Source organism: Glycine max, chromosome 18, assembly GCF_000004515.6.
Source record: "Glycine max cultivar Williams 82 chromosome 18, Glycine_max_v4.0, whole genome shotgun sequence".
Classification (NCBI taxonomy): Eukaryota; Viridiplantae; Streptophyta; class Magnoliopsida; order Fabales; family Fabaceae; genus Glycine; species Glycine max.
In genome coordinates, this window is record NC_038254.2 from 45,027,117 (window position 1) to 45,099,205 (window position 72,089).

Genomic DNA, 72,089 nt, shown 5'->3' on the forward strand with positions numbered 1-72,089 from the left:
ACAACATAACAACTAATTTGACTAATACATATTTCAACATAACATATCATATCTAGTCAACTTACAACATTATGTTAACTATTTTCATGCAATTCTCTAATTCTCTTGCATATCATTTCATGATCTTGGCGTTGTCTCTCTATCATCGCAAATGTATCTTTGGAGCCTTCAACTCTTTGCACTCTAACTCGAGCTGTTTCGAGAGCATCTCTAACTCCCTCAACTCCAACTTTTTGTGCTTTAACTCAAGCTTTTCCTCCGTAACACATGCTATCTCTTTAATGGTAGAGATTTTTTCCTTTGTTCCTCTTGCATGGCAGTAAAATTAGCGTTATTAGAAGAAGTTTCAGAGGAATCAATGAACAATCTTATGTCCTTGTTCATAACTTCCGTCTATTACCATTTTTGTACATTTACACTTAGCAGAGTCATTGGATTGTTGTTGCCCTTGCCTTTCATGTATTAATCTCATGAATTCTTCCTTAGTGTTGTCCATAATGTTCTCTTCAATGATTTGCCACTCAAGTTGGTCGTAGTACTCTGAAAAGTTTGGATCCATTTGATGGATGATTCAAGTGTACATGTAAACAATATAGCATAATTTGATCGGAAGAGAGAAAGTTGTGTAATTGAATGACTTGGAAATTTTCTCTTAATGTTAAGAGTGTATATAATTTACACCATAACGGCTAGTTTCACTTTTAACCAACACCTAATTTCACTGTTTAGTTAAACTACTTATTTGAAGTACTATTTTTATTACATGCAGTATGATAGTGTTATCTTCGTTATGTAAAATTGGTCTAAGTTATGTAATTTATGTATAATTTTGATGAATTTATCTTGAGAGGAGTAAAAGAGTCCATTCAAAAGTGTTTGAAATTTGGTTTAAAATTTGAGAAGATGAGTGCACCATTGAAGGGAATTATTTCGATTGAAATTGACAGTTCTAATAACTTCCTTAAAGCACATGAGATTGAAAAGCACTCAGAAATAGGATCTTTTCGAGTATGTGATTATAAAGAAGTTACACGGGAGACGTCAATTAGCGTTAGATCTATGTATATATGTATATAGAAATATCATTATATGCGTGTCAAAATCATAGAATTCGACCATTAGTATTTGAAGTTTATAAATAAAATCACTAACGGCCAATTTTGAGGCGGTTGGAACACTATCACTTAATTCCTCAAACACCGATAACGCCTACCATCGAAATTTACTACAAGTTCAACATATCATCGCGTATGTATTCAGTTCCCATCTTTTATGAATTCATGTTTCTTTACTACAATTTTTCCAAACCCTTTACTTTTTTCAAATCTTTATTTCTTCTCGAAATCTTTACTTTTTCAATCTCTACTTCCAATTACTTATAAAATTATTATTGAAATTGAAATAATTATAAAAATAACCTTTAAATTGAAAACACTATTATAAAATTTACTTATAGATCATCTTATTATAGACCATTATATGGTATTATTATAATTAAAAATGAATGTCTTTATCAAAATTACTATTATTATATGTATTAAGTATTATTAGACAATGTTTTGCTTAGAATGATAGTTTTTCTAAGATAGTTTTTTAGGAACCGTCATGGACTCCATGACGTTGGCTTCAAAGACGATTCAAAACCGTTTTTCAATGTGTCAAAAAACAATCATCGAAAGTTATTTTTCCAGTAGTGATAATTTTAGATAATTTGAATAATTTTACTTTTCCATAAATATAATAAATCTTATACAATTAGCATTATATCATGGGAGGAAATTTTACTTTTCCATAAATATAATTTGAATAAAATATTTTTTTAAAAAAATTGATAGAATAATTAATAAATTGTCAAAGTGATTATCTTTTACAACTCTTTAAATTTATACATTCATATTGATATTTGCAATGTCTATATGTCTCTGGAGCTCAAAAAATAATTTTGTTAATTCTTTTTATGTTTTATTTTTAATTACTCGTGTCTGTCTCGTTACCATTCATAGTCTTAGACGAGGGGATACCTCTATAGCTAAGAGCTCATGCTCATTATTTTTGTAATACTTCCACACGTTCAAAAAATAGAAATTCTCTTAATGATTTGATTGACATGTATCTCTATCACCTTTCTTAGGTGAACAATGCAAGGATAGATATAGAGAAAAAATAAATAATAGATCACACTACTGAATATGTATCAACAATAATAGGTACCAATTTTGTGTAAGCTTATCATTTGACTCAACTTGCATACCCACTTCTAAAACAATCTAGATACGGGAGCATAATATTAAATCCATCCAATGCAGCTATAAACGTTTTTCCCATTTTATCTGCTTATTCAGCCTCTAAAGGTATGCATTTCTAGCTAGTTTTTTTTTTCATATCCCAGTATCCCAACATTGTAAGTAAATATAACCTTTGAATTTGAATGACACTACTAAAAAAACCCTTTTTTTACGTTTCTAGGGAACTGTCTTAGAATGTGACTCAGTGGCATTTGTGTAATTAATGCAAATATAACTACGATGATCTCTCACACCCGTCTTTGTAGGTAGGATGCAATGAAACTTTTTAAATTGAAGACTTCATTAAAGATGGGATATAGAAGCAAATCGTCATTGTTAATTAAGAAAAATAATTAAAAAATAAGTTGTCCATATTTAATTTAATTTGTAAATGTTTTTTGTTTGATGAATAATATTAATTCTGTGTTTGTTTGCGCGTAGTGTTAGAGTACTGCCTCTGAACATTAGCCTACGTGTTCTTGAATTTGAAGATGAAGCTTACAACCTTAAGGTTATTTCTCTGATATCGTCGTGTGCCGTCAGTGAGATCGTGGCCGTGCCACCCCGCCGAAGTCAGCCGCACAATCTCAAAGGTGGTTCTTGTGTCGCGCACACGCCGGCATGCCCTGCCCCGCCGGTGAAGGTGTGTGTGCCCCTTTTAATTTTTGCCTTTAACCTTGTACCTTCATGGAATGTGCACACATTTTTTACTATTAGTATGGCTTGTTTGCTGTAAGTAGTGAACTTGGTTAATGTTTGCAAGTAGCTAGTACTGGCCCAAGGTCCTTTATGGTCCACCTTGTTTGTTTCTGCAATGAAATTGGGAAGTCAGTTCAAGACCAATTTATTTATTACATGATTTTGTATTTTCATACTTGGCACCTATATAGGTAGATTGTTTGTAGGTTTTTATGATTTTGAGAGTTGTCAACCTTGATGTAGTTGGAGATAGGCATTATTTCCCCTGTTAGGATAGGTAGGAATGCTTCCAACCAACAAAACTCCCAGGTTGTTGAAGTAGTCAACAAGTTTCAATGGGGTATCTAGTGCACTGTATGAGACACTGTTGATGGCATACCTTTGCTTGCCATTGATATAAGGACCAGAGTTTGCGAGCATGATGGTTCAACTCAGTTTGATCAATCCATAGTGGTATGATCCCTAAGGGTTTGGTGTTGGTCCACTAGCTGTCAGGTTCCACCTGGTTTTGAAGCATCAAAACATAATACCAAGTTATTGCCTAATAAAATATAAATGGACAAATGACTATACTAGAATTTTTTTCCACATTGATCTTTAAAATAGGAGTGACCATATTGCTCCAGATGGATTATATAGGGAGTCCTATTGGATAATAGTTCAACACTTGGAAAAGGTAAATATCATATGACTGGAGGTATTTATAACATACATATGTTTTGTTTTTTTTGGATTGTTTGAAATTTCATCCAGAATTATAGACAGTAGGCGCAATTGTAAATGGTGCACATGAAGTTTTCAAGAGGTAGAAGGAAAAGGACTTGGTTTCTTGGACCTCAATGATCACTAAATATGCATAACATGGCTGGGCCAAGAAAGCATTAGTGGTATTCGAGGGGATGCAGAAACAAAATTTGGATGTGAATGCTATAACATTTACCGGTGTTGTTTCTGCAAGCACTCATGTTGGCCCAATTGACAAAGTTCAATACTACTTCAATGTAATGATCAATGATCATCAAATTAAGCCAACGAAGAAGCACTACTGCAATATAGAGCTTGGAAAACTTGGTGCTGAAAAAATTATTTCACTTGAGCCACAAAACTGAGCTTTATCCAATATGTATACTGTAGCAGGAAATTGGCAAGAGGTGTTCAATGTGAGAAAATTGATGCATGAGAGAAAGGTGAGAAAAGCACATGTGTACAGTTGGATTGAGGTGAAAATAAAGACATACACATTCTTTGCTGGCAATTTGTCACATCCTAAGTCAGACCATATTTAATCAAAACTTTAGGAGTTAAACATTCGATTGAGGGAGGCTGGTTATCAGCCTAATACAAAAAGAAACTATTCTTTATCATCATAGTGAAAGGCTTGCTAATGCTTTTAGGTTAATAGCTACACTTCCTTAAATTCCCATCCAGATATTGAAGAATCTTATTAAGTTAGTGTCTGCGGAGATGGCCACAAATTTATCAAGCTAGTGTCACTAATTGAACAGAGACATATTGTTGTAAGAGATAAAAATGGTTTCACCACTTTAAAGGTGGTTTGTGCTCATGTGGGGACTACTTGTTGTGTTTTGGGCTAATATGCTGAATTTTTTTTTGTTGATATATGAAGATTATAGAAATATTACACGAGATTGGAATCAGACAGTCGGAGATATGACATAGATTTGGGTGACTATTGTTGAAATTAATAGGTTTATAAGGGACTAAATAACAAATATGATAAAATCCTTTGGTCACTGAACACAAAAACTCATTCATTCTAATAAACAATCCTTTTTTGGTTGTAAATTGGAGGTATCTACCGCTTTTATTTGTCACCTAACTAATTCCTCCCATTGGGTTAGCCTATTACTAGGTAGAGTGATAACTCTAGTTGCATGCTACTACATTCTCAAGTCAAAGATCGAATCTCAATCCTTATTTAAGGGACTCAAGTGTTGAATCATAGTCCTATATGTAACTTAGATTTATTCAACTTATTTTGTTCAATTGAAAATCAATTTTGGCACTAAAATTCCTACATCAATTATCAATTTACCCTTGAAATTAATATTTTTGTGTGTGTGTTTATTCAATTGAAATTATTAAGGGCATTATTGTGAATTTTTTATTTATTACCAAGGTAGACAAATTGAACTTACAAACCTCACCTTTTTGGTTATTTTGTATAGGTCAGTTGGGTGATTTCTTGATTCCTTTTTCTGCTTCCTAAGTGGGTGAAAGAAGAACAAATAAGAGGTCAACCAAATTGTAGTTTCTAAACTTGATTATACTTAATCTTTGTTGCTGCATTTTGCTTAACCAATTTTCTTATTTTCGTTTTGCATTGGAACTTCTTCATGGTACAAATTTTATGATGATGAGGTTTATAATTTTTGCTTCTTCACATTTTGTGGCTCTATACTTAAGGTGAAGAAACCTACTCCAAATTAAACAAACTGATCAAGGTGTATATAGCTCTGTGTCAACATGATCAACATAATTATAATATTGTGTCAAATCCACTTTGTAGAGCAGTATGGCTTTTGAAATTAATCTCTTAAAAGGATAACAAAATATTAGAACCCCAAAATGTTTCAAAAATTAAATAACTTCATTTCTATTTGTTAGATCATGAAACCACCCAAAATGGAAGGAATATTTGTCAAACAATTAAAGGATTGTCTTGAAAAGAATACTAAAAGAATGAAGTTTTTATTTTACCTTTCAAAAACAAATGTTGACATATGAAGAATCTTTGCTTAGTCCAACGTTATTAAGATTTTTATTTTAGCCAATAAAAAGCTAGAAAGAAGTGAGGGTTGTCAAATATTCCTTTCACAATTGTGTCAATTGATGATGACAAGAGTGATCTATCACCAATATACCTGGATTAAGTTTTGACCTTAGTATGGCATCAAGTAGTCTACTGCTTTCACACAAGAGGAAGAAAATAAATTTTAACCAAACATTAAATTAATGATAACAAAAAGAACCGAACAATTGTGCCAAGGTAGTTATTGTGGCAATGTAGAAAATAAATGGACAATTGATTAAGTGACTATACAAGACTTTGTTAAATATTGGAAGTACAACAGTTAGTCATACCTTGGTAGTAAAAGAAATCAAGATACCTTTAAAGGAAGTTACAGAATTTACCAAAGTGAAAACAATTAAATAAATAAAAGTGTTCTTTTAATACCAATTACACACCCAATATATACTAGAAGAAGAAGCAAAATATTGCCACAAATTTTTGGATTAATTGTAATCTGATAGTTTATGAGGGAGAAAAAGGATACAGAGAATTGATCATTGAGTTGCAATGTCAAACAGGTTGTCCATTGAGGGGATAAAGAAGATTGATCATTGAGTTGATCAGTTCCTATAAGAAGAAACCAAATTACAGAATCATGTAGGTCTACTATGTCTCCTTAGTTTGCATTCATACATGTTCAAATACTTGGAGTTTTGTCCAGTAGGTGTAAATATTTACATCAAAATTAGCAAACCCTTCTTCTTTATTTATGTAGAGGTAAAGAGATTATAGATTGTTATGTGAGATGGTCAGCATTAGTTAGTTGAGATGTCGTTCCTCAATGCCATAATTGACTTTCCTGTAGTCTATATTCATTTTTGTTAATAACATGCATGGACAAATTTTATGTGACTGCTTTACTATCTCACCTACTCACAGTGTTTGGGATTGGTTGTAGGAACTACTATTTCACTGCCATAGGAAGTTAAGGCGCTTTTATGTCATTCTTGGTTGACTAAACATAAACTCATACAATTTTCCTTGTCATCACCATAGTCATAGTTATTGTTACAAGTATCTTTCCAGGTATGTATGTCATTATCACACTTATGGGGATATTACATTTTGTCATATATGTAAATTCTTTAATATTAAAATTATGTGCATCCTGAGTGACCCTTAGTTTCCTGTTTAAGATTCAATACAATGATGAATACGAATAGTTTGGATTAATCATTGTATTGGATCTTGAATTGTCCGTTTGGATAGTTTGGGAACACTCATTTTTTTACTTCATTCATAGTTATTCGTTAAGTATGTTGTGTTATATTTGATTACATTTTGGTTTACTACATATCGCTTTGTTCTCCGGGTGCATACTTGAACGTGGTCAATTCATGTGACCACTTTCATTTTGTGCACTTGGAGACCAATTCGAAATGCTGTCAAAATTTAATCAAATTTACCACAACGTACTTAACTTGTACATATGAATGACGTAAAAAAAGGGAGTTCCTGAATGGGATAGGACCACACCTTTTTACGAAAAAAGTGAGATTATCATGCATATAGGATAACGTACTTGGTATCATAGAACAGGGAACATGGATCGAAGTTGGATTAAAGCACCTCACATAAGCGAAGACTATCAAAATGGGGTTGAAGATTTCTTGCAATTTGCACAACAAAATGCACTAGTATTAGCTACAAAATATTTCTGCCCATGTGTTAAATGTGTGAATGGGAGACGTCAGTCGTTGAATAACATCAGATCTCATCTTATATGTGAGGGGTTTAGTTCGACTTACACAAATTGGATATGGCATGGTGAATTGCCACACATTTCAACAACCCCTCAACCTGAGGCAGTTGATGTACAAACCGAAGATCGTATGGAAGACATGGTATGTGATCTTGGCTAAGAGAGTTTTCGGCATGCTCATGCGCATTATTATGAAAAATTACAAACAAATTTGAAGAAGCCATTGTATGTGGGATGCACAACCTTCACTTGGTTATCAGCCGTGCTAGCTTTGGTGAACTTGAAGGCTAGGTTTGGGTGAAGTGATAGAAGCTTCACTGAGTTGCTTGTGTTATTGAAGAATATGCTTCCTAATGATAATATGTTACCGAAGAGTCACTACGAGGCAAAGAAGATATTATGCCCCGTGGGTATGGAGTACCAAAAAATTCATGCAAGCCCTAATGATTGTATTATGTATAGAAATGAGTTTGCAGAAATGCGCAACTGCCCGACATGTGGGGTATCACACTACAAAGTGAACGATGGTGGATGCAATGATGGTGCAGCCATAACCAACAATCATCCAGCAAAGGTTTGTTGGTATTATCCAATAATGCTAAGGTTTAAGAGATTGTTTGCTTGTACATACAATGCAAAAAACTTAAGGTGACATGCAGATGGAAGCCATTGTATGTAGGATGCACTAACTTCACTCGGTTATCAGCCATGCTAGCTTTGGTGAACTTGAAGGCTAGGTTCGGGTGGAGTGACAGAAGCTTCACTGAGTTGCTTGTGTTATTGAAGAATATGCTTCCTAATGATAACATGTTATCGAAGAGTCACTACGAGGCAAAAAAGATATTATGTCCCGTAGGTATGAAGTACCAAAAAATTCATGCATGCCCTAATGATTGTATTCTGTATAGAAATGAGATTGTAGAAATGCGCATCTGCCCGACATGTGGGGTATCACGCTACAAAGTGAACGATGGTGGATGCAGTGATGATGCAGCCATAACCAATAGTCATCCAACAAAGGTTTGTTGGTATTATCCAATAATGCTAAGGTTTAAGAGATTGTTTGCTTGTGCATACAATGCAAAAAACCTAAGGTTACATGCAGATGGAAGAATAATTGATGGGTTGCTCTAACATCTCGCTGATTCTCCATAATAGAAGACAATTGATCGCTTGTATCCAGAATTTGGAGAGGATCCAAGAAACCTAAGGCTTGGTCTTGCTTCAAATGGAATGAATCCTTTCGATAACTTGAGCACCAATCATAGTTCATGGCCTATTTTTCTAATGATTTACAACCTTCCTCCTTGGTTGTGCATGAAGCGAAAATACATTATGTTGTCTATGATCATAGCGGGTCCAAGATAGCCAGGAAATGATATTGATGTCTATCTAACTCCCTTGATTGAAGGCTTGAGGAAATTGTGAGTAGATGGGGTTGATGTGTATGATGTGAATGTTCAACAAACCTTCAGGTTACGAGCAATGATATTTTGCACCATTAATGACTTTCCACCTTATGGGAATTTGAGCGAATATAGTATGAAAGGAAACCACACATGTCCTATTTGTGAAAAAAAGATGAGTTACATCCAACTGAAACATGGAAAGAAGACAGTATATACAAGGCACTGAAGATTTTTGAAACCTTATCACCCATATCGGCGATTGAAGAAAGCGTTTAATGGAGATAATGAAATTGAAAGTGCACCTAAACCCTTAGTTGGACACGAAGTTTATGATTGGGTGAAAGACATCGTAACTATCTTTGGTAAGACACAAAAGAGGGACGTGATGCGAAGAACATTTGGAAGAAAAGGTCAGTATTCTTTGATCTTCCTTATTGGTGCAATCTGCATGTATGACATTGTCTAGACGTTATGCATATCGAGAAAAATGTGTGTGATAGTTTGACTGACACCCTTCTTAACATTAAGGGCAAGACAAAGGATGGTTTGAAATGTTGTCAAGATTTGGTTGACATGGGTATATGAGACCAGCTACATCCTGTTTCACGAGGTGATCGAACGTATTTGCCCCCAACATATCACACAATGTCAACGATAGAGAAAAAAAGTCTTTATCATTGTCTCAAAAATGTGAAAGTCCCACAAGGATACTCTTCAAATATCAAAAGCCTTGTGTCAGTTAAGGATTTGAAATTGGTTGGCTTGAAATCTCATGATTGTCACGTATTAATGCAATAACTCTTGCCAGTAGTTGTTCGTGGTATCTTGCCTGAAAAAGTTAGGGTTGTCATAACTCGCTTGTGTTTTTTCTTTAATGCTATATGTAGCAAGGTTATTGACCCTCAACTGTTAGATAATTTGGAGAATGAAGCTTCGATCATCCTATGTGAATTGGAGATGTATTTTCCCCCGTCATTTTTGACATCATGATTCACTTAATTGTTCATTTGGTGGGGGAGATTCGGTTCTGTGGGCTTATTTTTTTACGTTGGATGTATCCGATTGAGCGCTACATAAAGGTGTTGAAAGGATATACAAAGAAGCATTATTGACCAGAAGCAAGCATTGTTGAAAGATACGTTGCTGAAGAAGTTATTGAATTTTGCTCAGAGTATATAAATACCACTACCCCAGTCGGGGTTCCTCAAAGTCGTCACGACTCCACGACTCAAGGTAGGGGTACACGAGGATTTAATGGTGTAACCATGGATCGGTAGCAACTGTCACAAGCTCATCTATATGTACTAAACAACACAATAGAGGTCATCCCGTACATAGATTCTCACAAAAAACATGTCTCAAATACTCACCGAAAAATGAACAAGATGAGGTTGTTGCGAGAGCACAAAATAACTTTCATCAACTGGTTTAGAGAAACAATCTTCGCAGATGACAGTGCTTCGAAGACACTAAGATTGTTAGTTGTTGGTCCAAATCTCAATGTTCCAACTTGGCAGGGATATGATATCAATGACTATTCTTTCTACACAAAGTCACATGATGGAAAAAGTAGCATGCAAAACAGTGGGGTGAGTGTTGACGTTCATTCAGATCACTTTTGTAGTGCTTCTAATAATAATCCGATTCAAGCCTCCATGCCTTACTATGGAGTCATTGAAGATATTTGGGAGCTTGATTACGGTGAATTTAGAGTGCCCATGTTCAAGTGTCAGTGGGTAAATGTAAATACCGAAGTACGCAAAGACAAAATGGGATTTACTTTAGTAGATCTTCAAAAGGTTGGTTACAACGATGACCCATTCATCATGGCAGTGCAAGCTAGACAAGTATTTTAAGTCCAAGATCCGTGCGACTCGAGATGGTCAATGGTTCTACAAGGGAGAACAATTTCTATCAGTCACCATATTGATGGTTCATCACTGGATATCAGTGAGATGCCAGCTTTCTGTCAACAAATGCCTTTCATAAATGTTGAAGATCAGGAGGATGATGTACATGCAAATCGTAATGATCATGATGAAGGTTTATGGGAGAATATTCCTACGTAACTGCTTATGAACAAAGTAATGTATATAACATGTCGCATAATTGTAATACATTTATGTATTTGAATATTTACAACTTAATGCTTATATGTTGTTTATATAACTGATTATGTCCTAACTTAATTTGTTTGAATTGTGCAAACTCATGACAACACCCCAAGCTCCCCTCCACATTCAAATCTTCATTTGGATGCTACGTCTAGAAGGACTAGACAATCCACTCGACTGAGAAGGTTGATTGTTCGAAGCTTGGATCAGCCACGGCCAACAGTTAACATCAATCCTACCACTAGGAGAGGATCAAGCCCTCATAAAGAAAACTTTCATAGTTATCTGGGGGTTGTAGCGTGAGAAAAAATTCCTATTGTCCACTCCAATTAGAATGTTGTACCAGAATATTTAAAGAATCTAATATGGGATGACATTTTGGTAAGTCCATATTTAAGTTGACATTTGTATATGATTTCATATAATTATTTTCAAAATATTATTATTCACTAACTGTTACTTAACAATTTCGATTTGGAGGGAAAATTTGACATCCTCGAAGGTGATAGTGCGAAAAAGAAGGTGATGTTAACAGTCGCTACTCGATAGAGGCAATTTAAATCCTCCCTTGACGATAAAATATGTTTATGCTGACAGTGAGGGTCAACAAAAAGATGATCTTTCTATTAAGTATGGTATTGATGCAACAACTTGGGCCGAATTTGCAAAAAGCCGCCAAACCCCTAATTGGCAAGTTTATTTTACTAGTTAGTTTTGTATGTAGAATTGAATTTGTTAACATATTTGTATTTACTAATTTGAAGAAAATGTTTTTGTTTTTTTGTAAGGGAATACAGAAAAAAGGCCCAGGAAATTCAAAAATACAATGACTGTCCGCACTTACTGTTTCGTGGGGGTTATGAACTACTTGAAAAAAAATTAATGGACGAGAAAAGGAATACATGAGAACACCAAGCTGAATTTACTGAAAATTCGTCAGTGAGTGTCGACCCACCATCCCCTGTTTCTAGACATGTCAAGTGGAAGATGGCCCACACAAAGCGATATGGCTAGATGACCTCTACAGCAGCCCAACAAATATCAGACAAAATTATGAGTAATTACCTTGGCATTTGACAGTGGGACTTAATTAATTGTATAATAAGAATCTCCGTTGGATTGTAAGTTCATGTTGTGTTGTTCACATGACTCTTTAGAAGAGTAGACAACGCATGGCAGCTTTGTTCTGCATGGTTGTGAGGACAAATTGAACACTGCTATTGGCCGACCAGAGCATCTAGGTCGCGTACGTGTGGCGGTGGCAGGTGTGACAATCAGCAAGTACTTTGGACAGGTATCATGTGGCTCCAACACTTCCTCTGCATCAATCACTCAACAACAATTGGCTGAAATCATCGGTAACTTGAAGAAAGAATGGAGGAAAGAAGTAGAAGAAGAAAACAAGAACCTACAAGAAGCGTGGAGGAGGAAGGTAGAAAAGGAAAACAAACGCACTTTGGAGATAATTAAACAAGAGGTGAAACAAGCAATCAAATTGGAGTTATCCTAAATTGTATCACAACACTCACCCTTACTTTAGCCATTGGATACGCAAGTATTAGCTGCACGTGTGAGCATGAAGGGGAGTTGTGCTGAAACTGACACAAATCCATTAGGTAAAGAGACTTCTGATGTGCACGCTGATGCCATGGGCTTGTATGTAGTTGTTGACCTATCTACTTGACTAATGGCATAGGGAAAAGTGTATGATAGTATGTCCACGATACACAATGTCCCTTATGCAAATTTACCATGGTGTCAAAGTTTACCATGGTGATGCTCAGCTCCCTTTCTCGACATCATAAATTTAGTTTGTGAGGTAGGCCGTTGGCACATTCGTGGGGGTGGCCGACACATCTTGTGAAACCCATATCTGATGAGGTATTTAGTTTTGCCTCTGAATATTAATTTTAGTCGCATTGTTAAAAAAATTAGCGTAATTGATATTTTCGTTAACCATGTGGGATTCATAGAAGCGTTTGCCGAAACCAGTTAAATCTGCTACAATGGACAATGTAGTGGCTGCAGTTGATCCATTGGGAAAATTGGTAAAGAAATTTTTGATATTTACCTAAAGCCAATTGAGTTGCAGTGGGATGGGACAAAATTTGGGATACCTAATGTCAAAGATGGCTTTTTCATCACACATGCAGATGTTACTAAGATAATTTTAGGTAACAAGTGTTTGAACATATTCATACTAATGTAAGTAAATTTGGTTTAGCAGATGTTTCATTTGTGAACTGATAATGTAACTTGGTTAAAATATACCATTAACAATATTTATGTCAAATGTTTGAAACAGGTTTATGAATGATTGGAGTACAAGCTTAGGTTATGGATCACTGTATGGTTTCCTTGAACCTCAGTCTATACACAACGTAAAGAACAAACGTGAAGAATGGCAACATTACATTCAAACATGGGTCACAGAATCACAACGAGAAGTGTACTTGGGAGCTTACCTGAATCAATAAGTTGAATTGATGTTGTACAATATGGATATTATGTGCATTATTGTTGCCTAACTAATGTTTTTCGTCTTCAGGGCACATTGGCAACTTGTTGTTCTGTGTCCACGGGACAATATTGTTGTTTGGTTTTGTTCTTTGCATAAGAAGCTTGATGTTAACATCAAGACTGCAGTGAACAAGTTAGTTTTAACATTATAAGTCAATTATTGTATAGAAATTGTAGTGTATAAACACAATGATTATTTGATTATATATGTTAAGTTATTTTTAAACTAGTGCAATGAAGACATTAACCACTACTTTGGAAGGAAAGCTAAATCAAGTTGTGCCTTGGTGGATTGAACCAAAGGTATGTCATTATATCAAATCAATATAGCCATCTCCAATTACTGTCGTGTGTTACTTTGAAATAACTACCTTAAGTAAACATATTTCATATTGCATTTAGAGTCATGTTCAAACCGAAGGCTACGAATGTGGATATTATGTCATGCATTGGATGTGGTGCATAGTGAGCGGCGATTTGAAGAATGAATGGAATAGGGTATGTTTACTATACCACGTTTTAATTTTTACTTTCATATGAAACTCTAATTCCAATGTTTTATGTACATCAATCATTTGATATTTACAATTTTGCAGTGGTTTTGTGATGGAACACCGTTAGACAAAGAGACCATGACAACACTTCACAACAAATAGGCAACATATTTTCTCCAAATTAAAAACATGGAATTTAGAAAAATTTAGATGACATAGGAACATTTTTCTTTCTAACTAAACATTTTCATTGTATATTGATAACAAACAATTATGGTCAGTTCACATTTATTTTAGCAATAATATACATTTGCTTTAGTAATACTTGGTTACCCTCCATTTTTAGCAAACTCACCTTCCAAAACATTTTATTTAGAATCGTGGGATATTTTTTAGTTTCCATAACATGCTTTTTTGCTGATTTGTTAAATCAAGATTACATTTTTCATGGTTCCTTGTCTCTATAAGCAAATTTATGTAGCTGTTCAACTATGGGGTTGTACAAATGCATGACTTACTTCAAGATGTACAATATTGGGAGAAATTCTACTTGTGGGGTCGGTTACAGAAATCAGTATGTTACCCTCTATTTTCCTCTTCATGTTTAGGATCATTTGATTATTGATGTTTCGTCAGCAGTAAGCTAGATTCTTAATTTTCATATATCAATATCATCAAATAATCTCTGAATAAAAGAAATAGATATTTTATTTTTGGCATGTTTGCTAATTTATATTTTCTCGTGTTCAAGTAGGACCATTTGTATAGTAAGTACTTTTAAGCGTTGTGATTCACCTCTTATTCACAGACTGTCGTCATGAAGTAGCAATGAAGGTAGATATACAGAGGAACACTAGTAACATATAGAGGGGGACAAAAAAAAGAAAAAAAGAAAATCGAAAGGCATTGCAATTACACTAATAAAAGAAATTATGGACCATGAGTTTTAAAATAAGCAAATGAGCCTATTCAATTATTGGAAGTTTATATGTGGTAATCCGATTGTCGGTTAATTTTGCTCCTAAATAGCCATGTAAATCTATGCCTTGTACCTCATATCACAAAAAGTCTTGTACTGCATACAACATATATACCAAAGTGTACCATAGTTCATGAAACACTTTTCCTGGGCTAGTGTCACATATCTATCTTAGTTTGTCTGTCTTCAATTTTCCTGATAATTTGAATCCATAATTGAGGCCTATTTCTTTTCCCTATGTTTTTGGACGTGTTTCGTTCAGGTTCATATTGTCGTCGATACTTTAGATGTCAACAACATCAAATCTGTTAACTTGAGAGTTGTAGTGTCAACTACTCTAGTCCTGCTTCCATCACAATTCACAGAGGTATACTTCTTTCTTACTAAATTGTTTACTTTGAGAGTTGGAACAATTGAAATGATTGAACCACATCCATGCAGGAAGATCTATATGCCAAAGTATGTAGTCTCTCATACACATTTCATATATGGATGTTATTAGCTGAGGATAAAAATGAGGTATTCCTTTGTTGCTACTTAAGTGGAATGTCATATGAAATGTTAATTTCTTTTTTTTTTTCATATATGTGTCCTTTTGCCTTATGTTTTTACTGAGGTTCCTTTTTTTCACAATCTATCCAGGTGAAAAAGATTGTTATTGGGCAGTTTGATTTATTCTAGTCAATGTATAAGCCATTTCTCGAAGAATATGAGGCTAAGAAGTTATTGAGACTTTCATCAACTGCCAATATTCAAATACATGCCACTCGGGTTTTTATCATTTGGTATACATTTATGGGAGGATTACAATTTATGATATCTTTACCAACATATATTTCCAATTTAACATGATGAACTAAAAAATGATTGAATACATTAAAAATAATTGATTAGGCATTTATTTGGTTCATTCAGTGTAAATTGGAAATATATTAAGTAGTAGTTCTCCCATTGATTACTTGTTTTATCATGCATTTGAAAGAATTTAGCTTTGTTGTGCCTTGAACTCTATATTGAAGTATTACCTCTTGAAAATTGAAATATTGCAAACAAACTTGTAGTCCTTCAATTTTTGTTACCCAAAAAAGAAAAAAGAATCGTATCCTATGACATGTAATGCATGAACTTGTGATTCCTTCTATTTATGTTCGTCTTGTTATTTGGCGCCACTTGATGTTGTCATGAGAAGGATATATGTCTTTTTCCCCTTTCTTTCTTTAGTTTCTACTAAGAAGGAGAAATATAACCAATGTTTTGCTGCTATTCTGTGCTTTTCATCTCGTAGATATTCTAATTTTCTCTATGCTAGCAGAGTTGAGATCAGTAAGCTTAAAATGAGTATTGAAGGGTCGAGCTCTGGAAATAATCTGGTTGTTACAAATGTTGACAATTTTCAACCTGTGTCTTTAGATTGTAGAAGCAAGCTTCATGATGAATCAAGATTGATCCAAAGAAGTTTTGATGATAACAAAGGTGATGACAAAAAGCTCAAAGGTCAAGAACACTTCATGATAACAAAGATGATGATCTCAAGAATCAAAGAATGAGTTCAAGATGATCAAGATTGAATCACGAACATTTCAAGGTTCAAGACGAAATTTGATTTCAAGAATCAAGAATCAAGATTCAAGGTTCAAGCTTCCAAGAATCAAGATCAAGATTCAAGACTCAAGATTCAAGAATCAAGAGAAGAATTAATCAAGATAAGTATGAAAAAGTTTTTTCAAAAACTGAGTAGCACATGGATTTTTCTCAAAACATGCTTACCAAAGAGTTTTTACTCTCTGGTAATCGATTACCAGATTGTTGTAATCGATTACCAGTAGAAAAATGGTTTTCAAAAAGCTTTCAACTGAATTTACAATGTTCCAATTGATTTCAAAATGTTGTAATCGATTACAATGTTTTGGTAATCAATTACCAATGTGCTTGAATGTTGAAATTCAAATTCAAATGTGAAGAGTCACATCCTTTCACCAAAATGCTTTGTGTATTCGATTATAATGATTTGGTAATCGATTATCAGTGATAAGTTTTGAACAAAAATCAAAAGATGTAACTCTTCCAATGGTTTTCAAGTTTTTCTAAAGGTCATAACTCTTCTAATGGTTTTCTTGACCCGACATGAAGAGTCTATAAAAGCAAGACCTTGATTTGCATTTTAAATTCATTCAATTCATTCAGAACAATCATTACAATCCTTTACAACCCTTGAATCTCTTTGAACTTCTTCTTCTTCTTCCTTTGCAAAAGCTTTCTTAAGTTTTCTGGTTTTCCAAACCTTGAAAACAAAACTTGTGCTATTAATCTTTTTCATTCCCTTCTCCCTTTGCCAAAAAGAATTCGCCAAGGACTAATCGCCTGAATTCTTTTTGTGTCTCTCTTCTCCCTTTTCCAAAAGATTAAAGGACTAACCGCCTGAATTCTTTTGTGTCTCCCTTCTCCCTAGTCAAAGAATTCAAAACGACACAGTCTGAGAATTCTTTTGATTCTTCCCTTTCCAATATACAAAATATTTCAAAGGACTAACCGCCTGAGAATTCTTTTGTATCCCCATTCACAAAGTTTCAAAGGTTTAACCGCGTGAGAACTTGGTCTTAACACATTGGAGGGTACATCCTTTGTGGTACAAGTAGAGGGTAAATCTACTTGGGTTTGACTGAGAACAAGAGAGGGTACATCTCTTGTGGATCAGTTCTAGTGGAGGGTACATCCACTAGGTTGTTCAAAGAGAACAAGGGAGGGTACATCCCTTGTGGATCTTTGCTTGTAAAAGGATTTTTACAAGGTTGGAAAAGAAATCTCAAGGACCGCAGGTCGCTTGGGGACTGGATGTAGGCACGGGTTGTTGCCGAACCAGTATAAAAACTCTTGTGTTGTCTCCTTCTTCCCTACTCTTTTAATTTCCGTTGTGCATTTTTAATTTCCACTTTTACTTTTGGTTAAGTTTCTCTTCTACTCCTTATTCACTTAACAACATAGTAAAAAACTTAGAAGTGTAAATTTTTAATTGGTAAAGGTTTAGGAATAATTAATTAAACCCCTCCTTCTTAATTATTCTGATCCTACAAGTGGTATCAGAGCCAGTTTTCTTGTAGAAAGTTTAACCACTTCAAGATTCATGGCCTCTTTAAATTCTCTGTTTTTCAAAAGTATTTTCAGGAACAGGTCAAATCTGAAATCATTTCAAGATTATGATGAAGACCAAGCCAACTTGTGTCTCATGACAAAATGTCATGAAAATAACAAAGAAGATTCTGTAAGGAAGAAATGGTACATAGACAGTGGATGTTCCAAGCACATGACGGGAGATGTATCCAAATTCACAACCATTTCCCCCAAGAAAAGTGGACACGTTACATATGGCGACAACAACAAAGGCAAAATTATTGGAGTCGGTAAAATAGGTACGAGTTCTTCTACAACTATTGAAAATGTGTTGCTTGTAGAAGGTTTGAAGCATAGATTATTAAGTGTTAGTCAATTATGTGATAGAGGATATAAAGTATCTTTTGATTCTGAAAAATGTGTTATTAAGCATGAGCATGACAAAGATATTGAACATATAGGTTTTAGAGAAAATAATGTTTACATGATTGATTTAAAACAAAAATCTGAAAATGATAGATGCTTTTTAAGTAAAGATTGTGATCCATGGTTATGGCATAAGAGAATTGCTCATATAAACATGGATCATCTAAATAGATTAATTTCAAAAGATCTAGTTATTGGTTTGCCTAAATTAAAATTTGAAAAAGATAAGTTATGTGATGCATGCCAAAAAGGTAAACAAACAAAAGTATCTTTTAAATCTAAAAATATTGTTTCCACCACTCAACCATTGCAATTATTACACATGGATTTGTTTGGACCATCTAGGGTCATGAGTTTTGGTGGAAGTTACTATGCATTAGTAATTGTTGATGACTATTCTAGGTATACTTGGACTTTATTTCTTACTCATAAAAATGATGCATTTCATGCATTTAGAAGACTTGCCAAAGTCATTCAAAACAAAAAGAATCTCAAAATTATCTCCATCAGAAGTGATCATGGAGGTGAATTTGAAAGCAATGATTTTGAAATGTTTTGTGATGAATATGGCATGGAACACAACTTTTCTGCACCTAGGACACCCCAACAAAATGGAGTAGTAGAAAGGAAAAATAGAGCCCTAGAATAAATTGCTAGAACTCTTTTAAATGACACACCTCTTCCAAAATACTTTTGGGCAGAAGCGGTTAACACCGCATGTTATATTATGAACAAAGCCTTAATCAGACCCATTCTTAAGAAAACCCCATATGAACTTTTCAACAATAGAAAACCAAACATTGCACATTTACATGTTTTTGGATGTAAATGTTTTGTTCTAAACAATGGTAAAGAAAGCCTAGGAAAGTTTGATGCTAAGGCAGATGAGGGTATCTTCCTTGGGTATTCCTTAGATAGTAAAGCATTCAGAATATACAACAAAAGAACCATGACAATTAAGGAATCAATACATGTTACTTTTGATGAAACTAATATTACCTCCCCGAGAAAGGAGTTTCTTGATGATATTGCAGATACTTTGGAAGATACACAAAATGAAGAAAGAAATCTGAAAAGAAAAAGAGATGATGAAGACAAGGATGATCAAGATGACACAACACAAGAAAATGATAATCTTCCCAAAGAATGGAAAACTTCAAGAAATCATCCTCTTGACAACATCATCGGTGATATCTCAAAAGGGGTAACAACTAGACACTCTCTTAAAGATTTATGCAATAATATGGCATTTGTTTCATTAATAGAACCGAAAAACTTTAAGGAAGCTATTATAGATGACCATTGGATAGTAGCTATGCAAGAAGAATTAAATCAATTTGAAAGAAATGATGTATGGGAATTAGTAGAAAAACCTTCAGATTATCCAATCATAGGAACTAAGTGGATATTTAGAAATAAATTGGATGAAAATGGTATAGTAATTAGGAATAAAGCTAGACTTGTAGCAAAAGGATATAACCAAGAAGAAGGTATAGACTATGAATAAACTTTTGCACCTGTAGCTAGATTAGAAGCCATTAGGATGTTATTAGCATATGCATCTATTATGAATTTTAAACTATATCAAATGGATTTCAAGAGTGCTTTCTTAAATGGTCTAATTCAGGAAGAGGTATATATGGAACAACCTCCTGGGTTTGAAGACTCACAAAAACTAGACCATGTCTATAGATTAAAGAAGGCACTTTATGGCTTAAAAAAAGCACCTAGGGCATGGTATGAAAGATTAAGTAAATTCCTATTAGAAAAGAATTTTACTAGAGGGAAAGTGGATACCACCTTATTCATAAAAAAAAGATAATGATATCTTGTTGGTACAAATTTATGTTGATGATATAATTTTTGGATCTACTAATGAATCTTTGTGCAAGGAGTTTTCTATTGATATGCAAAGTGAGTTTGAGATGTCCATGACGGGTGAGTTAAATTACTTTCTTGGACTACAAATCAAACAAACAAATGATGGGATCTTTGTCAATCAAGCAAAGTATTGCAAAGAACTCATTAAGAGATTTGGAATGGAAAACTCAAAACACTTGGCTACTCCTATGAATACAAGTTGTTATCTTGACAAAGATGAATCCGATCAACCTGTTGATCCAAAGCAATACAGAGGTATGATTGGATCTCTACTTTACTTATTTGCAAGTAGGCCAGATATTATGTTTAGTGTATGCATGTGTGCAAGATTTCAATCAAATCCAAAGTTTTCACATTTAATGGCAGTAAAAAGAATCATAAGATATCTAGTAGGAACCGTTAGTTTAGGATTATGGTACCCTAAGAATTCTTTATGCAATCTAGTAGGATACTCAAATTTAGATTTTGTTGGATCAAAAACAGATAGGAAAAGTACTAGTGGTATATGTCAATTCATAGGGTCTGCACTTGTTTCTTGGAATAGCAAGAAACAAAATAGTGTAGCATTATCCACAACAGAAGCAGAATATATTTCTACCGGTAGTTGTTGTACACAGATTTTGTGGATGAAGCAACAACTATCTGATTATGGAATAGTATTAGATCACATTCCCATAAAATGTGATAACACAAGTGCCATAAACATATCTAAAAATCTAGTTCTTCACTCTAGAACCAAGCATATAGAAATTAGGCATCATTTTATTAGAGATCATGTTCTAAAAGGTGATGTTGTTTTAGAATTTGTAGATACTAAAAATCAACTTGCAGTCATCTTTACAAAACCACTGAGTAAAGATACCTTCTACAACATTAGAAGAGAATTAGGGCTAATAGATGTTAGTGACTTATCCAAATAATCTATTTTATTATGATATTTGAACAATTTACTATTTCTTTATTTGCATGGTATGTTTGAACAAATATTAATTATGTTATTTGACTATGTGGATTTTATATTTGATCTATTCATGGTTCTTGCTTCATGATTCGTGCTGCATGATTTGGTTAATATTTTTCCCATGAATATTGTATGGATGCTTCGTTGTATTTGTATGCTTCAAACTTGTTACGCACTTTGGCTTTTTGTTGATGCCAAAAGGATTGAGAAATAGGGATTAAATCAAGAACTCACATGAGTAATCAACTTAATTTTAAGAGAAGCATAAATTCAAAAACAAAGGGGGGGAATGGAAATTTAAGAAAGTGATCGACAAGGAAAATGTGTGTGTGTGTGTGTGTGTGTTTCTTGATTTCAGAAGTTGTCATCATCAAAAAGGGGGAGATTGTAGAAGCAAGCTTCATGATGAATCAAGATTGATTCAAAGAAGTTTTGATGATAACAAAGGTGATGATAAAAAGCTCAAAGGTCAAGAACACTTCATGATAACAAAGATGATGATCTCAAGAATCAAAGAATGAGTTCAAGATGTTCAAGATTGAATCAAGAACATTTCAAGGTTCAAGAGGAAATTTGATTTCAAGAATCAAGAATCAAGATTCAAGGTTCAAGCTTCCAAGAATCAAGATCAAGATTCACGACTCAAGATTCAAGAATAAAGAGAAGAATTAATCAAGATAAGTATGAAAAAGTTTTTTCAAAAATTGAGTAGCACATGGATTTTTCTCAAAACATGTTTACCAAAGAGGTTTTACTCTCTGGTAATCGATTACCAGATTGTTGTAATCGATTACCAGTAGCAAAATGGTTTTCAAAAAGCTTTCAACTGAATTTACAATGCTCCAATTGATTTCAAAATGTTGTAATCGATTACAATGTTTTGGTAATCAATTACCAGTGTGCTTGAACGTTGAAATTCAAATTCAAATGTGAAGAGTCACATCCTTTCACAAAAATGTTTTGTGTATTCGATTACAATGATTTGGTAATCGATTACCAGTGATAAGTTTTGAACAAAAATCAAAAGATGTAACTCTTCCAATGGTTGTCAAGTTTTTCTAAAGGTCATAACTCTTCTAATGGTTTTCTTGACCAGACATGAAGAGTCTATAAAAGCAAGACCTTGATTTTCATTTTAAATTCATTCAAAACAATCATTACAATCCTTTACAACCCTTGAATCTCTTTGAACTTCTTCTTCTTCTTCCTTTGCGAAAGCTTTCTTAAGTTTTCTGGTTTTCCAAACCTTGAAAACAAAACTTGTGCTATTCATCTTTTTCATTCCCTTCTCCCTTTGCCAAAAAGAATTCGCCAAGGACTAACCGCCTGAATTATTTTTGTGTCTCTCTTCTCCCTTTTCCAAAAGAACAAAGGACTAACCGCCTGAATTCTTTTGTGTCTCCCTTCTCTCTTGTCAAAGAATTCAAAATGACACAGTCTAAGAATTCTTTTGATTCTTCCCTTTCCCATATACAAAAGATTTTAAAGGACTAACCGCCTGAGAATTCTTTTGTATCCCCATTCACAAAGTTTCAAAGGTTTAACCGCGTGAGAACTTGGTCTTAACACATTGGAGGGTACATCCTTTGCGGTACAAGTAGAGGGTACATCTACTTGGGTTTGACTGAGAACAAGAGAGGGTACATCTCTTATGGATCAGTTCTAGTGGAGGGTACATCCACTAGGTTGTTCAAAGAGAACAAGGGAGGGTATATCCCTTGTGGATCTTTGCTTGTAAAAGGATTTTTACAAGGTTGTAAAAGAAATCTCAAGGACCGCAGGTCGCTTGGGGACTGGATGTAGGCACGGGTTGTTGCCGAACCAGTATAAAAACTCTTGTGTGTTTGTCTCCTTCTTCCCTACTCTTTTAATTTCCGTTGTGCATTTTTAATTTCCGCTTTTACTTTTGGTTAAGTTTCTCTTCTACTCCTTATTCACTTAACAACATAGTAAAATCCTTAGAAGATTAAATTTTTAATTAGTAAAGGTTTAGGAATAATTAATTCAACCTCCCATTCTTAATTATTCTGAGGCCACTTGATCCAACATAGATAAGTACAAAGAAGAAATTAACAAATTGCAAATGGAAGTTGAACGGTACTTGGAAAAGAATATAGGAAATCCTAAACCTAGAAATTTTTGAATAATGTTGGAGAAATGAGAACATAAACATTATTTATGATGATGTTGCGAACAAGTATATTCTGGCCATAATGTTTTACTTCTGTTTGTCATTTTGACCTTGGAACCAAGCTTTTAGTTTTTTGTTTTATTGTTATGCATTCTAGATAAATCACATGTACGAGGAACATAGACTAGTTGTTGGTCAATCATGTGGAGAGCTTGCAAAATTTGTATGGCCAGACATTCGGGTTTCTGTTATTTTATCTATTGTGCAACAACTAATACAACATTCTGCCACTATTGCTCGAGAGGTTGTTATTAGACTAAATTTTTTAACCTGTGATGTTACAATACAAACTACAAAAAGAAACACAAGTCATTAAAAAAATATGGAAAAACAAAAATCAAATTATACCTCCAGCCATTGCCACGAAAGAGTTGCCTTGTTTTGGTTCTTCCAAGCTCTCACACACACTCTCTCTCTATATGGTGTATCAGATGAATTAGAAGAGATGAACTCAGGGACCAAATACATGTGTTATATATAGGCATTCTACCATCAAGAATGCATTTAGTAGCCATTACCACTCATTAGTGGTCATTACCATCCATTAGTAGCCATTTAATTTGGCTTCTCAATTTCAAAACTGATGGAGCTTTTCATTTTCCAAAATGTTTAGACCAAAATTATTACATTCTCCCACTTGGTCCAAACATTTTGACTAAATGATTAAGTCAATGCTCAATCTTCTCAAGAAATGAATATATGAATCATAGTGATAGTTCCTCTGATAACGAGTAATATCATCCATGTATTACAATATGCTCTATTTCCCAGGCAATATACTCAAAGTGGTAATAAAACTTAATGAATAAACCCAATGTTTATTCTTGGTCCAAAATATAATTTTTCTCAAATAAATAAATATGCACCTAAATATGAGAAAACATCACAATATAGAAGTTTCAATTTTAACATGTATGTATACAATCAAAAAGTGGAACCAAGTCCCATTCTTTCTACATGATCCTTAAATTTAAACGGTGGCATGCCTTTAGTTAAAGGATCAACGATCATCAACTCAGTACTTATATGCTCAATGACCACTTTCTTGTCTTTTACTTTTTCTCTAATGGCTAAGTACTTAATGTTAATGTGCTTACTTCGACTTCCACTTTTGTTATTCTTAGTCATAAAGACAGTAGCTGAGTTATCACAGAAAATTCTCAAAGGCCTTGAAATAGTATCAACTATCTTCAGCCTAGAAATGAAACTCTTAAGCCATACACCATGTGATGTAGCCTCAAAACAAGAGACAAACTCAGCTTCCATGGTAGAAGTAGCAGTCAAAGTCTGCTTAACACTCCTCCATGAAATAGCTCCACCAGCCATCATGAAAATGTACCTAGATGTTGATTTGCGAGAGTCAACACAGCCAACAAAGTCTGAGTCTAAATAACCAATCACATCTAGATTGTTTGTTTGTCTATACATAAGCATTTAATTTTTGATCCCCTAAAGGTACCTCATCACTTTCTTAGCAGCTCTCCAATGATCAATACCTGGATTACTTTGATATCTTCCTAGCATTCCAACTGCAAAAGCAATGTTAGGCCTTGTGCACACTTGAACATACATGAGGCTCCCAACAACTGAAGCATAAGTGTCATACCCTAATTTCGTCCGGGGACCTTTGCTTGATGACATGCGACCTTTGTTTGGTCCTTGTAAGGTGCTTGGCACCCATCATTAGGCAATTTGTGAAATTCCGGGACGTGCCGAAACACAAAAGAAAATATTGATGCACAATCCGTAAGGTTCCGTGACACACCGGAAATCAAATGGAAGCATCGTTGCACAATTAGTGAGGTTCCGTAACATTCTGTAAGTCAAAAAGGGGATGATTATGTAATCCACAAGGTTCCGTAACATTACGGAAAGAAAACAAGTATCGTTACGAAATTCGTAAGTTTCCGTAACTTTACGAAAAAAGAATCACCAAAAAAAGGCAGGGGGTGTACTTAGTAAAAATGGGGGTGCAAATAGCAACCAAGCCCACTTCCAGAAGATTCCTCCAGAAGGCTGTTGCTTCTGGAGGAAGCAACCCTGCTCGCCTGGGCGAGCTGGGTGGCAAGCTTCTCCCCCAATTTTCTATAAATAGGGGGAGAAGTGAAGTGAAAAAGGGTTCAGCCCCTGAGGCACTTCTCTCTCTTTCGAATTTGCTTGGAAAAATTGTTTCCGTGAAGAAAATCCAAGCCGAGGCGCTTCCGAAACGTTTCCGTAAGGAATTTCGCGAAGGTTTCGACCGTTCTTCGACGTTCTTCATTCGTTCTTCATCGTTCTTCGATCTTCAACGGGTAAGTACCTCGAACCAAGCTTTTCGATTCATTCTATGTACCCGTGGTGGTCCATATTGTGTTTCGTGTATTTTTATTCTCGTTTCATTAACTTTTTATACCCCATTTTGACGTGCTTAAGCCATTTTATTTAAGTCATTTCTCGCTTAACCTAAAAATAAAATAAATTTCCACCGATCGTTTGAATTGTATTATCCGTTAACTTCGGTTAAAATGAATTCCGACCGTTCGGTCGTGCCGTAACCATGTTGGAAATCAAAAAAAGAGGTAAAATAATAATATAATAATAATAATAAAAAAACGTCTTTTAGTAAAATAAAGCGGAAAATCAATCGGACGTTTTCTCTTTGGGATTTCTCATTCTTAATTGAATTGACTAATAACTAAAGTGAAACTAAGGCTAAAATCAACTCGCCTAGTCAAGCTCGTCCATAAAAATAGGTTTTTGAAGTTTGTCATTTCAATTTCTTACTAAGTAAAATGGATCATTCTCAAGGTCCAACGCCTTAAAATGATCACCTTTTAGGTAAGAAAGAATCACTTGATAAAAAAGAACTACGTAGGTCTGATTTCCTCATCGCAATTGAGGAATACGTAGGAGCAAAGGGAAACACCCTTGTCGAACACAAAAAGAGAAAAAATATAAAAAGGGTATAAAGGATATAAAGACATAAAAAGGGAACATAAAAAATCAAAGTCATGTTTGCACATTCGATTAAAGGCTGCCGTCCCTTGGGACGGACGTGTGGGGTGCTAATACCTTCCCCGTGTGTAAATATAACTCCTGAACCTTTCACTTAAAAGTTCGTAGATCGCGTCTTTTCCGGTTTTTTCGACGTTTTCCTCAAATAAACGTTGGTGGCGACTCCGCGCGTATTCCCTTCGTGGAACACGCATCCCGCGAGTCACGCGTCGCCCTCCCGCCGAAGGGTAGGTTGCGACAGTTGGCGACTCTACTGGGGACAGTTTTTAGAGAGTTAGGCCATTTAATCTTGTGCAATGCTTTACCATGACTTACTCCTTTGTTGGTTTCCCTTCATTATGTTCTTGTGTATATAAAATCTTTGTTGCTTTTAGTGCGTTTTAAAATGTATGCATGAGGTAAATATTTATTCATTTGATGCACACAAACACCAACACTATTTGCACACACTGTGAGTTGAAAAAAGGGGCCCTATACCCGGGTTCATGGGAGCATAAGGAGTGGAGATGGATCTGTGATCATGCTAGGTCTCCGACTTGCTTGATTACAGTGAACCCTCATCTAGAGTTTTCCTCTTTGAAAACATATTGTTGCTAGTAGTCCCTACTGCTGCCGTATGTTCTTCGAAGGGGATAATATCTCTAGAAACTATCAAGAGAGATATGACTACCTTGGGGGTTATTGCTAAATGCCTAGTTAGTTCTCTCCCTTATAGGTCCCTTAAATAGGGGCACGGAGCAAACACGTTGCGTGCCATTTTTCACACTGCCATGCATAAATATGATATACCCTTTTGCTTATGTTCAGTGAATATTGTCATGCTATTGCACCTTTTGCATATGCATCGCATAGGGGTTCTGTCTTGATCCCCTCTATAGACAAATCAATGGAGGGTCCGGGTCACCGTTTTAAATACATACGTTGGGGCACTTTGCTACCCCTAGACGTTGTGTCTAAAAAGGAGACAATGTCCCGGGCACCCGCATTCTTAAATTACAGCTGTGTCATATGCATTCCTTCATGCATTCATCCATTCCACCCATGAGATATCGGAGTTTTGATTTGCGCCAGCTTTTTGTCTCACTTTAGTAAAGCATGGGGACAAATCAAACTGGCAAGAGGTTTTACCAAGTCAAGGTTAAAAGCCTAGATACCACCAGCATCAAGGAATTAGGGCAGTTGATGGAACCTCTCCAAATGCAAGCCTTCCGCAAGATTTACGGAAAGATCTTAGAGTTGACCATAGCAGAGATATCCATAGAAGCCATTGCATCACTCACCCAATACTACGACCAGCCTTTGAGATGCTTCACGTTCGGAGACTTCCAATTGGTACCAACCATTGAAGAATTTGAGGAAATTCTAGGATGTCCTCTCGGGGGAAGAAAACCATACCTTTCCTCCGGGTGTCTCCCCTCTCTGAGCAGAATTGCAACTGTGGTCAAGGATTCAGCAAGAGGTTTGGACCGCATAAAACAGACTCGGAACGGCATAGTGGGCCTACCACGGAGGTACCTAGAAGACAAGGCGAGGGGTATGGCCAATCAAGGAGATTGGGTCCCGTTTATGGATGTGTTAGCTTTGCTAATTTTTGGGGTTGTCCTCTTTCCAAACGTAGATGGTTTGGTGGACATAGCAGCAATTGACGCTTTCCTTGCATACCACCATAGCAAGGAAAGTCCGGTGGTGGCTGTCTTGGCAGATTTATTTGACACATTTAACCGAAGGTGCGAAAAGAGCAGCGCACGGATCATCTGTTGCTTGCCCGCCCTCTGTGTTTGGTTGGTTTCACACTTGTTCCAGCAAGACACAAGGCATCCATGTCCACTCCAGAGTCATCGCTCGTGTACTGAAAAGAGGAGAATAGATTGGGACCAGCTTTTGGCTGGGATAGGAGGTAGAACAATCAATTGGTTCCCCCGATGGAAGGAAGGAAAGGAGGGAGTCCTTTTCTCATGTGGAGGGTACCCAAACATTCCGCTGATAGGAACGAGGGGTTGTATTAACTACAATCCCGCGCTCGCTATAAGACAACTAGGGTACCCCATGAGGGGAGCACCGATGGAAGAAAGCATGTCTCCTTTCCTTGTGAGGGATTTCGGCGCACAAAATTTCAAGGCTATACAAAGAATCCATAAGGCATGGGAAACCCCGTTAAGGAAAGATCAAGAAATTAGGGGCATTCGTAATGGCATCATTGGTGGTTACCATGAATGGCTGAAAGTTCATATACGAGGTTTAGATTGGCTCGCCAAGTTAAAAGTCATCAGCGAAGAGAGTTTTGAAGCACCGGAAGAGGACGAAGAAGTCCAAGCTCTCAAAAGCGAGTTAGGAAAGGCGAAACTTGCCAAGGAGAAGTTCAAGTTGGCCGCTACACACATCCGGAAGGAGTGTGCCGGATTACGGGAAGAGAATGCAACTACCGCAAGAGCCCTTGAACAAGAGACCAAGAGGGCTCGCAAGGAAGAGTATGGCCGGAACAAATTTCGCGGAGCTCTGTGGGGTAGCAACAATGAACTCAAGCTGCGAAGGGAAGAGAGGGACCGGTCGCGAGCACATAGCATGGTTTTGAAAGAGGAGTTAGTTGCCTGTTCAAGGTCCAAAAGAAGCTTGTCTCAGCGTTTATGCGAGACGGAAACCAACATGCTAGCTATCATCGCCAAGTACCAAGAAGAGTTAGGTCTAGCCACGACCCACGAGCATAGGGTCGCGGACGAGTATGCCCAAGTATATGTGGAAAAAGAGGCTAGAGGAAGGGTGATCGACTCTTTACACCAAGAGGCAACCATGTGGATGGATCAGTTTGCTCTTACCTTGAACGGGAGTCAAGAACTTCCCCGATTGTTAGCCAAGGCCAAGGCAATGGCGGACACCTACTCCGCCCTCGAAGAAATTCATGGGCTTCTTGGCTATTGTCAACATATGATAGACTTAATGGCCCACATAATTAGAAATCGCTAGGAAACTTGTATGGTCTCTCAGACCTTGACTAGATACAACTTTTTGAAATAAAATGAGTTGGTCCCATGTTTCTACTCCAAAAAGCTTGTGCGAATCAAATCACTCCTGCATTTTATCTCTAGCATGCATTCTTTCTTTCTTTACCCACTCCTCACGTTTGGTTTTTAGGGGAAAACACCATAACTAAACGCGCCACAAGGCATCCCTATCGCACCAGATCCAAATCTAGAACGATGGGTGATCAAGAGGAGACACAGGAACAGATGAAAGCCGACATGTCGGCTCTGAAAGAACAGATGGCCTCCATGATGGAGGCCATGTTAGGAATGAGGCAGCTCATGGAGAAAAACACGGCCACCGCTGCCGCTGTCAGTTCGGCTGCCGAAGCAGACCCAACTCTCTTGGCAACTGCGCACCATCCTCCCTCAAACATAGTAGGACGGGGAAGGGACACACTGGGGCATGATGGCAACCCTCACCTGGGATACAACTGAGCGGCTTACCCTTATGGATTGTCGCCCAACTACTCACCACCCGTCTTGCAAGACGATGCGGGCCATATTGCTTCTCCCGTCCTTGAAAGAGAGCCTCCTCAACAGCCCGACGAGGTCCACAAAGACCCTCAAGACTATGCTCGAAGGGATGTCGAGTTCTATCCCCCGATCCCTGAAGGGCCGGCACCCAGCACGTTGCCTCAACCCAACATCGCGACACAACCAATAGTTTTGTCCACGGAAGGACCGCCCCCGGCAACTGAAGAAAGGAGGAAGCTCGATCTCCTCGAGGAAAGATTGAGAGCCGTGGAAGGATTTGGGGACTATCCGTTCGCAGACATGACGGACCTTTGCTTGGTACCCGATGTTGTTATTCCCCCGAAGTTCAAAGTGCCGGACTTCGACAAGTATAAAGGGACGACTTGTCCCAAAAACCATCTCAAGATGTACTGTCGCAAGATGGGCGCACACTCTAAGGATGAAAAGCTATTAATACACTTTTTTCAAGATAGCTTGGCCGGAGCCGCGGTAGTTTGGTACACTAATTTGGAAGCTTCCCGTATCCGTACTTGGAAGGATCTGATTACTGCCTTCCTAAGGCAATACCAGTATAATTTTGATATGGCTCCCGATCGCACTCAGCTGCAGAATATGTTCAAGAAAGAGGGTGAAACCTTTAAAGAATACGCACAGCGGTGGAGGGACCTGGCGGCACAAGTAGCTCATCCCATGGTTGAGAGAGAGATGATCACCATGATGGTAGACACTCTGCCAGTGTTCTACTATGAGAAGCTAGTAGGTTACATGCCGTCCAGCTTCACGGACCTAGTGTTCGCCGGGGAAAGAATCGAGGTAGGGTTGAAAAGAGGAAAGTTCGATTACGTTTCCTCCACGAGTGCGAATGCCAAAAGAATCGGGACAACGGGGGCAAAAAGGAAGGAAGGAGATGCCCATGCCGTCTCTTCAACGCCCGCGTGGGTCAAACCCCTGCAGACACCTCATGGTACCCATCAGTACGCGCGGCATCACCCGAGCTTCTCGGCTCATACCGGGAACGCCTCTAGTTCAGCACCTGTGCAGCCTAAGGCACCCATCCAGAGGGAAGCTCCCCAAGTTCCAACTTCGAACACAACTCGCCCGGCCGGTAATTCCAACGCAACAAGGAACTTCCCTCCGAGGCCATTTCAAGAATTCACCCCACTCCCAATGACGTACGAAGACCTCTTGCTGTCCCTCATCGCCAACCATTTGGCCGTGGTAACTCCCGGAAAGGTCCTCCAACCCCCTTTCCCAAAGTGGTATGACCCTAATGCAACTTGCAAGTACCATGGGGGTGTCCCGGGGCATTCCATTGAAAAATGCTTGGCCCTTAAATACAAGGTCCAACATTTGATAGATGCTAGATGGCTGACTTTCCAAGAGGATCGGCCCAATGTGAGAACCAATCCGCTTGCCAATCATGGAGGGGGAGCGGTTAACGCCGTTGAGTCCGATAGGCCGCGCAGGTCTAAACCTTTAAAGGATGTGTCAACCCCTAGGAGGTTTATCTTTGAGGCCCTACAAAAGGGAGGTGTGATTCCTCATAGTGGGCGTAAGGAGGATTCCTGTTTACTGCATTCCGACGAGCTGCATGACATGGAAACGTGTTTGGGAGTAGAGGAATTGTTACAACAAATGATAGATCAAGGTTGACTGGAAGTTGGCAGTGAAGGAAGAGAAGAGCAGCATATATGCATGCAGTCCACGGATGAGAGCGGTGTTGTGAGGCCCAAACCCTTGGTGATATACTTCACCAAGGGCACAGCTTCGCAAAAGCCCGGACACCCCTTAGCAGCTAAACCTGTTCCTTTCCCATACCAAAATAGCCACGCAGTCCCATGGAGATATACACCTCCGAGGGAGAAGGAAGAAGAAGCCACCGATGTCAGCTCGTTGTTGGCTAAAGTAACAAATATCACGGGACTAAGTGGTGTGACCCATAGCGATCGTGTGTTCGCGCTTCCGGACCTACCAGTCCAACCCGTGAACGTCAAGGGAAAAGGAAAAGTGGTGGAGGAACAAGATGGCGAAAGACCCCACGCTTCGAATAAAGATATTCCGGCAAAAGGCCTTCCGGAGAAAAAGGATGGTAAAAAGGAGGTGTCGCTAGAGGAAGCCAGCGAGTTCCTCCGTATAATTCAGCAAAGCGAATTCAAGGTTATCGAACAGCTCAACAAAACTCTGGCCAGGGTCTCGCTGTTGGAGTTACTCATGAGTTCCGAGCCTCATCGGGCTCTGCTAGTAAAAGTTCAGAACGAGGCCCACGTGGCCCAAGACATCTCGGTAGAAGGTTTCGGAGGGCTGGTCAATAATATCACTGCCAACAACTCGCCTTCGCCGAAGAAGAAATCCCCACCGAGGGGATAGGGCATAATAAAGCTTTGCACGTATCAGTCAAGTGTATGGACCATATCATAGCCAAAGTGCTCATCGATAATGGTTCCAGTTTAAACGTGATGCCTAAGAGCACTTTGGAGAAATTACCATTCAATGCCTCCCACTTAAAACCAAGTTCAATGGTGGTTCGTGCCTTCGACGGCACCCGCCGAGAGGTTAGGGGAGAGATCGATCTCCCAGTACAGATAGGCCCTCACACCTGTCAAGTTACTTTCCAAATAATGGATATTAACCCTCCCTACAGCTGTCTGTTGGGGCGCCCGTGGATCCACTCAGTAGGAGTTGTTCCCTCAACACTCCACCAAAAGTTGAAATTCGTAGTGGAAGGGCATCTGGTCATCGTATCAGGCGAGGAAGACATCTTGGTGAGCTGCCCATCCTCTATGCCTTATGTGGAAGCCGCAGAGGAATCATTAGAAACCGCTTTCCAGTCTTTTGAGGTGGTAAGAATTTCCTCCGTGGACTCCTTCTCTGGGCAAGCTTGCCTGTCCGATGCAGCAGTAATGATGGCCCGAGTTATGTTGGGGAACGGTTACGAACCCAGAATGGGTTTAGGCAAAGACAACGGCGGCATAACTAGCCTGATAAATGCCAAAGGAAATCGTGGGAAGTATGGTTTAGGCTATAAGCCCACTCAGGCAGATATAAAGAGAAGCATCGCGGGAAGGAAGAGCGGTGGTCAAAGCTCGCGGTTGAGACAAAAAGTGAAGGAAGCCCGCCCTGCCACATAAGTAGAAGCTTTATAAGCGCGGGTCTGGGAGACGAAGGTCAAGTGGTCGCGATATACGAAGATGATGTTCCGAGTACATTGGATTTGGTACGACCGTGCCCTCCTGATTTCCAGCTGGGAAATTGGCGAGTGGAGGAACGCCCCGGCATTTACGCAACGAGCATAATGTAAACCTTTACGGTTTTAAAAGCTCTATGGTTGGGCCTAGGCTTTAGAGTTTTTCCTTTTGTTAAGGCTTTGTGTCTTTTGTTTTTGAATTTATAATACAAGGATCTTTCTTCATCTGTTCCTACGTCTCTACCCATTCTCATTCATTTGCATGTTTACTTCTTTATTTCTGAAACGGCAGATCCGATGACGAGTCCCCCGAAGGTACTAATACCTGGGACCCGCTTATCAACTTCGAGCAAGAAATGAATCAAACGGAAGATGAAGGGAACGAGGATGTGGGACTTCCCCCAGAATTAGAAAGGATGGTCGCCCATGAGGACCAAGAAATGGGGCCTCATCAAGAAGAAACAGAACTAGTAGACTTGGGAATTGGCAGTGGAAAAAGGGAAGTAAAGATAGGCACAGGTATTACCGCACCTATCCGTGAAGAATTAATAATCCTGCTAAAAGACTACCAAGACATCTTTGCTTGGTCATACCAAGATATGCCCGGTTTGAGTTCTGACATTGTACAGCACCGATTACCTCTAAATCCCGAGTGTTCCCCGGTAAAGAAGAAACTGAGAAGGATGAAGCCCGAAACATCCTTGAAGATAAAAGAAGAAGTGAAGAAGCAATTTGATGCTGGTTTTTTGGTCGTCGCTCGGTATCCAGAATGGGTTGCCAACATTGTGCCGGTCCCTAAGAAAGATGGGAAAGTACGAATGTGTGTGGATTATCGGGACCTGAATCGGGCCAGTCCCAAGGACAATTTTCCTTTGCCACACATCGATATCCTCGTGGATAACACGGCCAATTTCGCTTTATTTTCCTTCATGGACGGTTTCTCCGGTTACAATCAGATAAAGATGGCGCCAGAGGATATGGAAAAGACTACCTTCGTCACCCTGTGGGGGACGTTCTGTTACAAGGTGATGTCCTTTGGACTCAAGAATGTTGGGGAAACTTATCAACGGGCCATGGTAGCTTTGTTCCATGATATGATGCATCAAGAGATCGAGGTCTACGTGGACGACATAATTGCTAAATCTAAATCCGAGGAAGAACACCTTGTCAACCTGCGGAAGTTGTTCGAAAGGCTTAAGAAATATCAATTAAGGTTGAACCCCGCCAAGTGTACCTTTGGGGTCAAATCAGGAAAATTGCTTGGTTTCATCGTGAGCCAGAAAGGAATAGAGGTAGACCCCGAAAAGGTGAAGGCCATCCTTGAGATGCCAGAACCCCGTACTGAGAGGCAAGTCCGGGGCTTCCTGGGACGCTTGAATTATATTGCCAGATTCATATCACAACTCACCGCCATTTATGAGCCGTTGTTCAAACTCTTACGCAAAAACCAAACTGATCGCTGGAATGAGGATTGCCAAGAAGCTTTTGGAAGGATCAAGAAGTGCCTTATGAATCCTCCCGTGCTTATGCCACCAGTACATGGAAGGCCTCTCATCTTGTACATGACAATCTTAGACGAGTCGATGGGGTGTATGCTGGGGCAACATGACGAATCCGGAAAGAAAGAGCGCGCTGTGTACTACCTAAGTAAGAAGTTCACGACCTGTGAAATGAATTACTCCTTGCTCGAAAGAACGTGTTGTGCTTTAGTATGGGCATCCCATCGCCTAAGGCAGTACATGCTGAGCCATACTACCTGGTTGATATCCAAGATGGACCCGGTTAAGTACATCTTTGAAAAGCCAGCTCTCATGGGACGAATCGCCCGGTGGCAAGTCCTGCTATCCGAGTTTGATATAATTTACGTCACCCAAAAGGCGATAAAAGGAAGCGCCTTAGCAGATTATTTGGCTCAACAGCCTCTTAACGACTATCAGCCCATGCATCCTGAATTCCCGGATGAGGACATCATGGCCTTGTTTGAGGAAAAATTGGACGAAGATCGGGACAAATGGACCGTATGGTTTGACGGAGCGTCAAACATTCTAGGCCATGGCGTTGGAGTAGTATTGGTCTCTCCGAACAATCAATGTGTACCTTTCACAGCCAGGCTAGGATTCGACTGCACCAACAACATGGCCGAATATGAAGCATGTGCCCTAGCCGTCCAGGCAGCAATTGACTCCAATGTCAAACTACTCAGGGTGTACGGCGACTCAGCGTTGGTAATCCATCAGCTGAGAGGGGAATGGGAAACTAGAGATCCCAAGCTGATACCCTACAAAGCCTATATCAAGGAATTGGCTAAGACTTTTGATGAGATCTCCTTCCATCATGTTCCCCGCGAGGAAAATCAAATGGCGGATGCGCTTGCTACTTTGGCGTCTATGTTCCAGCTAACGCCGCACGGGGATCTACCCTACATTGAATTTTGGTGTCGTGGCAAACCCACGCATTGTTGCCAAGTAGAAGAGGAACGGGACGGAAAGCCTTGGTATTTCGACATCAAGCGATATGTCGTAAGCAAAGAATACCCGCCAGAGATTGCCGACAATGATAAGAGGACATTGAGAAGGTTGGCAGCCGGTTTCTTCATGAGTGGAAGTATACTGTATAAGAGAAATCACGACATGGCACTCCTGCGGTGTGTGGATGCCAGGGAGGCAAATCACATGATCGAGGAAGTCCATGAGGGCTCGTTTGGAACGCACGCCAACGGACATGCTATGGCCAGGAAGATCCTAAGAGCAGGTTATTACTGGCTTACCATGGAAAGTGATTGTTGTGTCCATGTGAGGAAATGCCACAAATGTCAAGCGTTCGCAGATAATGTCAATGCTCCACCACATCCTCTGAATGTCATGTCCGCCCCTTGGCCTTTCTCCATGTGGGGAATAGATGTCATCGGGGCCATTGAGCCCAAGGCCTCGAATGGTCATCACTTCATCCTCGTAGCGATAGATTATTTTACCAAGTGGGTCGAGGCGGCCTCCTATACCAATGTCACGAGGGGTGTGGTGGTCAGGTTCATTAAGAAAGAGATCATCTGCCGATATGGTTTGCCAAGGAAGATTATCACGGACAACGGCACCAACCTGAATAACAAGATGATGGGGGAAATGTGCGAGGAGTTTAAAATCCAGCATCACAATTCCACACCCTACCGGCCAAAGATGAATGGAGCCGTGGAAGCGGCCAATAAGAATATCAAAAAGATTTTCCAAAAGATGACTGTGTCATACAGAGATTGGCACGAAATGCTCCCATTCGCGTTACACGGTTACCGAACTTCAGTGTGAACGTCAACTGGGGCAACGCCGTTCTCCTTAGTATATGGGATGGAGGTTGTGTTACCGTTTGAGGTAGAAGTCCTGTCATTAAGGATCTTGGCGGAATCTGGATTAAAGGAATCAGAGTGGGCTCAAACGCGCTATGACCAGCTCAACCTCATTGAGGGTAAGCGCTTAACGGCCATGAGTCATGGGCGTTTGTACCAGCAAAGAATGAAGAGTGCATTCGACAAGAAGGTACGCTTGCGCAAGTTCCATGAGGGAGACCTTGTGCTAAAGAAAATGTCCCATGCTGTCAAGGACAATCGAGGAAAATGGGCCCCAAACTACGAAGGGCCTTTTGTTGTGAAGAGGGCTTTTTCCGGAGGAGCCCTGGTGCTTACCAACATGGATGGCGAAGAGCTACCTTCACCAGTGAATTCTGATGTCGTCAAGCGATATTATGCTTAGAATCTGGGGCAATTAAGGATGTCGCTGCATGTTCTTTATCTTTATGTGTTTTCTGGATTTCCCCCAGGGATTCCCCGTCTACTGTATCTCTCGTTACAATCTTTCAAAGAAATGAACGTGGATTCGAGGCTTTAGTCCTCACGTTGGTTTCAAACCTTGCGTTAATTTGTGATCACCTGAGCCCTTCCGCTCAGTTCATGGGATGCCCCAAGCGCTTAATTAAAATTGAACCTAAACCAACTTTCACTAAAATTTGCTGCATTTGAAAACATTCATGCATACGCATACGCATGCATATTGTTGTGGTAAAACAGGGGCAGGATCATCTTGAGCTACCTTCTGGGGTGGGGACAAAACATGAACAGCAGAAACCAACCAAGGTAAGACAATGACGCAGTCAGAATTGGCCATACCTGGTTGTTTATTACTTGCAGGTACTTAGGAACGGATACAACTGGGGATGGGGTCACGACCGACTGATCGTCGCCCCTTCTCTGCGCTAAACAAGCAGAGAACGTCGCTGCAAGGCAGCCCCGTATCCTTTGTATTCGCAGTTTTCTTTTACTATTTGTTTGTTTTAAAAATAAGTAATCAACGCCTAATTCTAACTTAAGTAAGTTCAAGTTAGGCAAAACGCTAACCCATAAGGAAGGAGGGGACATGGTTAATGTTCCTCTCAAAAAAAAAAAAGTGCAGGTTAGCTCGCCTGGGCGAGCTGAGCTCGCCTGGGCGAGCTGAGCTCGCCTGGGCGAGCCACCTCTGCACCAAAATATAAAAGTGACGAAAGGGGGGACGTTTTTGCATTCAAAAACTTCTTTTCCCCCTTTCAAAAGGCATACCCACGGAATTTATGAGTTTGCAGCCCTAGGATCTCTATTTTTCGTATTCTTCGATTCCGTTTTGCGCTTTTATTCATCACCAACAAGTAAGTATTCCATCCTTAAGCTTCCTAGCTTTTCATTGGTGTATTTTGATCTCCTTTTTGTGCTCTAAATTGTGGGAATGTGCTCAAATATGTGGGGCAATTTTGGTTTGTTTTCTTGCTTGATTGGGTTGAATTGGGGGTTTGTATGAGATGGCCCTAGGCCTATAATGCATTTTGAAGCAATGGGACATGCCACATTGTCCCCGTTCTCTTGCTATTAATGCCTAAACGCACGCCCACCGAGTGTTCGGTGAAATGCCTCAATGGCATTAGCGTGTGGTTTTCGTAGGGAAACAGCCCAATGGGGCATTTTGGTTTGCACATATTTTCTATTTTTTGGGACATGCATTCAATTCCGAAAGGGCTAGAGTAATTGCCCCACATATATCCTAGGCCTAGGAACCAAAGTTTTTATGCAAAAGAACACAAGAGGGAGTGCATATTGGGTAAAGTTACCCTTTTTTGGCCAGCAATCAGCTATGAGCCACGCTACAATAATTTCCCTACGCCTAGATGTTTAGGAATTTTGCTCATCATAAATGTGTAGGTTTAGAATAGGTAGCAAAATACCTTTGGCAATTTACACTTTGCGTGTGGTAGCAAAATACTTGGATGTATGTACATGTAATTTTTGGTAGTAAAAAATGTCTCAAAATATATATATATATATATATATATATATATATATGTTGCATGTTATGTAAAGAAAATACATTACAAAAATACCTTTTAATTTGAATGCAATTTTAGTCAGCAAAAGAAAATATACTTGAATTTGCATGCGGCTTTAGGTAGCAAAAACACTTGAAAAAAGCATGAAATGTAGCACTTTATTGTGTAGATAGCCAAGATTCATCACAAAGTTTGTATATGCATAGGTGTTAGAAATACCAGAATGTGCACGTGTGCAATTTTTGGTAGCCAAGATGCTTTGAGTATGCATGTATGTAAATTTAGCCAAGGAAGTGCATGTGATGTAGGTAGCAAATACACCTTGGAAGTACATATAAATAATCTAGGTAACGAAGGTGCCTTGATTGTGCATGGGTGCATTTTTCTTAGTTAGAAGAATATCTTGTGCGAGTGAATGCTCGTAAGGAAGTATGTGCATGAGTTTGCTCTAAATTTACATTTATGTTTGTGTTTATTGGAGGAGGTTGTACGCCATTTTTGTTTTAAGAGTAGCATTTCTTGGTAAAACTAACTTTCCAAATGTTTGCCTTCGCAGGAAATGGCCCCGAGGAAGCTTGCCTCAAAGAGGTCCAGGAAGGATAAGGCGGCCGAAGGAATTAGCTCCGCTCCTGAGTATGACAGTCACCGCTTTAGGAGCGCTATACACCAGCAACGCTTCGAGCCATCAAAGGATGGTCGTTTCTCCGGGAGCGACGCGTCCAGCTTAGGGACGACGAGTATACGGATTTCCAGGAGGAGATAGGTCGTCGGCGGTGGGCATCACTAGTTACCCCCATGGCCAAGTTCGATCCAGAAATAGTCCTCGAGTTTTATGCCAATGCTTGGCCAACAGAGGAGGGCGTGCGTGACATGAGGTCCTGGGTAAGGGGTCAGTGGATCCCGTTTGATGCCGATGCTATCGGCCAGCTCCTGGGATATCCGTTAGTGCTGGAAGAGGGCCAAGAGTGCGAGTATGGCCAGAGGAGGAACCGGTCTGATGGGTTCGATGAGGAGGCCATCGCCCAGTTGCTATGTATACCGGGGCAAGATTTTGCCCGGACTGCTGCCGGAAGACGGGTGCGGATCATGCGCACCAACATGACCACCCTGACTCAGATATGGATGACTTTGCTGCTCAGCAACATCCTGCCCACCGACCATAATTCCGACCTCCCCCTGCCGAAGTGTCAGCTGGTGTACGCCATCCTGACGCGGATGAGCATCCATGTGGCTCAGTTAATCGCTGATGCCATCTATATTTTTGCAGGTATGGCGCCTACCAGGCACCCTTTGGATCCAGATAAGTCCAACAGGGCCCTAGGATTTCCCACACTGATCACAGGACTCTGCCAGTCGTTCGGATTCCCCGTGGCACCTACCAAGGTGATTCGGCCGCCCATCACCCGGGCTTTTATTGAGAAGTACTGCACCCAGAGACAGGCTCAGGGGGATGCTCCGCAGGCCGCGGGCGCGCCACCACCACCTCATCAGGCTGGCCCGACTGGGTCATTTGACATGGAGCAGTATTTACGACATTTGGTTCGCCAGCAGGCAGCCAACCATCGGGCACATGTGCAGACCCATGATTGTCTATACCAGATGAGCCTCAGGATGCAGAGCCAAGGCTTTGCTTCTTTTTCATGCCCTACTCCAGACCAGTTCAGGGCAGAGGTCGCATGGCCCGGGGATTGGCCCGAGGCCCAAGCAGGAGAGGCGCCCCCGGAAGTTCCCGGCGATGGAGAGGAGGCCCACGAGGACGAGGAGATGGTCGATTTGCTTGACTTCTTGGGAGGTAGTGGAGCTACATGACTGGGAGATCCCCAGATTCATGTTTTCTTTCGTATTTCTTTTATCATTTATATGTTATGTTTTGACTTGAGAGACTAATGTTTGTTTTTGTTGTTTCGATTGTCATTTGTACAGCGCATACATTTTTGTTTGGATTGTTGCGTTAGTGTTTATATCATTACTATCAATGATGTTTGAAATTCTGGAACCGTGTAGAGTTCTTCGTTTAGGAACATCGTCAAAAAAAAAACAACAAGAAATAAAAAATAAAAAAATCAAAAAAAAAGAAAAAAAAAGAGCAAGGGAAAAAGAGAGCAACAAGAGAAAAGAGAGGAAAAAGAAAAAGAAAAATAAGTTGTCTAGCTGAAAAACCAACATGCTTTTGAAAAGAGATGACTTCCAACTTTTCTTTGAAAAAAATTCACTGATCATAACTAGTTTTTGAAAAATGTGTGTGTACACCCGAAGGGTGAACGCTGTGAAATTTCTCCGGACGCCCAAAATGGACTCGGATGAATGCACAAATGGATAAAAGAACATATTTTGGAAACATTGGGTTGATTTAAAATAGAGGAAATGAATCCTGAGCCCTAGCATCACATGACCATAAAATTTGACACTTGAGTGTCCGCATAAGTGCATGCATGACCAGTTTTGCATAAAATTTCCAAATCATCATTTTTGCATTTGTGTCATGGAAATAATGTGGGGCATCCCTTTTTATCCTTGAACCAAACCAAACCCTGACATGTATCATGTCTAGCCATTCTACAAACCTTGAGCCTAAATCCTAACTCACCATAAACCTTGACCCAGGGTGAGAATGTCAATCCTTACCCTCGGAAGCAAAAAAGAAGGAAAGGAAATTTCCAATCAAAGAGAAAGAAAAAAAAAAGAGGAAAGGAAATTCCCAATCAAAGAGTGGGAGAAAGAAAAAAGAAAAGAAAGAAAATTCCCAACCAAAGAATGGGAGAAAGTAAAAAAGGAAGGAAAGAAAGTTTCTGATCAAAGAAACTAGAAGAAATGTGCAGAGAGGTCTTTGGACCAGACAATATCTGAACAGTACAAAATTGTCACCAAATGAACAAAAGAAAGAAAAGGAAACCATGACCTAAAGTGGTCTTCTCCCTTTGATTACCAACCAAAATCCTGTGCGTCGGTGACTTGTTCGCCTCGCGCAAAACAGAAACATAAAAGGAAAAAGCCAAAAATCAAAAGCCAAAAAACCCACCAAAAGAACCCATTCCCAAGGGAAGCCCTATTGATCCATGATCACGCATGTAATTTTTGATTTGATAGGAAATAATTTGCAAAGTCAAGTCATGACATATCTATGGTTCGGAATTAGGATGAAACACTTACCTGTGCGAGATTGATACACTTTGAGTGATTTTCTTCTATTTTTGTCGAACCCAGTGTTTCCTCTAAATGGTCATTTAGAAACGAAATGCTAAACATCCAGAATCTCATTTGTGGTTATGAGAAAATTTCATCAGCAGATTCTCCTTCCCCGATAGACACATTGTTTTTTTGTTTTTTTCCGAAAAGCATATGTTGATCTGATTAGTTGGAAGTTTTATCTCTTTACTAAAGCACGTTCGCATTTTAGCGAAGAAAACACTGAGACTATTTCTAGTCTCACAAGTTATCCAGAACTACGTAGGTCTGAGTTCCTCATTTGAGGATACATAGGAGCAAAAGCCTCGCTTTTGTCGACCACACCGCTTTTTGTTACCATGACCCAAGAGCTGGTAGCCCACGGAGACACCTTACGGTTATCCGCACCTCGTCATTTAGTGACCCCAAGTGTGATTGATGAGCAGAGGCCAATGTGGTCATCTACGCCCTTTCCGGAGATGTCAGCATCTTCCGGTGGAGACTTTTTCAAGTCTCACAAGTTATCTAAAACTACGTAGGTCTGAGTTCCTCATTGGAGGATACGTAGGAGCAAGAGCCTTGCTTTTGTCGGCCGCCCCACAATCTCTGTCATACTGACCCTGAGGTCATGTGACATGCGGAGACAAATTATGGTCTTCCGCACCCCTTTGCCATTCAGACACAGTCGTGTCCGATGGCACGCAGAGACAAATTATGGTCATTCTGCACCCTTTTGTCATCCAGAGGCGGCGGGCCCGATGACATGCGGAGACAAATTATGGTCATTCTGCACCCCTTTGCCATTCAGACACAGTCGTGTCCGATGGCACGCAGAGACAAATTATGGTCATTCTGCACCCTTTTGTCATCCAGAGGCGGCGGGCCCGATGACATGCGGAGACAAATTATGGTCATTCCGCACCCCTTTGCCATTCAGACACAGTCGTGTCCGATGGTATGCAGAGACAAATTATGGTCATTCTGCACCCTTTTGTCATCCAGAGGCGGCGGGCCCGATGACATGCGGAGACAAATTATGGTCATTCCGCATCCCTTTGCCATTCAGACACAGTTGTGTCCGATGGCACGCAGAGACAAATTATGGTCATTCTGCACCCTTCGTCGATCGCGGCCGACAAGCCCGTTGACACGCGGAGATTTAAATCATCTTCCGCACTTACAAGATCTGTCATACTGACTTTTGAGTCACGCTGACGGGCGGAAATACCTGAGTGGTTATCCGTATAAACATTCTTTTGCTATCTGTAAGACAGAACGCTTGATAGCAGGCAGAGACTGACATCGTCTTCTGCACCTTTTGTTCCCCCGGGAACAACAAGTCATTTGCATGCGGAAATTTTATGGTCACCCGCGACTCTCGTCAACCGAGAGGAACGAAATTAGTGTCTTATCTTTACTTTCCTTTTATCTCCAATAAAAGACAAGTAAAGAGGGGCAACTGTCATACCCTAATTTCGTCCGGGGACCTTTGCTTGATGACATGCGACCTTTGTTTGGTCCTTGTAAGGTGCTTGGCACCCATCATTAGGCAATTTGTGAAATTCCGGGACGTGCCGGAACACAAAAGAAAATATTGATGCACAATCCGTAAGGTTCCGTGACACACCGGAAATCAAATGGAAGCATCGTTGCACAATTAGTGAGGTTCCGTAACATTCTGTAAGTCAAAAAGGGGATGATTATGTAATCCACAAGGTTCCGTAAAATTACGGAAAGAAAACAAGTATCGTTACGAAATTCGTAAGTTTCCGTAACTTTACGAAAAAAGAATCACCAAAAAAAGGCAGGGGGTGTACTTAGTAAAAATAAGGGTGCAAATAGCAACCAGGCCCACTTCCAGAAGATTCCTCCAGAAGGCTGTTGCTTCTGGAGGAAGCAACCCTGCTCGCTTGGGCGAGCTGAGCTCGCCTGGGCGAGCTGGGTGGCAAGCTTCTCCCCCAATTTTCTATAAATAGGGGGAGAAGTGAAGTGAAAAAGGGTTCAGCCCCTGAGGCACTTCTCTCTCTTTCGAATTTGTTTGGAAAAATTGTTTCCGTGAAGAAAATCCAAGCCGAGGCGCTTCCGAAACGTTTCCGTAAGGAATTTCGCGAAGGTTTCAACCGTTCTTCGACGTTCTTCATTCGTTCTTCATCGTTCTTCGATCTTCAACGGGTAAGTACCTCGAACCAAGCTTTTCGATTCATTCTATGTACCCGTGGTGGTCCACATTGTGTTTCGTGTATTTTTATTCTCGTTTCATTAACTTTTTATACCCCCTTTTGACGTGCTTAAGCCATTTTATTTAAGTCATTTCTCGCTTAACCTAAAAATAAAATAAATTTCCACCGATCGTTTGAATTGTATTATCCGTTAACTTTGGTTAAAATGAATTCCGACCGTTCGGTCGTGCCGTAACCATGTTGGAAATCAAAAAAAGAGGTAAAATAATAATATAATAATAATAAAAAAACGTCTTTTAGTAAAATAAAGCGGAAAATCAATCGGACGTTTTCTCTTTGGGATTTCTCATTCTTAATTGAATTGACTAATAACTAAAGTGAAACTAAGGCTAAAATCAACTCGCCTAGTCAAGCTCGTCCATAAAAATAGGTTTTTGAAGTTTGTCATTTCAATTTCTTACTAAGTAAAATGGATCATTCTCAAGGTCCAACGCCTTAAAATGATCACCTTTTAAGTAAGAAAGAATCACTTGATAAAAAAGAACTACGTAGGTCTGATTTCCTCATCGCAATTGAGGAATACGTAGGAGCAAAGGGAAACACCCTTGTCGACCACAAAAAGAGAAAAAATATAAAAAGGGTATAAAGGATATAAAGACATAAAAAGGGAACATAAAAAATCAAAGTCATGTTTGCACATTCGATTAAAGGCTGCCGTCCCTTGGGACGGACGTGTGGGGTGCTAATACCTTCCCCGTGTGTAAATACAACTCCTGAACCTTTCACTTAAAAGTTCGTAGATCGCGTCTTTTCCGGTTTTTCCGATGTTTTCCTCAAATAAACGTTGGTGGCGACTCCGCGCGTATTCCCTTCGTGGAACACGCATCCCACGAGTCACGCGTCGCCCTCCCGCCGAAGGGTAGGTTGCGACAATAAGCAATGTTTTTCATTTGTTCCCTCTCAAAGTCATTCTTTGGGCATTGGTTCAAATTAAACCTCACCTTTCACAATGGGAGCAACACTTGGTGAATAATCTTTCATCCGAAATCTCTCTAGAATTTTGTTAATATAGGTTTCCTATGATAGACCCAAAATACCTCGAGGTCTATCTCTATGAATCTTAATGCTGATGACATAAGATGCATCACCCATATCCTTCAAGTCAAAATTCTTAGAGAGAAATTGTTTCACCTCTTGTAGCAAACCCCAATCATTGGGTGCAAGTAAAATATCATCTACATATAAAACAAGAAAACATATTTTACTCCCACTAACCTTATGGTATATGCATTGATCCATGGGGTTTTCATCAAAACCAAATGAAGAAATTATCCCATGAAACTTAAGGTACCATTGACGGGAGGCTTGTTTAAAACCATATATAGATTTATTAAGCTTGCAAACCAAATGCTCACCACTACTAGAGGAGAAGCCTTCAGGTTGTTTCATATAAATATTCTCCTCTAAATCGCCATTAAGAAAAGTTGTTTTCACATCCATTTGTTGCTACTCAAGGTCAAAATGAGCAACTAATGCCAAGATAATACGAAGAGAATCTTTCTTAGATACAGGAGAAAAAGTCTTTGTGTATTCGATTCCTTCTTTTTGAGTAAATCCCTTAGCAACGAGTATTGCCTTATATCTCTCAATGATGCCTAATGAATCCCTTTTGGTCTTAAAGACCCATTTACAGCCAATGGCCTTTGCCCCATTAGGCAAATTTACAAGGTTCCAAACTCTGTTACTTTGCATGGAATTCATCTCATCCTTCATGGCATCATACCATAAATTTGACTCTTTACAACTCATGGTTTGATCAAAAGTTTTGGGATCATTTTCTACTCTAATATTATAGTCAGATTCTTGCAAATATACAATATAGTCACTAGGAATAGTTGATTTTCTTACTCTAGTAGGCATCCTTAATGTTGCATCAACATTTTCTTGAGGATCATGTTGTTCAACTTGTTGGTCATCATTTGCAGGAATTTGATGATCTATTGGATTATCAGCAACAGGTTGTGGAATGCCAATCATGTGTTCATCATCCCTTTGAACTTGAGGGGTATGAATTACAACCAATCTTTCACTTGATGTGGAAGGTTGAGACTCTATATAATGAATTTCAGAACCTAAGTCCCTTAATTGATCACTCCCACTGATCAAGTTATTTTCAAGAAACTTGGCATTTCTTGATTCCACAATCCTAGTAATATGATATGGACAATAAAACCTATAACCTTTAGACCTTTCGGCATATCCAATGAAATACCCACTAATAGTCCTCGAGTCAAGTTTCTTCTCTTGTGGGTTATATATTTTCACCTCAGACGGACAACCCCAAATGCGCATATGTTTCAAACTCAGTTTCCAACCTTTAAACAACTCAAAAGATGTCTTTGGGATAGCCTTGGTTGGAACACGATTTAATATATACACTACCGTCTTTAGTGCTTCAGCCCACAAGGATTTAGGAAGATTGGAGTTGCTAAGCATACTCCGTACCATGTCCAATAATGTTCGGTTCCTTCTTTCTGCCACACCATTCTGATTTGGAGAACCAGGCATAGTGTACTAGGCAACAATCCCATCTTCTTGAAGAAACTTTGCAAAAGGACTAGGTGCTTGTCCATTCTCAGTATATCTGTCATAGTATTCTCCACCTCTATATGATCTCACTATTTTTATTTGCTTGCCATATTGATTCTCAACTTCAACCTTAAAAACTTTGAAGGCATCCAATGCTTCATTTTTTTTATGAAGCAAATAAACATTCATATATCGTGAATAATCATCTATAAAGGTGATAAAATATTTTTGACCACGTGCATCCATATCTGGACAACAAATATCAGTATGAATTATTTCTAATATGCTTGAACTCCTGTTAGCACCTTTCTTAGACGCGTTGGTCTGTTTACCCTTAATGCAGTCCACACAAGTTTTAAAGTCAACAAAATCTAGAGTATTGAGTACCCCATCTTTCACTAACCTTTTAATCCTCTCAATGGAGATATGTCCTAATTTCTGGTGCCATAACATAGAGGAATTCTCATTAATATTACACCTTTTAATACCAGTTGGAACATGCATTGAACTATAAGTGACATAATTTTGTAAAGCAAGAAGATAAAAACCATCAAACAAGATACCATTCCCAACACATTCAGAATTATAAAATAACTCAAATGATGTGTCTTTAAAATTAAAGTAATATCCAAAAGGTACAAGTCTAGAAACAGAAATCAAGCTTCGAGAAAAACTTGGTACATAAAAGGTCCTTTCTAATTTTAAAATAAATCCATTACTTAAAGTCAAAATGCAAGTTCCAATAGCCTCCACAGGTGAGCCTAGCTTATTGCCTGATAAAATGCTTTGCTCATTTTTCACTGGTTTCCTTAGGTTTTGCATACCATGTAAAGAATTTGCAATATGGATAGTAGATCTAGAATCAATCCACTAGGTATTAATATTAACACTAACCATATTAGATTCATAACATACTAATGAGATTGGTTTACCTTTCTTCTCAAGCCATTTCTAGAATCTAGGACAATTCTTCTTCATGTGTCCCTTTTTCTTGCAAAAGAAACACTTTGTCACCTTCTTAATATCAGCTTGAGGTGGTATTTTACCATTCCCCTTCTGATTAGCTTAAGACTTAGTTGCTTTGTTCTTCCCACAAGCAGTTGTTAGCAATGCACTCTCACCCATCTCCATTACAAGCCTTTCTTCTTCCTGAACACACATGGTCATTAATTCATTGATAGACTATTTGTCCTTATGTGTGTTGTAGGAAATCTTAAACGGCACATATTCATGCGGAACAGAGTTCAAAATGACGTGCACCAAAAAGACTCAAACATATCAACCTCCAGTTTCTTAAGTTGAGCTGAAATATCTTGCATTTTCATTATGTACTCACGCACACCTTTCACACTAGTTAGCCAAAGAGAGGAGAACTTCATGATCAGGGTGCTTGCTAAAGTCTTATCTAAAGTGATGAACTGGTCAACAATGACCTTAAGCAAGTCTCGGACCTTTTCATGCTGGACAAAAGAACCACGTATCCCAGCCAAGATTTTGGTCTTAATGAACATCACGCTGAGCCGGTTGGATCGCTCCCACCGCTCATATAGTGCAACATCAACTGGGCTACTTTCATCAGTGATTGCAGGTGGTTCGTCTTTCCTTATGGAATTGCCTGTGGGCTAAATTTTTAATTCAATAAGAAACAATTAAACCTTATGATAGAATTATCAAATTACATACTCAAATTCATGTTTTACGGGTACAACATGAAAATAATTTAATTTCTATCGCAAATATTTACTTTATGATAAAATCGACAAATTATACATACCTCATGATGCCTGTGGGTAAACCATGAAAAATAATATGTCATTTTATCCCAATTAATTATACAAATATAATAAAAATTCCCGTGGGATAAAATTCATTATATAAGTACAATTAATCACAATATTATGTCTAATTCCTTATATGATCTTTAAATAACTTAATATATAATTTTAATCAAAATATAGATGTTGTGGCTAATCCATATTTAATCAAAATTATAAATATCATTTAGACATAAAACTTAATTATATGAGAATAAATCATATTATGCATTTCAAGATCAAGATATAATATAATTATGAATAAGATTCTCATATATAATTTCATAATTGAAACATAATATTATGCATTTGATTTCATATATATATGCATAGAATAAAATTTTTCATAATATATTCATGCATAAAATAAATCAAAATTCCATAAATTGTAAAGGTAAACAGAATAAGGATATAAGATATGAAAAAAAATTACATATTAAAAAATCTTTGATGATTTAGTGGCTTGCGCATACTAAAGCATCTTGTTAGTCATAAGCCAAAAACAAGGAAATCAAACAAAATAAAGATTTCTAATCTTATTTTTAACAAACAAGGCCCTAAATACCATAAACGAAATTAAATCGGAAAAATATCGAAAAAATCGAAAATGGACAGGGTAGAGGCAACTGAGGCTCTAATACCAAATGTTAGACTACAAATTTTAACTTGTGATGTTACAAACTACAAAAAGAAATACAGGTCATTAACAAAATGCGGAAAAACAAAAATCAAATTATACCTCCATCCATTGCCATGAAAGAGTTGTCTTGTTTTGGTTCTTCCAAGCTCTCCCTCTCTCTCTAGATGGTGTATCAGATGAATTGGAAGAGATGAGCTTAGGGACCAAATACATGTATTATATATAGGCATTCTACCATCAAGAATGCATTTAGTAGTCATTACCACTCATTAGTAGTCATTACCACCCATTAGTAGTCATTCAATTTGGCTTCTCAATTCCAAAACTGATGGAGCTTTTCATTTTCCAAAATGTTTAGACCAAAATTATTACAGTTGCGGCTCAAAATTTGGCTATGCTTGTTCCACTTTTTGAAAACATGGATAAATATTTCAAGGTCAGCCTCACTATATATGCTTCGAGGCAATCATGGAGCATATTTTTGACTTTAATGAATTGACTGCAATGTAAGGTCTGTAATTGGTTGATGTGGAAAGTATAGGGAATTGAGCCTTTTACCCTTATCATACATAATATCACAGCTTTTATTTTTTTAAAAAGGAAGAATCAATAAAGAGCTAGTCCAATTATTTGTTTTATTTGTTGTTAGGTGCACGAATTGATGTTCCAATTGTTATGGAGTTCATTTGAAAAAATAATAACCTTCCCTTAGTAACAAAAATGTTACATATCATGCCATTAATTATTTTGTAGTACTCGATCATCACCTCCCACAAGAACTATCTCAGCAACAACAAGATTGATGTGGGTTCCCCGAAGTAGTTTAACGTACTCTCATCAAGAAGCAATAGAATGGTATTTGTTCATCGCCTTAACTCGAGTAAATTGAAGTTGTTTTGCTCATGGCAGAGAGAATAAGGGCTCGCAGAAGTGCTTCTAGCAGGCTGCAACTTAGCATCAGGGCAACCTTTTTTTCTTCCAATTTTACTGTTTGTTAAGGCAAGGTGAAGTTTGGAAAATGTTTTAAGACCCAACAAAATTGTGCACAACATTTGATTTCCTAGTGAACTAAGAATAGTGAATTAATGAATAATTGATAACTCATATAACAAACATAATTTTCCCATGTCCAACAGCTCCCATTTTAATTTCCTCCTACCCAAAAGGAACAAGAAAAGAAAAAAGAGGAAGCATTTTATCAATTACGATTAAAAGATATTAAGCATATTTTTGGTTTCGAGCAAGTGAATTTCACCCAAGGAAGGTATCAAATTATTAAGATCAACACCAATACATTATTTCCTGACTTTGTTAATATTGCGTATAATTGTTGAGATATAATTTTATTTGCAGTAATGCCTAGGGAAGCATAAGTTGAATAAGCAAAGCATTTCTTTCTTGGTTTAAAATTTTTTTCATGTGCTTGGTAGTTACCAAATGAACTATAACTTTAAAACACAAATCTTACACATTTTCAAGCATCGTATATTAGATAATTACTTTGTGAGATAGTTAGGAGTACTGGATCATAAAGATCCAACTTCATTTGTAGTGCAATGAATTTCTTTCCATTTTCAGTTTCATGTCAACATAAAGTTTAACATTCGCTATGTTATGTGAGATAGTACATAGGTTACCTCGCCAAGAAATTGTTGCTCATCTAGCTCGAGCATTAGGGTTGTGTACAGACATTTTGGGGCCTAAGGCGAAAATGTTAAAGGGGTCTTTTTTTTACAATAATTTTAAAGAGACTTAGTATATTATATAAAATATCAATTTTTATATTAATCTTCTAGCTTTTTTAGCTGCAAAATCATTTATCAGAGTTTTACAATCAAGCAATTCTAACACTTCACTTTCAATAGATAAAATAGCTAACACATTCAATCTATCTTGTAACATTGTTGATTTTAGATATGATTTAAGTAATTTTAATTTTGAAAAACTTCTTTCAGCAGTAGCAACTATTACAGGGATTGTCAATAAAATTCTATATGCAATGTAAACATTTGGAAAAGAATATAAAGTTTTAATATAACTCAATACTTCTATTGGTGTGCTAATTTCTTCTCTTAACACTTCTCTTAGTACTTTCAATTCTAAAAATAAATCAAGACCATCAATATCAGAGTATTCATTAAACCTTAAAAACTTTTCAAGATTAATACAATATTTTTTCAATTCATCCTCATCTAAAGCTTTAATTTTTTTGGAATCAAATAAAAAACCAAAAATAGTCTCATATTGTAAAAATTGTTCAAATCGTGTCTCAATAGAATTAATTGATTGATCTAATATGTATAAAAAATACTCAATACGAAAAGATTCTTCAGGTGAATGTGTGATCTCATTACTAATATTTTCATCAAAATGAGATTTTCTATGAATTTTACGTTTTTCACGAAATTTTGGCTCTATATCCATTTCATATCCATTTTTTATGTGGATTCTAAAGCCAATGCAAACCCTTTTTCCCTATAATGTTTTAAATAAGTGATAAGACCTTTTAAATGATCTATAGCAACATCTATATGCATATCTTTTGATTGTAGAATCTTGCTAACAGAATTGACAACAAACAAAATATCATACCAAATATTCATTCCTAATAAAAATTCAAAATCTTCAAGTTCATGAGTTGCTAAAGACATGGCACCATGTTCAGATTCAATTAGCTTTTCAACTTTTCGTTTTTTCTTCAATTTTTCATAACCAGATTCATACTTTCTATTTGACATTTTCTTTTGTAAATAATCAGATTAAAAAAAACTAAATATTAAAGAAATCTAAATAAACTAAACTCTAAAATAAACTCTAAAATAAATATTGAAAATGATGATCGATGAACAGAACGATAGAACCTGGAATTATAAACAGACATAGATTTTGTTGTTTAGATGTTGTGTCAGGCGCAAGGGTGCTACGTGATACGTGTTATATTGCACTATTGCTGCGTACCCAGAGTCATGCCCATGAAATGAATCGTTCCACCAATCCACCGGGATGGAGATGAAAGGCTTCGTACGCGGGACGCTAGGATGTATGCGGTTTATAGGCGTTAAGAATCCAGACGATGTCAAATCCAGAGAGGTTGAGCCGCAGAGACAAAGTTTGATCAATAGACAATAGGTTTCATTCAAGGGAAAGAGAAGAATAGATTTTTTTATGAACAGAAGATGAGGAGATGAAAAAACGTGAAGAATGGAGTCTGGAGAGTGAGATACATTAGTTAGGGAATTGGGATGGGTTAATGGAAAGTTAATAGGGATTTACTTTTTTGGGATAAATAAAATACTTTAAATGACATTAATTGTGATATTGGTTAATTTTAAAAAGATGATATTGATTGACTAATTTTTAGGGAAGAGAGAGATTCTAAATTATTTTATTTTGATCAGTTAAAATTTGTTAATAATTAGTAATATAAAAAAATTAGGGGCCTAAAAATTTTTTTTTTGGGGCCTTAGGCTGATGCCTAATTTGCCTACCATTATACACGGCCCTGTCGAGCATCTGCACAAGTCAACCAAATAGTTATGTTCTGGACCTTTTTACATTGATATTCTCTATGAACATGTTATCACATTTAACTTACAAGTAAACAAGAAGGCCAACATGGCAAACAAATAGAAAAAATTCAATTTAAACACCTCAACTTAACCATTTTCAAGAATAATATTTGATAAGTTCGTATTGTCAAAATATATTGGTAATATTTGATAAGTTCGCACTTCCACTCAACCAAGGGATGCGACTTGGTAGTATCAAGTTAGGTTTGGTGATGAGGTTCTGACCCGTTCGAGCAGCTCCAGAGCACATATTGGGGAAGGTGGATGAGAGCATAAAGAACGCACAATTAGATCTATGATGCAATGGACAACCAAAATGGATCAGGTTGATGTTAATTTTCTTTATTTAGTGTATTCTCCTATTCATTTTCCTATCTATACTAATTTGTACTAACATAAGTTCACAAGACATTGTTTGGTCTTTACAGTGTCTCCAATATATAAAAAAACCTTACACTAAAACTCACGTGCTAACAGGTAGCTTATTCAAATAGAATATTAGAAAAATAGAATAGGATACCTTCTATCACTACTGGAAAAAAGCGATTCTACGACGGTCAAATAGGGGATACAATGATGTTTTTCGAACGTCGTTGAATGTGACGTCGTCGAAGCTTAAAAATTTCAACGACGGGTCCCAAAACAACGTCTTTGAAAGTGAGCAACTTTCAAAGATGGTGCTTACCTCAGCAACGTCTTTAAAAGTAGGCATTCTAAGACGTTGCTGAAGTAAGCACCGTCTTTGAATGCCTACTTTCAAAGACGTTGTTGAGGTAAGCACCGCCTTTGAAAGTAGGCATTCTAAAATGTTGCTGATGTAAGCACCGTCTTGGAATGCCTACTTTCAAAGACGGTAATTGAAGTGTTTTCTATTTTTGCTTTGCGTTGACGTGTTTCCACTCCTAAATAATTCATCCTCCAAAATTCCTTATCTTGCATCCACGGGGTCCAAAGTTCGTTTGTGAGCTATAAAATTGAAACCATTAAAAGTTAGATAAAAATTAAAAAAAATTAAAAAGAAATCAGAGAATAAAAAAGAATTACGGCCATTCTTTAATTCCTGTGATAATTATATTACTCAAAAATTGAAAGAGGATGAATAAATTAAAATTAAATAGATTTAAATTAAGAAATTATAGAATTAAATGGTACCATAATTTGTTTTCTACTCAATACTCATCATTGGTTCAGTTTAACAAAGCAGGGAGTTTCTAACAGTTGACCAATATGAAGATATGCACCATCAAGGGGTGGCAACAGGCCCTGCAAACAAAGAAAAAGAGGAATACAAACAACTAAATCTTTTGCATAATTATAAGAAAAGAAAAGAAAAAGAAATGACAAAAAATTTAAAATAAATCAAATTTCTCGCATAAATAAAATCTGAGTCAACACAAACTGGACTTAAAATCCAAATTATTAAAGAAAACTTACTTTGATGAAGTTTCATTCACAAAAGTCATGGCATAACCTGGAACCTCTGACGTTAGTGAAATCATATTATAAAGACAAGTATAACTACCTAAAATAATTTGCCTTAAAAAAACTAGAATTTGTATAAAAGATCATACAACATCAGCATAAAAAAAATTAAAGTTTGTTCAAATTGTTATTCATAATTTTCAAATTGTTAGTTGTGAACGAATTTAAGTTTGTTCTCCTGCTTCCATTATCATCAACCATGTGGTTATGAATTACAAAGTCATGGCACTTCCAGTATGAAGATACAAACCAAATAAGGAAAGTGTAAACAACCACTAACTGGCATGACATGAATAGAACCATTAGTAACAGAAAGTGGTGAAGCCAATACCTTTGCTCTTGTTAGAAAACAGCAAGTCTAGAATAAGATAATAATATCAATATACCTTAGGTGCTCTAAAGTGAGTACAAAACCTGACTCAAAGCAATGCTTAAAATATAGACTAATTATTTATGTGAAAACAAATTCTTGATACGATAGAAACAAGAAATGTTTAAATAAGACAATTAAAAATGAAAAAAAATTAAGAATGAAGCATAAGGGAGAAAAATACATGTTAAGGGTATATTGATGGAAGCTTGCTTGTGGGGCTTCTATGGAGGCTGGATCTTTGAGCTTCAATGAGGACCTTTAATGGTGATTTTCCACCATGGAGATGCAGCGGAAGACAAAGGAGAAGAGGTGAGTGGAGGCGCCATCCACTAGGGAATAAGCCATGGAAGAAGGAGCTTCACCACCAAGATGAGCCTTGGATAAGAAGATTGGAAGGATGGTTCAATGGAGGAAAAGAAAGAGGGAGAGAAAGAGAGAGGGGGAGCACGAAATTGAAGGAATAAAAGAGGGAGAGAAGTGGAACTTTGAAGTATGTCTCACAAGACTCTCATTCATCAAAGTTACAACAAGTGTTACACATGCTTCTATTTATAGACTAGGTGGCTTCCTTGAGAAGCTTTCTTGAGAAAACTTCCTTGAGAAGCTTCTTTGAGAAAACTTCCTTGAGAAGCTAGAGCTTAGCTACACACACCCCTCTCATAACTAAGCTCACCTCCTTGAGAAGCTTCCTTAAGAAGATTCCTAAAGAAGCTAGAGCTTAGCTATACATACCTCTCTAATAGCTAAGCTCAACTCCTTGAGATGAGAAGCTAGAACTTAGCTACACACCCCTTATAATAGCTAAGCTCACCCCCATGACAAAAAACATGAAAATACAAAAAAAAAGTCCTTACTACAAAGACTACTCAAAATGCCCCGAAATACAAGGCTAAAACCCTATACTACTAGAATGGCCAAAATACAAGGCCCAAACGAAGGAAAAACCTATTCTAATATTTACAAAGATAAGCGGGCTCATACTTAGCCCATGGGCTCAAAATCAACCCTAAGGCTCATGAGAACCCTAGGGCCTACCCTTGGATCTCTAGGCCAATCTACTTGGAGTCTTCTACCTAATGCCCTTGCGGGATAGGATTGCATCATTCCCTCCACCTTGGAAAGGATTTGACCTCAAATCCCAAGGTTCTTCATACTCTGGGCTCCTTCCCTCAACACCTGTAAAAAGAACAAAAACATATGTATTAGTGGTGTTTGGTATATTGAAGTAAGGTAAGGTCTGAAAACCCATTTCCTGGGCATCTTCCCATGAAGGAACATGGTTTCTCACCAACTCAATGAGTGGTGCTACAAGTATAGAAAAATATGGGACAAACCTTTTGTAAAAGTTTATTAAGTCATGGAAGCCCCAAATTTTTCTTATACTTGGTGGAGTGGGCCACTCAGGAATGACCTTTATTCTCTTAGGGTTCATGGGAACCCCTTGATCACTATTTGAAAAATTAAGAAAAGTAACGCAATAAAACATACCTTTTTCTGTATTTTCATATTGATTATTCCTACCAAAAAGTATGACAAACCTAAGGTGTCCCATATGAGTACCTAAGTTTGTATTGAAACTAAAAATAAGAACAAACCTACCTAATGGGTCCCTATGTACACACACCATGGAGATGTTAGGTGTACGAGTGATTTTACAAAAGAGGGTTGCACCACTCAAAACTTTCATCATACCACCTATTTTAGGGACTTGGTGCGTAATAATACCTATTTTGGGCACCAACAAAGCACAAGGGTTTAAGCTCTTGCGAACCAAACCCTCATCCAACAACTTCTTTACTTGAGGAATAAACTCAAGCCCAAGAGGTGTGGCAATGCTAGCAAGTGCCTTTTTACAAAAGAGAAAATGTGGAGGTTGTCTAAGAGGGAAAGTTTCTTTAATGTTTGTCTTTATTGTAAAATGAGTTTCCTTCTTAGCTAAACTCTTGGAGGAGACACTTACCTCCTTACACTTATCTTTAACCACTAATGGTTGTCCTTCTTCTTGGGGGTAGATTTCTTCACTAGATTCTTCCCCTTTTGCTTTTTCACTTTCACTAGAGGAAGGTGAAGTAGTAGCCTCATCTTGGCTACTCTAAATGTCTTGGCCCCTCATAATCATGGTTTTTGTGGTGGGGCATTGAGAAGTAATGTGTCCTCTTCCAAGACATTTAAAGCACTTTATAAAGCTAGTTTTCTCTTGCATACTAGCCTTAAGGGCTTGCTTTTTTATTGTCTTCCCCTTATCATCTTCGGGCTTAGAAGGTGTCACCCCTAAGATGCCTTGACCTTGGTCTTTCTTTGGATAAGAGTGAGAGCCATAAGATTTTGAAGTAGACTTCTTTTTAAGTTGTTGTTCTACCCTTATTTCCCAATCTAAGTTAGCCTCTACATTGTCCTTACCATGGAAGTATGAGAGTTTAATGTTAGCCTCTTGAGGCTTTCTTTCCTTTTCTCTTCTATGGGAGTGAGGTCTAAGATGTGACCTATGTCTTCCTTCGTAATAGTCACGAAGTTCTTCACTTAGGCTTTTGCAAGAGTTATGACTACTATAGGAGGCATGTTTTTCTCTTTTCATTTCTTTCATTATTTTTCTTCTTTCTTCCTCTCTTATTTTCTTTCTTTCATCTTGACTTATTTCTTCCACTCTTTTTTTTCCTTTTTCTTTTCTCTCTTGTTTTTCTTTCCATAACTTGAGGGAACTCAACTCATCTAAGATTCTAGATAAAGGATCTTTATGAATAGTACCCTTTCCATTAACACTAGATGAATGATGACTCATGTTGGTTCCTAAGTTGTGGTTCTTTCTTGTTGGAGGTTTGAAAACAAAAGGTAAAAGAAACTATGGTTGAAACTAGCCAAATAAACACTAAAAGAGAGGTGTGAAAGATAAGGTAAAAAACTAATTGGTAAAAGGAAAGCTATCTAGGCGGTTTGATAATGGAAGGTAAAGAAAATAAGCTATGAAAATAAGCAAGAAATGTAAACTAGGCGAATCCTAAGAGTGTTTGGATGACCACATTCAAGGTTCCCAACAAAACACTCACTATCCTAAGGAAAAATTGTCTAAAATTATTACACACAAATGGAAGTTTGGTAACCTATTGGAGGCTCCCAACACACTTCCAATGAAAGGCCTTTTTGTTACAAAACTTGAAAGCAATGAAGGTAAGTAAATTGCAAATTACAAAATTACAAAACGGTCCTCAATTTTGGTGGTTGTTCTCTCTTTGATGATTCACTCAATTTGGAGTGCTTCTTAGTCCAATAGCTCTTAAGGTGGTTGGCCCCTTGCTTCTGGACTCAAATTCTTCAAGGGATGGTACCAATCCTCCTTCCATTTCCCTATATGGCAACCCACAAACAAGGAAACAAAGAGACAAGCAATAACCAAAGACCAAAAAAAAAATGAAATGAAAGCTAAACCAATGGAGTTTTAACAAGACAATTTTTCAAGGATTATTCAACAATTAAAGCAATGAAAAGGACATAGAAGCAAGCTAGGACTCAAAGAGAAACTTAGAATGGCTTTAGAGTAGAGTAAAAAAAACTGAAAAAAAAAACTCAACAAAACTCTAGCTTTGGCACTTGTCTTCACACTAATTTTGAATTGAAATTTCCAATTATAGAATAAATTTTGAGCCAAAACAACAAGCACACTTCCCTTTCACCTTTTTTTTCTGGATACTAATTTTCCTACCAACTTGTGCGATTTTTCGTATTTTTCCTTTTATCCGAATCACTTGTTTCTTTTTTTATAACTTTTTTCCAGATGTCTAGAAAATTCAGTAAAAATTTCAGCTCAAAATTCGAAGTAAGCAATTCTCAGTAATTTTTACAAGTTTGTATGTCCAAGCTGCCAGCACCAGCGATTTGTTTCTTTAAGCATGGTATATTGATTGCCTTGGGCTTACTTTCAACCTTCCTATGTATGTTGAACTCACTATGATTGTTTACCACAGTTTTAGGAGTTCAATATTCACTTAGGATCAACATTTCAGCCAGCAATTCAATCTCCAAAACTCAAATTCACAATAGACACAATCATAAGGAAACCTAAAAGTTCAAGAAAAGGTTCACAATCAAATACTCTCTAAGAATTTTGCATGAACATGTTAAGGACTAATTAACATGAAAGATTTGACTCAAATCAAATAATAGGCTAAAAGAATTTCATACACTCATGAACAAATGAGTTTGACAAAGAAACAAGAAAATAAAATTCAGCACAACATAAGAAATCTTATGGGACAAGTTTCATGACTAGACATGACTTCTATGACAAAACTACAATAGGTGAACAAGTCACTCTAGATTTTTGAGGTTTTCTTCTACTTTAATATTTTTGTAATCATTTTATGGTTTAGGTTTCAGCCACAAAAAATAACAAGACAAAACTCAAAGGAACCTAAACTCAACACAATTCATGGTTCAAGAACAAGAACAAGAAATTTGAACCATAGAAAATCAAATCTAACTTCTATAGCAAGTTTAATCGATGCAAACTCTAAAGAATCATGTTAACAACATTTAGAACAAGACATGTGAAGAGATACATGGAGAAAAATGAAGAAAAAACAATGGAAGAGAAGGTAAAGCAAAAAATTAATGGAGGTTTACAGAGCACCTACTTGAAGCTCTTGTGCTCTGATTACCACTTGATGGAAGATTGCTTGTGAGGCTTCTATGGAGGCTGGATCTTTGAGCTTCAATGAGGACCTTTAATGGTGATTTTCCACCATGGAGATGCAGCGGAAGACAAAGGAGAAGAGGTGAGAGGAGGCGCCATCCACTAGGGAATAAGCCATGGAAGAAGGAGCTTCACCACCAAGATGAGCCTTGGATAAGAAGATTGGAAGGATGGTTCAATGGAGGAAAAGAAAGAGGGAGAGAAAGAGAGAGGGGGAGCACGAAATTGAAGGAATAAAAGAGGGAGAGAAGTGGAACTTTGAAGTATGTCTCACAAGACTCTCATTCATCAAAGTTACAACAAGTGTTACACATGCTTCTATTTATAGACTAGGTGGCTTCCTTGAGAAGCTTTCTTGAGAAAACTTCCTTGAGAAGCTTCTTTGAGAAAACTTCCTTGAGAAGCTAGAGCTTAGCTACACACACCCCTCTCATAACTAAGCTCACCTCCTTCAGAAGCTTCCTTAGGAAGATTCCTAAAGAAGCTAGAGCTTAGCTATACATACCTCTCTAATAGCTAAGCTCACCTCCTTGAGATGAGAAGCTAGAACTTAGCTACACACCCCTTATAATAGCTAAGCTCACCCCCATGACAAAAAACATGAAAATACAAAAAAAAGTCCTTACTACAAAGATTACTCAAAATGCCCCGAAATACAAGGCTAAAACCCTATACTACTAGAATGGCCAAAATACAAGGTCCAAACGAAGGAAAAACCTATTCTAATATTTACAAAGATAAGCGGGCTCATACTTAGCCCATGGGCTCCAAATCTACCCTAAGGCTCATGAGAACCCTAGGGCCTACCCTTGGATCTCTAGCCCAATCTACTTGGAGTCTTCTACCCAATGCCCTTGTGGGATAGGATTGCATCATATATTAATTGGAGAAGAAACTGGAAAGGTCAGAATAGAACACAAAGCTCTGAGAAAATTCTTATATTGAATATATCATCAAAATTTACTCTTTGGGTATTCGTAGATATTCCATGCATTCAAGTATTCTGTTTAAGGACTGTACTAGGAAAAAAAAATCCTGCTAAATTAATTGTTTCTTGCAAAATAGATGGATTTTTAGTAGGGAGAAGTGCACCGAAGGGGTGTTGAAGCAATTAATAGATAGTGTTTTCGGAAGCCAGAGCCAAAAATTGAGTTTTCTTTTGTGTATTTTTTCTCTTTGTTCAGTAAAAATTTATTATTGAAATTGCAGAGGATTAACAGACAAAAACCTATTTGGCGTCCTCTTCACGGTTCGAATCTGAATTCGGGCAATTTTTAATACATACAATAATTTTTAAAAAAAATACCTTGGGACCTCGTATTTTTATTCATCCATGTTCCATGAAGTAAGTAACTGCTACTGAAATGTTGCTTCCTGCAACTCATATCCACTTTCAATACACCTTTCCTTCTTCATTGAATTTTTCCCCTCTTCAATTCCCCAAATCCAAAACCAGATTCCACATTCGTTGCTCCACTCCCGAGATTCAAACCCGAACCCGTCAATCTCCTCCGCCATTGAACTAATAGCCAAGAAGCTCCACAACCTCGGCATCACCGAACCCCTTACCTCCTCCTCTGAAATTCACGTTCTGTTCCCGCATGATCTCCCGAAGCAGCACGTGGGGCACACCTTCGAGCCGAGCTAGAGCACGCCGCTGAAACCGATGCCGGTCCTAGGGACCGGCATCGCGGCGCTGAGCGAGAGTGAGGTGAGGAGGCAGAAGAAACTGCGGGCAGAGGAGTCGAGGAGGAGGAAAGAATTGGTGTCGACCCTGGTGGAGTTGAGCCTCTCGGACTCAGAGATTCGGCACTTGACCACGCTAGGGTTTGTGACAAAGAAAAAGGGAGATACAAGGCAACAATGAGAGAGAGGAAAGTGAAGGGTGAGTGGAAAATGAAGGGTCAGCAGCAGTGTACCCGAGAAGATAAATAAGAGAGAGAAAAAAAACATAACAATTCAAAGATGGGTTTTTAAAATAACCGTCCTTGAACTTACAATCTAAAGATTCTACGACGTTTTTGGCCAACCGTATTTGTTGCTACGTCGTAATAAATGACTTTTGCAGTAGTGTATATGAAATACTGAGGGGGAAAAATGAGAAACCAGCACATTAGAAACCAACTCCAATGAAAGAATATCAAATAATGTACTTCAAGCAATAAAGACAGACTTCAAGTTGAAGCATTAGGGAGAAAAATATCAAATAACTATAGAGTAGTTTTTATGAAAGAATAATGTATTAATAAAGAGAAGAACAAAGAACAAAGAAAACCACACTATCTCCAATGTTGTGATCTGAAAACCACAAGAAAAATAACAACGCAAGAGCTTATTTTAGGCTATAAAACAGAGAATGGCAGATATGCACTACTGCAAAAACAATTGAGTTATATATTTTTTCTTAATAGGAGATTGAACTAATAAAGAACACTTACAATTCCAAGACCAAGTTCCATCTTTCTTGGTAGAGGAAGCATACTGGTGCACCAACTACCATACAACAAAGATGTAACTCGTAAGCAATATAAATACACTATCGATGGATTGCTTAATCTCAAGTATCCCTATTAATTATATGAAGGGGTTAGAAAACAATTAAGTTTGAAGATTTATGTCAATAAGGACTAAGGATAGTGATAAATTCATCCCCTTAAGAAATGTGTTCTCACTTGGTTGTGTTATCACCATTAGTTTATGCATCTAAAATTCTCCATCACTTTGAGAATATTAAACTTGAGCAAATAGTTGCTCACTTTAATATCGCGATGATCACAAATAATTTTTTTTAAAAATACAATAATAAAAAATTTGAGTTAATTAGTTATTTCTCATTCTAACCTTCACCTGTCTCGCTACTTCCTTCACATGCAGAATTGTGGCCAATTTTGACTTAGCATATGAGTGTGTGCCATTATAACTACATTTGTTATTTAAAATAGTGTGGCGATAATTAGTATCCAAATTTGTTCTTAATTTTGCAGAGAAAGGAACCAAGTGGTACGATAATTAGAAATAGGCTATAGAGAGAGATTTTGGACTTGCATAGAAAAAATGGATTGAAGTCACAGAAACTCTACCAACCTCTAGATTGAGGAAGTCTGTTCTCTCTTTCATGAGATGATTTATTGGTGTCTCCTTCCATGCTTCACTTGTGAGGGTGGTTCTTTTATGCTTCTACAGACATATTTATCCAATTCACTGTTTAACAATAATTAAAAAGAAAAGTTATATATCTAGAAGGCATATCAAATAAGAATTCCTACCTATTATTATAAAAAAATGAACTATACAGAGTTGAAATTAAAAGTTAGTAACAATGTTTAACTATGACTAGTATATGAAGCTATAGAACAAAGATATATTATCTATAAACAACTATAGCAAGCAAGATCATCCCAAACCCCAACCATACTGGTAGCAGAAAAAAAAAGATCTTGTCATAACACAGAATGGTCAATTATATGCTTGATAATTAGAAAATTTAAATAAGCAACTTCTAATAAAACAAACACTATCTCTCACCGCAGGAGCTGCCTCCAGTGCTCCATCAGCAGTTGAAAATGTCACATGCTTAAATCCATTCTCTTTCATAAATTTATGCCCCAGCTGAAATGTAGGTCCAAAATTCAAATCAAATTTTCTCGTTTTAAAAGCTAACAATAGAAACTCTAGCACATAGATAAATGGTTGGAAACACTAGTTGAACTATAAAACTTACATAGGTGAAACCAGTAGCAACTCGTAGAGGCTTTTCTTTTGTCCATTGAAGCATTTTTGCAAGCTCGTCCAGTGAATTTACATTTTCAAATATTCCATGTTGAGGAATCTGAAATAACAGAGGGAACTCCAGACAATTGATTGTACAAAACACTGACAGGAACAGAATCTGTAGAAGATAACAGTAACAGTGGCGAATCAAATATAAATTGGAATGACCTTGAGAAGTTCGAGGGTGTCAACGGACATGGTAATAATTTTGATAAGTTATTTTATAAGTGAGGAAAAATTATTGTTACATGTATGTTTAGGGATTCCCAAGTACATAAAGCTACATGGATGAAAAAAGAGAGCAAACAAGACTATCAGCTTTTAGCTTACCTGATTCCCACAAACTCTTGATATTTGCTCCAAGCTAGTCTTTACCTAAATGTAACAGCCATAGAAACATTAGAACTGACACATATATTAGTTCATATCACTAGAAACAAGCTATGAGTTGAGTTCAATACTCCAGTTGTTAAATATTATTCTCCAAGTTTGAAGGAAACATACTTTAAAATATAGTCCTGGTTTTTTTTATGTCGTTTGGATCACCATAGCACACATCAAGTAATTTTTCTACTTCAAATTCCTGTGAATTAGATTGATTTTCTAACTCTTTTTTGTCACAGCTTTTTTCTCATCTTCAAATTCATGTTTAATGTGTTTCATTCAATACAAATCCTTAATGAAGAGTATGTTGCAAAGTGTGTAGGTGGTATTTTCTACATATCATTTTATTTCCTTTTGGTGATATAGTAGAAACATTGGTTTTCAAATCTAGAATATAGATAGAAATTCAGTTGCATACTAATTAGAATGTCACCTTCAGAATTTCTGGGTTTAAAGCATTGGGGCCTTTAGAAGAAAATGCAGCTACACGTGGTGCAGGATGAGCTCCAAGAACTATCTTTGCTCCAAATATTCTTGATACAGAGCACAAATCCACCAGACTCTGCACATCCTGGCTTCCCTCACTTACAAGATGTTCCAAGAACTGTTTAAGCAAATGAAGCCGATGTTTGCATATCAAAAAGCCATAGGATAAAATCTATTGCCAAGAAGGGAAATGAACTACCCGTGAGTGACACCAAAGCAAAGGTCGTGATGAGGGTCCAGTAAGATTGGTGGTTTTTGAAGAGTAAGGCACAAGTTCCTCAAACTTGCTCTATCTCTTTTTGGTAGTAAAGTAAGGTGGCAATAAATTTATGCAGATAGTATAATAAAGGGAAGAAATGGATTCCATAATGAAGATAATATTTAAATATACCAAAGGAAGATTCCGATAACACAATACTATAGTGGCAAATGAACAATTTTTTTTTAATTCGGAATTAATTTTACAGTATTTTCATAGTCTAAATTCATAAGATTGATCTTCTATGAAAATAGAGTACTATTTAAGGAGTAATTCCTTTACTCACGAATACTTTTTTTTTCTCATAATCAAAAATCAAATCTCTATGATATACTTAAAAACACTCAAGCTAATAGTCACTTGTCTCACACATTGAGAATGCAAATTAAGATACATGAATTAAGCATCTTGGTTTTCCTAATAGCATGATTTTTGCCTTATTTTAAAATAACAACTTAACTCATTGATAAATATAGATTTCGTAAATAATGTTAACTCCTGTAGAACTCCATATGAAACAAAATTACAAAATAGATGGAGCCAACCAAAATAATCCACAATTCCCTTAACCTAAAAAGCACTCGAAAAAATAGTTGCTTTCCTGATTTAGTTAACCTAGTATTCCTTGCCAACTAAAACACCAATTTACTTAAAAAAGCCAATGGAAGAGATTGTTCTACTTTTACCTTTTACATGAATCCCATCAGATCCACTCTACACAGACTAGAGTTCCAAATAACAACCTAGCTAGTAGCATGAACTCACTACTAAAAATAACACATTCCACGACGTGCATTTAAGGTCGGTTGCTACAAAACCACCTTTGTTTGGGAGGGTGTTATTTTTGTAAATATTGACAATATTTCGAAAATGGTTGTGAAGAAACCGTCTTTGAATGATACAAAACAAAAATGGTTTTGGAAGATTTTGGAAAGACCGTCTTTAAATCTGTGTAATTTAAAACTTATACGCGTGACTCCTCAGTTCACTCCCCCCTCTTTCCAATCTCTCTCATATTCCAAATGTATTTTCTCCTTCCCTAGGCTATGGAGAAGACGTACGCGTCCACATTTGCGAAACAGCTTCTTCATATTCACCTTGGTTATGGAGTTCATACAGAGTCACGTGGAGCCATGGATGAAGGACCAGCGGGCGCAGCTGCCGGGGTTGAAGGAGAAGGTGTCGGATGAAGTGGCCGTGGGTGTCGCATCGCGAGCACAAGAAGCGGATCCAAGAAGAGTACCAGTGCCTCTGGAACCTCTGTCGCGCCCTCAAGGTGGAATCCGTCTCCGATTTACAGGACCTTCTCTGCTTTATGGTGCTCTCCAAGTGCCTGTACAAGGTGGTCCTCTTTTTTTTTATATAGGCAAAAAAAAATATTGATGGAAAAAAGATAGGAACCTCGCTTCAACAATAATATGGGAACTCTTTCTTAATTATAATGGTTGCAGGTCATGTGGGAAGATGATGCTGGCTCAATAGACATAAATGGAACACTTTTCTTCCTCCAACAAGCCCATTGGCATTGGCCTGCCGAACATACCATCAATTGCCGAAGGTTAATTTCCCCTAAGGTAATTAAAAATAGTTTTTCATTGTCTCAAGCTCATTGTTTTTTTATTTATCTATTTGTATTTTATTAAAATTCATGATTTTTTTGTTGTTGTTATGCATAGTTAATCCGTACTTTGAGTTCATAGGAAATTAATTGATAACCAATTGAAATTTTTTTACAAATATATCCAAAATGCTTATTAAATAATCAAATTTTAAAATGAGTAAAGCGAATGTTGAAAATATATGAGTATATCCAGTTAGTTACAACTAACAAACTCAAAGATATAAAGTACCGTAATATTTTAACTATGCTTTTTTTACAAAATTGTTATAATACATTGTTACAAATTAGGCCCATAAATTTAGGAATTTTAGAATTAAATACAAATTAGCTATGATTTTTAATTATTTTGTTTCGTGTTTTATGTTACCGTCTTAGAAAGTATATCTTTTAAGACGGTTTTTATGTATTAATCGTCTTAGAAAGTCTATCTTCTAAGACGGTTCTCCCTATAACTGTCTTAGAAAGTGTATCTTTTTATGACGATTCTTTCAAGAATCGACTTAGAAAAGATTATGTTTTTAACGACGGTTTTTTTTTTTGAACCGTTGTAAAAGATGTTTCACTTTCAACGACGCTGGCAACAACGATGGTCTAAAACCGTCGTTAAAAGCCTTATTTAACCATCGTTAAATAGCACTTTTCCAGTAGTGACTTAGGAACATGATGAAACTTAAAAGGTGGCACAGTAATTAGGACTAGAGTGTTATAACTGCAAGCACATGAATGTAGTGACTATGTCATCAACCAATCTCCCATCTATCTACATAGACCTATGCCATGCATTTCAGTTTCAGATATAGAACATAAGGTGAAGCATTCTTGTGAAACCACATCTCCTATAACAAGAGAAATGCCTCAAAGTCTCTATAGCTTCCCCTCTAGAACAAACCCACAAACCACCCTTAAATCAAAAGATTTTGCTTTCTCCCCAACACCAACCAACAAAAGCATGCATAAATCCACTACCCTTGACTCAAATGACAAGGCTGAATTTCCCCCAGTAGAAATAGGAACCAGAGGCACGGTTGCATCACTCATAATGCAAGATGTTGAGTACTTCAACAAAATTGGTTCCAATTCATATAGGAACATGTCCCAAATCCCAGAGGTGAGTTCATCCATTAGAACAAGTTCTACAACCACAAATGGGACCAAATGGTGGATGTATCAAACAGTGGTTGTGTTAAGGAAAAGAGAGAGAAAGCAAGAAATAAATGGTTTATTCTGTGAAAGGTATGAAGTTACATACACATACGCATATTTACGAGCCTTTTATTTATAACAGAAAGTCTGCATATCCCATGTGTCTAAAACAAAGAAATAACTACCACTAATAGGAATTACTATTCTAACACTCCCCTTTAATTCCTATACAAACAACAACATTACATCAAATATGCACCACACCCAGCATATTTCTCAGCAACTTGAATCTATCAGCCTTCAACGCCTTTGTCATAATATCAGCAAGTTGCAAATCTACCCCACAATGTTTCAACCTTATCTTCCCTTTGTTAACTTGATCCCTTAAGAAATGAAACTTAGTTTCAATGTGCTTGCTACGGCCATGGGACACAGGATTCCTTGCTAAGTCAATAGCAGACTTATTGTCCACTTGCAGCTCCATAAAGTCATCAGTCTTCAAATTTAATTCAGAAATAAGGGACAAAATCCACAGGTATAGCTCACTTTTTTCTTTCTGATGAGGAAACAATATGCCATAATTAAGTGTTCCTTTGAGATATCTCAAGATTCTTTTTGCTGCTGCCAAATGAGATTGTTTTGAATTACTCATGAATCTGCTGACAAGACCAACTCTATGAGACTTATGGTCTACCGTGGTAGACGAATCTCAAGCATCCCACTAGTTGCCTGAACAATGTGGCATGTACTGAAGCTTCATGATCGCCTGTATCCAGTTTCAGATTTCCGTCCACTGGAATATCTACCTTATTACATTGATCCATGTTGAACCTCTTCAATACTTCTTTAATGTACTTCTTCTGGTGCATCATTATTCCATCCTTAGTTTCAACAAACTCAATATCAAGGAAGTATGATAGCAAACCTAAATCTGACACCTCAAATTCAGATTTGAGATTGTCCTTCAACTTTTCTATCTCAGTTGGATTACTCCCTGTAATTAGAAAATCATCCACATAGAGGCATATTAGTAGGACTCCACCATCCTTAGTTGCCTTCACATAGATACCATGCTCTATAGTACATTTCTTAAAGTCTTCACCATGTAGAAAGGAGTCTATTGTTTTATTCTAGACCCTTGGAGCCTGTTTCAGTCCATACAGAGCCTTTCTAAGTCTGTACACCTTGTCTTCACTGTCTATGACTTCATATCTAGGGGGTTGCTAAATATAAACTTCTTCATCTAAAGGGCCATTAAGAAATGCAAATTTGACATCTAATTGTCAAATTTTCTAATTCTTCCAACAGGTCAAGCTTACTAGTAACCTTACAATCTCAAATCTAGCCACTGGTGTAAATATTTATGAGTAATCCTCTCCTTTCTTTTGCATGAACCCTTTAACTACTAGCCTAGCTTTGTGCTTGGCTATGCTGCCATCAGGCTTCATTTTGGTTTTATAAACCCACTTGACCACTATAGGAGTCTTCCCAATTGGAAAAGTGACTAACTCCCAGGTTTTATTCCTTTCTATGGCTCTTATTTCTTCATTCATGGCATCTGACCACACTTTCTCTTTAATGACATCCTAAAATTTTACTGGTTCTGTAGCAGCCATCAAGGCTATATTCACAAACTCACCCTCATCTGTGATTGCACTGTTAGGGAACATGTGGTAATCTCTGAGTCTTACAGGCATTCTCCTCATTCTTCCTGAACTTATTTGTTCTGTGATTTGTTCAACATTACCTTCTCCATGTGGTATAGCTTCATCTTGATGTCTAACTGAATTCTCCATAGGCACCTGCACGCTGACAGTTGCTTGCTCCTTCTGGTTGTCTTTATCCTTCCAGTACTTTAATTCATCAAATTGTACATCTCTACCGTAGATTACTTTCTTTTTCTTGGGATTGTAGAGTTTGTATGAGCCTGTAGGGTGATAGCCAATAAAAAAATATGGCTTCACTATTATCATCTAGCTTTCGTCTTTTCTGATCTGGAACATGAGTGTAGCATAAGGTTCCAAAGACCCTGAGATGTTGAACTGATGGTTTTCTACCTGACCAAACCTCCTCTAGTATTAGTGAAACTGAGTTCTAAGTTGGACATCAATTTAGTATATAGGTAGTTGTCTCCACTGCTTCAGCCCAGAAACTCAATAGAAGATTTGTGCCTTTTATCATGCTTCTAACCATCACTACTAGAATTAATAGATTTAACATCATACAGTTAACATCGGTTATTGGAATAACCGATGTTAACAAACACAAGGTGGCATTTCCGTAAATAAGTTTGGGTAACTAACAACGGTTTTTAAAAAATACCGATGTTAACTATGTTTTCTTTATAAAACCAAAAGGCCAAAAACCCTCTTTCCCCCGCGTGCTCTATTGACGGACAAACAAAAGCTTTTCTCTACCGCGACTGTGAGCATCAACCCAAGGTACAGCTAGCCAAAAACCCTTCTTGATTTACAATCACAAAGGCCAAATCAAGAAGTTGGTCTACGTTCCTGTCTTGCAGCTCTTGATTTTCAAACAAACCCTTCTTGATTTTCAAACAAACCCTAACATTATAACAAGTTGTTGTAGGTGGTGAGGAACAAAGTTTGAGGGGTGTGGTTGGAGAATTAGCGAAGTTGTTGCAGGTTCATTATGACAAGTTTTGGTTGATGGGTGTTGCTGCTAGTTACGATAATTACTTGAATTTGGTGGGGAAGTTTCCTTCTATAGAGAAAGATTGGGATTTGCAGCTTCTGCCTATTACCTTGACCTGTTAAGCCTCTTTCTGAATCCTATCACTGTCCCAGGTCCAGGTAAAACACGCTTTTTAAATATTATAATAATTCCATTTCGTGAACTTTGGTGTCGTTTATGTACTTATGTTTATTACTTTTTAAATTTTTAATATATACCAAAGTTTGAAGCTCGAGTTTGAGTGTTTTTTTTAGGTTGTTAGAAATGTTAGTTGGAGGATTTCAATCCGCAAACTTTCTTTCTTCCTTTCACCCTTTTCCCAACAACTGGATGTATCTTATATCTCCTTCGAGTTTAAGTGTGTTAACTTTTTTAACATGCACTAACAAGTGGTTCATTCGAGTAATGATGGATTCAAATCTCAAGTAGGTGGTAAAAAGGGTTTGAATCCTAACTTGTGTATGGAAAAAAATCTGGTTGAGAGCAGGTAACTCGTGTTTGAGTGTCTTCAGATTCCTTGAAAGAGATTAGTCTGACAAACAAGATATTCCTTCTGTTATGTGTAACAAAAAAAAGTGTTTTTAACATTGCTGACATTTTAAAGCACATAGTTGGGTTTGGGTTTTGTGTACTAAAAGTAAGGGGTGTTAGTGTTATGTTATGGTGATTTTATTGTTTTTGAATGATGAAGTGGACACTGGATCTTTGTCTAAACTGTAATTTTTTGTTTTACAACTTAATGGATTCATTTGTCCTACGCCATCAACCCCTCCTACCTCAGACTCACCTACGAGGACGTGTGGCTCCAATCCGATGATGGTGTTCGACTTCACGCTTGGTTCATCAAGCTCTTCCCTAATTGTCAAGGTCCTCTTCCTTCTCTTCTCCTAGATTTCCTTTTATTCCTTTCATCTTGTACCATGAACTTTTCTGTTACTGTTACTTGAGGTTTGTTTGAATTTGAACTGATTAAAAAGTAGTTGGCGTGGCAGGGGAGAAATATAGATCGTCAAGAAAATTAGGGTATTATTTCCTATGATTTGAGTGAGACACGATGCTTTATGCTGCTTGTGAACAAATTAGTAAATTAATAAAGATCACACCTTTACTAATTATTAATTCCTCCAAGAAATCCTGGTCATAAAACTCCATATCTCTCTCTTTCTTTCTCTAAATGTTTGTGTGTGTATGTTGTGAATATGCTAATTCTTTAAGAAACACACCTTTTGAGTTTTGAGAATACGTAGGGTACTATATAAGGATGAAGAAGTATTTAAATAGGGGAATACAACGAGGCTTGTGGCGTATGGATTATTATATGCAATGTAGTATGATGATGATGTATTCATTAGAACCTATAGTCTAAGACAGAGAAATGGAACCTATAGTGGTTGAAACTTTAAACGCTAGGATTTGGCTCCTCTCAAGTGAATTAGTGCACTTTAGAGGAATAAGTATGGATACAAATATTGCTTTAAAAACACAACAGATGAGATTTTAATAAAAAGGACCAAACTTAGATATTGTTCTATAGATACTTTTGGTGTTCTTGTATATGTTGACCTTTAATGTGAACCTTTATTGTGTGGGTTAAACTCCAATTCTGATTAGAGGACTATACCAAAAGAACCTAAATTATTTATCATCAACACTAATTGCCTCTTCAGCAACCATCTTTGGTGTCTCCTCCGTCTGTGTGTCATTGGAAGGTACAAACTCCATTGGCTCGGTTAATTTGTTATTTACATAATTTGCTTCTGAGAATACATCTTCATTTTCTGGTTCATTATCACTGACTTGTGTTGTCAAAGGAAGCAACTTAGTATCAGTTCCAGCTTCCTCACCTGACTTGCACTCAACTCTTATATCCATTGGTGCATCACCATTGAGTTCACCTTCTTTCAGGTACTCAATTTTTACCCTAGAAGAATGCACCTCCTCTTGCTCTTTCAGCTTCTGCTGTTGCTCTAGTTGAGTTTCGTTTGCAGTGTCATCTATGGAAGAACTTGTTTCCTCATCTGCATTGTATTCCCCTTCTTGAGCTAGTAGAACCCCTTTATATGTTTTAGGCTTAGCTTGATCATCCCTCTTATCTTTAGATATTGTTGTATCCTCATCGTGCAGTCCCACATGAAGCTCCTCAATAAATATCTCATTCTCAGACCATGTTTCTCCATTAGAAATATTCATTTCATTGTCCCTTTCATGCTCCTCATGTAATCCCAATGGCAGCTCCATCATTGCATAGTTCTCTGAATCTGATCCTTCTTGTGCCGAATCATTCACCATGGCTGGGAGACTTCCAGATCTAACATCATCATGTTCTTCCTTCTCAATACTAACATCATTGATATCTTCATCAATAACTCCCACAAGCAATTCTTCCCAAACAGTCTTGTCCAATTTATCAACCTCAATGGGAATGTCTTCCGCAATCGGATTGTCTTTCGCTTCTGATTTAGCTTCGGATTCCACAGCCATTTTGTCACTCTCAGACAGATCACTTGAAGAATTCAATGCATCAGATGTAACCACTTGGCTGGTGTCTTCATTATCTGAGCCATTTGGAAGTGCAACAGACTCTGCTCCCTCATTTGATGGAGGATCAACTGGTGACTGAGATTCACTTCCACCATCAT

At 37.6% G+C, this 72,089-nt stretch overlaps 2 protein-coding genes, 1 non-coding gene and 1 pseudogene across 3 annotated transcripts in view; 3 read left to right on the forward strand and 1 right to left on the reverse strand.

The window, feature by feature from the left end:
* The first annotated feature begins 7,343 nt into the window (after window positions 1-7,343).
* LOC113000212 (uncharacterized) lies at window positions 7,344-8,635 on the forward strand. The gene is made up of 3 exons (XM_026126888.2): window positions 7,344-7,643; window positions 7,842-8,075; window positions 8,150-8,635. The coding sequence occupies exons 1-3, from the start codon at window positions 7,344-7,346 to the stop codon at window positions 8,633-8,635; spliced, it is 1,020 nt and encodes a 339-aa protein (XP_025982673.2).
* A 5,908-nt stretch (window positions 8,636-14,543) lies between these two features.
* Window positions 14,544-16,311, forward strand: LOC113000213 (phosphatidate cytidylyltransferase, mitochondrial-like; annotated as a pseudogene).
* A 36,915-nt stretch (window positions 16,312-53,226) lies between these two features.
* MIR4374B (microRNA MIR4374b) lies at window positions 53,227-53,332 on the forward strand. The gene has a single exon (NR_048704.1). It is a non-coding gene; the product is annotated as a microRNA MIR4374b (primary transcript).
* A 17,517-nt stretch (window positions 53,333-70,849) lies between these two features.
* LOC100785407 (BAG family molecular chaperone regulator 6) overlaps window positions 70,850-72,089 on the reverse strand; it is a 3,259-nt gene continuing 2,019 nt past the window's right edge. The window contains exon 2 of the mRNA XM_006602543.4: window positions 70,850-72,089. This exon is cut by the window's right edge and continues 256 nt beyond it. Coding sequence (XP_006602606.1) covers window positions 71,086-72,089 — 1,004 coding nt within the window. The 3' untranslated portion in view covers window positions 70,850-71,085.

Coding starts and splice junctions, on each gene's coding strand:
- LOC113000212 (XM_026126888.2), top strand. CDS start 7,344: ATGGATCGAAGTTGGATTAAAGCACCTCACATAAGCGAAGACTATCAA. Junction 7,644..7,841: donor AAGATCGTATGGAAGACATG/GTATGTGATCTT, acceptor GTGTTATTGAAG/AATATGCTTCCTAATGATAA. Junction 8,076..8,149: donor CCAACAATCATCCAGCAAAG/GTTTGTTGGTAT, acceptor AAAAAACTTAAG/GTGACATGCAGATGGAAGCC.